Source organism: Lissotriton vulgaris, chromosome 4_1 (genome assembly GCF_964263255.1).
Source record: "Lissotriton vulgaris chromosome 4_1, aLisVul1.2, whole genome shotgun sequence".
NCBI lineage: Eukaryota > Metazoa > Chordata > Amphibia > Caudata > Salamandridae > Lissotriton > Lissotriton vulgaris.
In genome coordinates, this window is record NC_141691.1 from 2,057,932,399 (window position 1) to 2,058,004,487 (window position 72,089).

Below are 72,089 nucleotides of genomic sequence, written 5' to 3' on the forward strand. Positions count from 1 at the left end.
GTGCATTAGTAAAAAACATAATTATACTCATACGCATGCTCTTTAGATGAGCAAGATGGTGTTGAGGAAAGGAAACTGCATGATAATCCCTAAAGCCATCAGAGTCCACCAGAAACAAGCCCTGGGGAGAATGGAGAGAACTTCTCTGTTCCAATGAAGATATCAAGAGACATTGCGAGCCCTATGTATCTTTGTTCTCATGTTATGCATTCGACTACCTCTTGGCCTTTGAGGATAGATGAAGAGAAAGGTGAATGAAGCTTGGGAGTCAGTGGACTGATGCAATTTAAAGCTGATTCCTTTTACATTTTGTACATGGACAGGGTGATTCTCAGGTCCATCACACCAATATCCCAAAAGTCCTGTCAGAGTTTCATCTAACAAAGAGACTGAACTCCTGGTACTTGTTGTTTCTGGCTATTTATCCATACCATGAATTGATAGAAGTCTGCATTGCCTGACCAGGTCTTGGTGATCTTTGCATGTGGGATACCATTCCAGTCGGATGACTCAATTGGCCACCATTGCCATACAGATAATGTCATGAATAAAAGGCCCAGTGTGCACTTTGTGTCTGGCTACACTACACCACTGCTAAGTGACGTTAATGGACTGCTCCTTTGCATGTATTTGTCAGAACCCTCACTACTTCCAAACTCCACTCATTTATGAACCCTAAATTCCCCTTTTTATGCCTAATCCCAACCGATCTCTTACCACTTGAAAACACTTACTATGCCATGGTCTGACCACCATCTAATTACCATTGCACAAGACAAGAGGGAAACAGCAAAGAATAATCCCTAATCTACCAAGTCCATTATAAACCCCCATCTGAGGAATTGGCCTAAGCCTAATTCAGAAACTTGGGGGTATTTCCTTGAGTCCTCATGCTTCAAGACATAGGGCAGCATTGACAAAGCATAAGCTAACATGGAAAGGTGGATGCTTTAACCATTGGTCAAAGTGGTCCCCACAATGAATCCCGAACCAAAAATGAATCCCAAAATGCACCTTGGTTCAATGCTCAGTGAGTATAATTAAAGAAAAGCTGTTGAATGGAGGAAGAACACTGACCCCCAACTGAAATCCAGTTATAAAATGGCGGTCAGAAACTATCATGATAAAATCAAAGAGGCCAAGGCAAAGTTCTTGGAAAAAAAGATAACACAGGCTCTGAACTCATCTAAATAGCTTTTTAGAGTAGGGAAATCCATAACCGCTGTAACACATGATAACTCTCCATCCCAGGCCTGGAAGGAAAAATGCAATATACTAGGCACCTATTTTCATAAAAAGGTCTCAGATATCTGTAGATCTCTCCATTAACCATGGGCGAATTTTGCGAATCTCGCGTTCGCGAATTTTGCGGATTTGCGAATTTGCAATCCGCAAAATCCGCGAATTCTCGCGAATTTGCGGATTTTTTTTTTGTGTTCGCAAGTGTTTCTGCCAGTTCGCGAGGATTTGGTACTAGTTCGCAATTGCGAACTTACTTGTCGGCTCGCAACGGTCGCGACTATATTGTTTCTACGTCTGGTTCTTCATCACAGCCTCCCAGCACCCTCTGTTTCACCACTGGCACCCTCTCTTTGACCCATGCCACCCTCTGTTACATCAATGCCACCCTCTGGTTCATCATCACTGTAGAAGATGGGGTGGAAAAGCAAGTCCACCTGCCCTGCTTGAACTGACATGAATTAATTTGGGGTTAGTTTATTAACAATACCTGCCCTGCCCCAACTGACAATAATGAATTAGGGGCTAATTAATGTGTCACTGAAAGAATTTGAAGTTCCAGCCTGGCACCTGCTTGTCTGCTCCTTTAGCTGTAAATCAGGACCTTTGTGGCATACAGTTAAGGTCAGAGCAGGGTCACACAATAGTTGCAAGCAGGCAACCGAATTCTGGAGGGCCCCCTCAGGAAGCACTACAGGAAATCGTTACAAATCATGAGGTTGACCTTTTGCACCTGCTCATTGCTTTTGCTTTTGCAAAAATCGTTTTTCGGTTTTTTTCGCGCTATTCGCGGGGCGCGGCGTCGTGCGAAACCGACCGCGGAAGCCGCCAATTCGTGCGAATTAGCTTTTTATTTTTTTGCGGCTTGTTGTTTCGCGAGTTTTTTTGCAGTATTCGCGAGCCGCTTGCAGCGCAACACGCGAATTTACCCCAAGGTCAAGTACGGGCGCAGCCATTTTGTTTGCGTGACGTATTTCCGTTTCCGCCCGCTATGTATAATCTCGCGCAGTAAGCGCATTGCGAGTAGAGGTTCGCACGAGATCGCGAGGGAAATCTCGCGCAAACTTACTTTCGCGCTCGTGAACGGGCGCCGGCCATCTTGTTTTTCATTCATTTCCTGTGTCTGGGCATGGTGTTTAATCCTCTTGGTATCTTTGCCATCCTTTGCTTGTTTTCAGTTTTTTTTTACGATTTTGCTTCTTATCTATCCCTCTCTTTTCCTAGCTGTATATTTTTGTCTTTTCTGCTATTTTTCTTTACTTTTAAACTACTTTTTTAAACTCTTTTCTTTTCTTCTTCCCTATCCTATTCTTTCTTAATTTTCTACTTCTTCCTGCCCGGACCATGGTCAAGCCAGGTGCCGTGAAGCTGCCCAGGCACTTGAGGGCCGCAGCGGCGGCGGGGAGTAGTCCTGGACCCAGTGCCAGGACAGCATGCGGGAGATTGAGGAGGGAGCAGGTGACGCGACGGGAGATATTCAGCCCGGAGGAAGTGGGCGCGCTGGTCTACTTCGTCCAGCGCCGCCTGCCCAGGACCACCGCGGGAGGCGGCAGGATCGCGGCCGGCGGCTACAACATGCGGGAGCGCCGGAAGCGGTGGGAGAAGGTGTGCTGGGCCATATCCCACCTCTACGGGTTCCAGCGCACCTACAGCCAGGTCACCCATCGCTGGACGGACCTCCTGGACCGGGAGCGCGACCTGCTGGACCAGCTCGGCTTGGAGATCCCCGGGCTTGGTGAGTAGTAGTAGCCATTTCATCACTCACTACTATGATGTTTTCTCCTGCTCTGTGTTGTTGTATTGCAAATATTTGTTTTTTACATGGAGCAAGCCAATAATGCCGCTGATGACGATTACATTGTAGTTAAATTATATTTCAAAATCTTCTGTGCATTTCAGGTGCACTGCTCTCCTTCTCAGTGGCGTTGCTACTATGCTTATTTGTTTTCTATTTCGTGGTCTCATTGGCCTGAGTAACTATTATGTATGAGTGTACTTTACAGAACTGCGTAATGCTAGACACTAGGGGGCAGATTACATTTACAAGCCCCTTGCGCCACGTTTACGTTGCCTTGCGTGACGCAACAGCGGCGTAAACGTGCCGCATCCCTGCGAGTCATTTACAGCATGACGCATCTAGGGAGATGCGTCACGTTATAAAGCCATGGGCCTGCACCACAATGGGTGCGTTCCTAGTACGCAGGGTGGGCGGTCCGGCGGCTGTGCGCCTCGCAAAATTGCCTGCGTGAAATCTACAAGATTTAACGCAGGCACTTCTGCGACGCTGCTGCGTCAATTCAATTCCTTATGCCTGCTTGAAGCAGGCGAAAGGACTGACACAGCATGTTAAGTATTGGGTGGCCCTGAGCATTACTGGAGTTGCATTGCGTTGGCGACGTGACTCCAGCGATGCGCCGCTCTTACGTGACGAGATGCGTCACGCAAGTGCCTACCCTTGCGCCAGGGCGCGCCGCATTGTAAATGAGGCGCATCTGCCGTGTCGCAAGGGTAGTTTTGCGTGACGCATTTGATCTGGCGCATCTCTGGAGATGCGCCAGAACGCGTAAGTAAGTATGCCCCTAAGGGGCAGAATTGCAATTACCGTTGCATCCCTGCAAAGTAGCAGGGATGCGCCATTAATTGTGCGGCCCGCTACCACCACCAAACATGGTGCGCCGTATTTGCAATGCGGCGCACCATGGGCCCAAAACGTCACCGAAGCTTTACTGCTGGAGTTGCGTCGCAACAATGGCGCAGCTCCAGCAATGCTCTGGGGTTCCCTATCTCCCCAATGCTGGGTCAAGCCGTACGTCTCCTTCAAGCAGGTGCAGGGTTTGTGTGACGCATCATTGTCCTAAAGGTGACTAATTGAAATTTTGTAGATTTCCCTCAGCCACTTTTAGGATGTGTTCCAGCGCAGGAATGCCCTCCCTTGCGCCGGAACGCCCCCTGATGGCGCAGGGCTTTATAATGGGATGCCTCTCCCAAATGCGTCACGTTGTTATAATATTATACGCCGCACCATGGCGCCCTTTTTTGTTTAGCTGCTGCGTCACAAAAGTCACGCAAGAACGGAGCAAAAGAGCCGCAAGGGGCTTAAATCTGCCCCTTCCTTTGTACCCCTGACAATAAGAAAAATAGTGGCGTTGGATTGATAGTTTGACTATTTAAATGACTGGTAATGTAGCAGGCAACTGTTAGTGTTGTCACTGATCTGACTGAAATCACAATGGAGTTTGTCTGTCACTTTGCGTCTTGCCTGCGGACTGCTGCCTGCCAGTCCTAGGTGAATCTTTCAGTACTTTGTTTGGTGAGTTACGTGACTTTTGAAGTCACAGGTCCGCAAATAAATGAAAACTAACCCTAATCAATATAATTTCGCACAGTGGCGTCACTAGGGTTGGTGTCACCCGGTGCGGGTAACTCATGGTGTCACCCCCTCACGACTTACCGCATGGACCTCCTCCGCTCCGTGTCCGCCAGTGGACACAGATGGCAAATATATATATGTTCATACAGTTTCTCTTTACTGCGGCATATGATGAAATCATAGAACCATATTTTCATCTCGTGATTGACTCTCTCTTTCACTTTAAAATCTGGTTCCTCACTTCTCTTTGTGGGCACTTGAAAGGCGCAGCATGAATGCTCTATTTTCTAACTGGTAACCCCATAACGCCGATTTTACCTCCAACAGACCAGAAACCCAAAAGAGAAATGGCACAGCCAGTGTACCCAGAGAGGTACAAAAGGGGGTGATTATGGACGGAGCATCTGAACCAATCAAACACTCAAACCCAGTCAACAGATCTGGGTTTAATCCATCACCGTTCTTTAGCCCACTCTGCCACCCCAGTTCAGACATTGCCATATGTAAATCAGTCTGACCCTGTGCCTCATGGGAACAGTCCAGCCCGAACTGCCACGCCATGCCTTCCCTGGACCTGAAACAAGCTACCGAGGACCAGTTTCTGGCATTCCAGCCGTCTTCAGTCCGACTTGCTTGAATCCAGTGGCAAAGTGAGCAAGGGACTCACGTCTGAGCATAACCTGCCAAAGTGTATTTTTGGTAAACTGTAATGCACTTAACAGAGAAATGCCAAGGTACAGCAACTACGCTATCCTTTAAACAAACCATTGTATCACTCAACAAGAAGGCATTTGGTTGGATGGGACAGATGAGGACACAAGAACTCTAGGTGTCAGTTGGGAATTTTACGAAGGCCCCTGCTGCTTGCTGAAAAACATTTCTTGCGTCTTTTTGGAAGCTGCATGGTCGCTGCCATGTTATGCTAATGCAATACAATTCAGTGTTTTTGCTTAGAATTGTCAATTTTTAATTGTTATTCTTCTCGAAAGATTTCATCATCTTTCATTCCTGCATATCTTTTTGATATATGTCCTTTTCCACTTCTTTTTTTGCTTTGTTTTTATCCTTCTCAAAGAATGAGGAGTCAAATAATCGAACCGGTTTTCTTTTATCATTAATTTTAGATGGTTCTGGTTTACTGTAAAACGTTGTTCAGCAACGTTTCTCTTTCTTATACATCATATCTTATGTAGAATGCATGTCATGATATTTTCTAAATCCAAAATAAAAGATGAAACAAACCTGTACTGCAGCTGCTTTCATGTATACACCTGGGTCCAGTAAGTAATGGACATTCAGATGACTTGTTGGAGCAGTATAAAATGTAGGAGGTAGCAAACAGTGTGTTACAACCAGAGAAAAGTGACGTGTGCATGTTACAAAGGAGTACCAAACGCAGGTAAAAGGATAATACTGCAATGGACATTGGACACGTTACTCAAACACAACAGAACAAACGTTACGTTCGTAAGCAATGGTGGCACTTGTGCAATGATGTGCAAGTATCAAAGCAATTAATCAAACAAAATGCCATTACCGCGCAGTTCAGGCCTATCGTGCTGACTGCCCAAGGAAGGAACTTAAAGCTGCCTGGTGCACCCGCCCGAAGAGGGTCCAAAGCTGCCAATGTTTCAGATTGCTATGTGTGACATTTTCATAATTTCAATGTAATTATGAGTGACATTTCAACGACTAGGAGTGACACTTTCTTGCGATTAAAAAAATCAAGCAATGTAGATCAGGGAAACAAAAATATCAGAAACAAGGCCCATTTGAGTAACGAAAAAAACTCTAAAAGACCTTAAAACTGATGCAAACGAATGTGGTGATATTACAAAAATGTCACATATATCAATCTAAAAAAGCTTGGCAGCTATGTCACTACTGACCGTGTTTCAATAAGTAGCAGGATAAAATACAGCTCACAGTAAAGATCAGACATGAAAATAAAAGTGAGGCAAGCAGCTTATTAATGCAAGAACCAACAATGAATCGGCGCGGGTACACAGAGGAGAAAGGGCAGACGTGGCCTGCACAAAACAGTACATCCAGCAGCCGAAGTCCATGCTCTGTGGACTCAAGAAAACGTCAACAATAAGCATGCTTGCATAACAGTACGTGATTGCTTCTTCTGGACTATTTCATTTCATTATTAAATTGCATCCATTCCAGATTTTAGTGCGTGTGTTTGCTGTGATAAGTTGTGGGATCTTGATGTCGGTATTAGAACAAGAGAGAGCGGCGCCAATCATTTTGACAGACTAGGGAGTATAAAATCAACTTAATAAACAAAAGAGGCAGCGCGTGGGTGGTAGAGAAGGCGTTTCCCATACAGAGTTTTGCACTGCTGCTGTCCGTGCTGTTTCGGTTGTGTGGGAGCGGACGGGTGACCCAGAGTTAGGTAGCTTTACTCGTCATAACAACTTTGCACTGCAATTTCAAAGTGCAGTGGGATTGCAAAAGGAAGGCGGGCTGGGGTGAACGGGGATTTATAGTTTAAAAGAGGGCGCCACGTGCAGGATGCAAGTAGGGCTATTTACAGAAAGCATTCCCGGGGGAACAGTTTGCAAGTGAGAGTGTGCTTGCATACAGTATTGGAAAACTCATACTTACATTCGACAAATAAAATGAACATATTTTGGAGGAATATGTTTTATTTTTATACGTTTTATTGCGAGAGAAGCCCAGAAAAAAGGATATCTAAACAAAAACCAGCAATAGGTAGATTAAGGAAGATATGGGTGGTGCGGACAGGCGATAGAATACATGGTGCACTTATAGCGCATTGTGTGTTTCACTTTCGGTTTGGTGCCATTTCTCCGAGCATTTCCCTCTCCTTCGACCAGGATTTCAAATCCTCTACCTTCCCATAGTTCGTTGTTCTCTGCTATAGCGGTGCACCAATTTCTAAAAATACTTTCTTTCCGGGCCGTGTTTTCGTTTGGCTTGTGCCAGCAGCCAGTTACAGTAAAAAAAACAGCATGTACTGTGCACTGAATCTGATTCCGTTCATTTCTGTGCCACTGCACTGCCACATTTTTTTACTTACTTCCCTGTCCATGCAGTATCATATAAATAAATGTAAATATATTATTTCTCTCTCACCGTCCCTGGCGTCCCAAATTTGAAGGGGAGAGAGACCACGACGGCGCTCGCTAATCGCGACGCGATATCACCGAGAAAATGGTCGTTTCTGAGATGTGATGAAATCTTTCACGGTCACCATTGCGCACACACTCAGGCCTCCACTCCCTGGAGGGCGCGTGACCGCGCCGTGACGCGTCAGAGCAGCAGGTGCGCTGCGCACAGCACGCGGGGGCGTCCCAGGGTCGTCATTGGTAGTAGCGCTAAGATTGACGGCCCTGGGACCAAACTGCTGGGTACGTACGCCGCGCCTCGCGCATCCGCATCGCACCACCACCAGTGACCAGATCATCACATTCCATATACATCTGGTGTGGTGCGTGCGTGAGCGGTCGCGGTGGCGGCGTGCGCTTCAAGTTGTGCACTAAGCAACACACTAGTGCCACTTGGCCAGGCAGGCAGACAGCTAAGTAAAGCAGCCAGTAACTATATGTAACGAAAAACAGGAAGTGATATATTATTACAACACCACTGATAAAGAAATATATGGTATGTAGGCTGTGGAGTGCAAAAAGTCACAATTTGATTTTCCTAGTAGACAGTACAATATTTTTGAAAGTGAGTACTCTGTCTGAGTCACCTTTTGAAGGATAAATAAGTATGGGCAAATTAATGTAGCGGATCTTTCCCCTCAAGCTAGGTGTACTGTAAACTGTGTTTTAGAACAAAATTAGATCTTCCTAGCAGTGCTCCCACCCAGACCCTTACTAAATCCAGTCGCAAAAATGTAGAAGACCCCCAATCAAATCTCAAAAAACGAGGCCTAGCAGAAAACTGGTGACAAAACTTACTTTGAAAGTAAAAGTAGGCCGAAGTACCCCCTTCCTAATTACCCCTTACCCACTGTGGATTGCATTCAAACCACTTGCAAGCAACCAAGCAAAAGTAGCCATAGCCAGCATCGCTCCAAGACTCGAAATCCCCCCCACTCAAACACATGCAATAGAAATACTGCTAACCCTAACGAACCCTAAGTTAAGAATAGTGGCAAAGGCTTTCTTTAACTATGCCAAATCCCCCCTTTCCCACCATGGATTTTCTTCAAATGACTTGCAACCAAAATTACACATTCTCACAAGTGCTCTAAGACCCCAGAACTCAGTTGCAAAAATCTAGATCACCCCGAAACACATGTAATCCTGCTGCTAGGGCTAACCCTAACGAACCCTAAGTTACAAAAAGTGCCAAAAGGCTTTTCCGCGAGGATTTTGTCCCAACCACTTCTACCCGGTATTAGACCTTCCCAGGAATGCCCCAAGACCCGCCAACCCAACCCATCCGCCAAGAAGCATAACACCCCCAAACAGGCCAAAAGCTAAATCTCATACTTGCAATATTTCTCGGCCTTCGGTCCAAACGCGCTGCGTAGCTAGGCCATAAGTCGGGGTTGCCACGACGGATTTCCTGAAAAGCAAATGCAATCAAGATAAGAGTGTCCCAGCAGTGCTCCCAGACCACGAAACTCACCCACAAACAGACGGAACCCCCCCTAAGAGCACCTCAAAGGCAAGCAAGTCATCAAAAACACAAAAAAAATTCCGCCTGGGATTTGGTCCAAAACACTTTTATCCGGTATTAGAGCTTCCCAGCAATGGCCCCAGAGCCGTCAACCCAGGAGAAAACGAGTAGAAGACCCCCAAACAGCCAAAGAGCAAAAGTACAAAAATGGGGACTGTCAATTTTTCACAAATTTCCCAAATCACTCCGCGCGCGCTCTGCAGCTAGGCCCTAACTCCCCTCTGCCACCATTGATTTGCTTCAAACCTCTTGCAAAGTAAAGTAGATATAGCCAGCAGTGCGCCCAGACCCCGAAACCCACCCACAAACACCAGGAAGCCCCCCAAACAGGCCCCCGAAAACGCTACATTGAGCAAAATGTCAGAAATAGCCAAAAAAAAATCGGCCTGGATTTTGTCCCAACCACTTCTACCCGGTATTAGACCTTCCCAGAAATGCCCCAAGACACGCCAACCCACCCGCCAAGAAGCATAACACCCCCAAACAGGCCAAAAGCAAAATCTCATACTTGCAATATTTCTCGGCCTTCGGTCCAAACGCGCTGCGTAGCTAGGCCATAAGTCGGGGTTGCCACGACGGATTTCCTGAAAAGCAAATGCAATCAAGATTAGAGTGTCCCAGCAGTGCTCCCAGACCCCGAAACTCACCCACAAACACCAGGAAGCCCCCCAAACAGGCCCCCGAAAACGCTACATTGAGCAAAATGTCAGAAATAGCCAAAAAAAAAAATCGGCCTGGATTTTGTCCCAACCACTTCTACCCGGTATTAGACCTTCCCAGGAATGCCCCAAGACACGCCAACCCACCCGCCAAGAAGCATAACACCCCCAAACAGGCCAAAAGCAAAATCTCATACTTGCAATATTTCTCGGCCTTCGGTCCAAACGCGCTGCGTAGCTAGGCCATAAGTCGGGGTTGCCACAACGGATTTCCTGAAAAGCAAATGCAATCAAGATTAGAGTGTCCCAGCAGTGCTCCCAGACCACGAAAATCACCCACAAACAGACGGAACCCCCCCTAAGAGCACCTCAAAGGCAAGCAAGTTTTTAAAAACACAAAAAAATTTCCACCTGGGATTTGGTCCAAAACACTTTTATCCGGTTTTAGAGCTTCCCAGCAATGGCCCCAGAGCTGTCAACTCACCTGCAAAGAGGTACAACAACACCCCCACAAGTGCTGAGTCTTTCTTCATTGGGCGTAAACCACCCCTCTGGTTTGATGGAAATAGGAGTCTGGAGGAGGAGGATAGAGGAGCATGTTCTTCTGAACTTGTGAACCTGAGGAATGCAGATTGCGGCAACTTCAAATCAATTAGCAAACCAGTGAAGACAGTTCTGCTGATGGGCTTGATTTTGTGATTATCTGATTAAAGTTTGAAATATATTAACTGTGCACAACAAAGAAAGACAGACACACAGGAATAAAAGTGAATAAGGACGAAAAAGAAAGTTATTGATTCATTTTCAGGGCTCGGTATCACGGTCCAGGAATAAGAATAAGGCTTTGTCATCATACTCTGCGAATTCAGGCAGGGTGAGCTCAGTGTCACCTGACAGAGTAGAAATTCCCTCATCTATGTTGCTGGCCACCTCCTCTTCATCCGGCACGCTTTCTCGTACTCTGAAATCTGGTGGTATGAGGTGCTGATTCATCTTGATCATTGTTAACCTCTCCACATTTTTGGGCGAGAGGCGGCTCCGTTTGGGAGTTACAATGCCACCAGCAGCACTGAAAACCCGTTCAGAAGACACGCTTGCGAGTGGGCAAGACAAGTAGTTTAAAGCCAGGTTGGTGAGCTGTGGCCACAATTCTTTTTTCCCATGCCAATACGCCAATGGGTCAGAATTAACATAGACCTCTGTTGAGTCATTCAGATAGTCCTTCACCATCGACTCAAGGTCCTCATCCAAGGTTCCTCCACTTTGCTTAGCTCTTGCTGTGCCTCTGACCTTTTGAGAACCAAACCCACGCAGAGCTAGCCAATCCTCTTCAGCCTCCAATGTTTCTGTTGTGTCTCGTGCAGATGATCCGGTTGCCGGTGTCTTTAACGGCTGAGAGGTCACTTGTGCCACAGCCACAGGTGCAGAAGTGGATTGTTTTGACTGGGGATGGCCTGCTGATGTACTGCCATTTCCTTCAATTTCCAGCCCTTCTCTTTCAAACCTCTTGGCTGACAAGGCTAGCCAACGTTTGTACTTTGGAACATGTTGATCATCAAAAGGAAAGAATGCTTGGCCTGCCAGCGCCTTTTTGTAGCGTGGATCCAGAATAGTAGCACAAATGTAATGCTCTTCTGAGTGGATCTTTTTAAGACGTTCATCACCTTGTAGGAGCTCTAATAATTTCTCAGCCAGAAGCAAAGAGTCTTGGTTTTTGTCATCTTTTTGAAACACAGAACACACCTCCTTCAGTTGGTCCTCCAGCATGTACAACAATGGGATAGCTTTTCCCAAATTAGAGTCCTCCTTGCTGACTGCACGCTTGAAGAACTCAAAAGGACGAAGCATGCGTGTCAGGCTTTGAACTATGTTCCATTGCGCCGCACCCATCCTCAGCTCCTCTGTACCCTCTGTAAGGAAATATTGATCGAGTTCCGTATACTGCTCATACAGACGCTCAAGCATGTAGAAGGTTGAGTTCCAACGTGTTACCACCTCCTGGATGAGTGCTTTCACTGGCATTTTACGTTGATATAGCAGGCTCCTCAGCTGCTTCCGGGCCTTAAAAGAATGGCTGAAATGCTTGCACATTTTTCGGCAGGTGTCCAATACACTGTACGCTGCACTGCCTTTATTACCCAAGAATTTTTGGACAACGAGGTTTATACAGTGCGCCAAACACGGCACTCTGAAACAGTAACCGTCCCTCATGGCCTTAACTATATTGGCGCCATTGTCCGTGGAAACATAACCAACCTGGCGTTTTAGTGGGGACAGCCAGTTAAGGACCTTTGTGTTAAAGACATCCAAAATGTTTTCTGCTGTGTGACGTTTCTCCAAACCAAACATGGCTAGTGTTGCATGTTTCCGAGCAGCTTTAAAAACAATGTCCGCGTCAACACCTGCGTTTAGCTTTGCTTTAGCCCCTGAAAAAGAGACCCAGTGTGCAGTGATGCACATGTAATCAGCGCCTGCGCCACTGGTCCACATGTCTGTTGTCAGATGTATAGTGTGAACAGCACTCTTCTGCAAAGCTGCCCCAATCACCTTCAGAACATCTTCATGTAGTGCTGGAACCGCAACTCGGGCAAAATAGAACCGGCTAGGAACCTTCCATTTAGGGCAGAGCGCTGCCACTAATTCTAGAAAACCAACCCCTTCTACAAAAGAAAAAGGGAGAAGGTCCAGAGCTAGCATTTTAGCCAGCTTAGTGTTATACAGACGCGTCAGTGGGTGGTTGCGTTCATATTGCGCTTCTGTAAACAACATCTTTTTAATGTTGCCCTGGACCAAGGATTTACGGGATGATGATGATATCTTTGACCCAGTTACGCTCGCTGATGAACTTTTCCGCATTGATGTCTCACTCTCTCCCACACTCTTAGTGTGCCTCACATGGGGTGTGCTGCTGACAGGGGTACTGGGTGTAAGTGAAGTGTTTGAATCGTCTTCTTCCTCCTCGTCATCATCAGAAGAAAAATCAACGTTTTCATTACGTGCTATTCCGGCTTGCTTAAACGCCTCTAGGTGCGGAAACCATTGGACAGGGTGCGCTCTCTTAAGATGACCTCTCTGGCCTCCGGTACCATAGTTAGAACCAAGCTTACCACGACCAACTCGAACCTTACAAATGCTACAAATGGCTACGTTTTCCATTTTTGGGCAAACACTAAAGAAGTCCCAAACTGGAGACTTGAAATGTCTTTGGGGGTCGGAGGAGGCGGCGATACTGGTGGTGGTGGTCCTGCTGCTAATGCCAGATGAAGTGGAGGATGTGGATTGCCGAACTTCAGTACGTTTTGCACTTTCACCACCACGAATTGAGGTCGAGGTGGGTACCTTCTTGCGAGGAAGAAATATGGAAGCGGTAGGTTTTGGTGTACTACTTAACTCCAAATCTAATGATTCCATTTCCATTGCCTCCTCGTCGACATCATCATCACGCTCAGCAGCTTCTCGGGATAGGGTCAAAACGTCTCTTTGCTGCATGCCCGGTGGGGCTGCAGTGACCTTTGTGATGACTGGCTTGTCGTCATCGTGAGAGGCTTCATCACCAGCAGTATCTGTCACTTCTTGTTGAGCCACATCACACTCCATAGCTATGAGTTTTTCGACGACCTTCCTTTTACGCTTAGGTACCTTTGTCAGATCATGGTGTGCCTCACTCTCAGGCTGCGGTGATGGTACCCAATCATCATCCAGATCATCAGTAGGAGGTGGGCTTGAAGAAGATGTGGACACCCCCCTTGATCTTTTCCTTGCTGGGGATATGGAAGACAGTGAATGATCATCAGGAGGAGTGGCTTCCAATGATACCTCGGCTTCATTGTCGATTTCCTGATGTGCCCCTACTTCGGGAGGAACAACTATTGTGGGCACTTGTGAACCTCCATGCACCTTTGCTTGCGCATCTCCTTTTGCTGCCTCTCCTTCCACATGTACTTGGGCGTGTACTTGCACATGGTGTTGTTGCGGCTGTGGTTGTTCAACACTTGTCAGATGAGTTACAACAACCTGTGTTGATTCAGGGACATTGCTGCTACTTTCTTGCGATGAGCCAACATCACTGGTCGATGGTGATTGGAGAAGTACACTGACTGCCTCTGAAGCACTCAAGGGCTTTGACTTAAGTTGGCGTGGTGGTGGAGGCACTGAACCCAATGGAGCAGGGGTGCTGCTCCCAGCTTGGTCCCCAGCAGATCCTGCTGCTGCAGGCGTACTTTTTGTTTTGCTCCCAAAAAACGTGGCGGGTGGCACACCAGCCTCCTTGGTAACTTGCTTCTTCTGCTCCTTACTAGCAACTTTCTTGCTAGAGGAGCTACGGAGACCTTTTTTTGGGGCCATCTTCTTCAGAGCAGGTCAGACAGCAGGCCGCAGTTGCACGAATTGTAGAGTTGTCTGAGGCCAGACGTGACGTCGCGTGACGTTATGCTGCACACACACACCGCTGCAGGACTTCTTCCTGGCACTGGTGGTTCTCTTGAGTCTTGTGCACCTTAAAACAATGGAAGACAGAGGAACATCAGTTCAGTTATACAGCACAAAAAAAATCGAAAAACACTGCAAAATCAGCACAATCCCATTCCATCCATGCCCTCCATGATGTTTAAATTCAAGACAACCCACAGAAAGACTAGGCCCATGCAAGACTCACTACCCCTGGGCATAAATAAAGGTTGAAAAGTAGGCAAAATGGTTGCAGGCCTAACAACAAAGCCTGCATTCAAAATGGCCACTTGCCTGCCAGCACATGGCCAGTGCCTGTAGCTGCACTCAAAATGGCCACCAGCCACATGGCCTGTCCCTCCCCATGAACACCCCCAAAAATCGAAAAACACTGCAAAATCAGCACAATCCCATTCCATCCATGCCCTCCATGATGTTTAAGTTCAAGACAGCCCACAGAAAGACTAGGCCCATGCTAGACTCAAATACCCCTGGTGAAAAGGCCACAAGTACAGCCCCAAAAAACGAAAATCACTGAAAAATCAGCACAATCCCAATCCATCCATGCCCTCCATGATGTTTAAATTCAAGACAACCTACAGAAAGACTAGGCCCATGCTAGACTCAAATACCCCTGGTGAAAAGGCCACAAGTACAGGCCCAAAAAACGAAAATCACTGAAAAATCAGCACAATCCCAATCCATCCATGCCCTCCATGATGTTTAAATTCAAGACAACCCACAGAAAGACTAGGCCCATGCAAGACTCACTACCCCTGGGCATAAATAAAGGTTGAAAAGTAGGCAAAATGGTTGCAGGCCTAACAACAAAGCCTGCATTCAAAATGGCCACTTGCCTGCCAGCACATGGCCAGTGCCTGTAGCTGCACTCAAAATGGCCACCAGCCACATGGCCTGTCCCTCCCCATGAACACCCCCAAAAATCAAAAAACACTGCAAAATCAGCACAATCCCAATCCATCCATGCCCTCCATGATGTTTAAATTCAAGACAACCCACAGAAAGACAAGGCCCATGCAAGACTCACTACCCCTGGGCATAAATAAAGGTTGAAAAGTAGGCAAAATGTTTGCAGGCCTAACAACAAAGCCTGCATTCAAAATGGCCACTTGCCTGCCAGCACATGGCCAGTGCCTGTAGCTGCACTCAAAATGGCCACCAGCCACATGGCCTGTCCCTCCCCATGAACACCCCCAAAAATCGAAAAACACTGCAAAATCAGCACAATCCCATTCCATCCATGCCCTCCATGATGTTTAAGTTCAAGACAGCCCACAGAAAGACTAGGCCCATGCTAGACTCAAATACCCCTGGTGAAAAGGCCACAAGTACAGGCCCAAAAAACGAAAATCACTGAAAAATCAGCACAATCCCAATCCATCCATGCCCTCCATGATGTTTAAATTCAAGACAACCCACAGAAAGACTAGGCCCATGCAAGACTCACTACCCCTGGGCATAAATAAAGGTTGAAAAGTAGGCAAAATAGTTGCAGGCCTAACAACAAAGCCTGCATTCAAAATGGCCACTTGCCAGCCAGCACATGGCCAGTGCCTGTAGCTGCACTCAAAATGGCCACCAGCCACATGGCCTGTCCCTCCCCATGAACACCCCCAAAAATCGAAAAACACTGCAAAATCAGCACAATCCCATTCCATCCATGCCCTCCATGATGTTTAAGTTCAGGACAGCCCACAGAAAGACTAGGCCCAGGCTAGACTCAAATACCCCTGGTGAAAAGGCCACAAGTACAGGCCCAAAAAACGAAAATCACTGAAAAATCAGCACAATCCCAATCCATCCATGCCCTCCATGATGTTTAAATTCAAGACAACCCACAGAAAGACTAGGCCCATGCAAGACTCACTACCCCTGGGCATAAGTAAAGGTTGAAAAGTAGGCAAAATGGTTGCAGGCCTAACAAAAAGCCTGCATTCAAAATGGCCACTTGCCTGCCAGCACATGGCCAGTGCCTGTAGCTGCACTCAAAATGGCCACCAGCCACATGGCCTGTCCCTCCCCATGAACACCCCCAAAAATCGAAAAACACTGCAAAATCAGCACAATCCCATTCCATCCATGCCCTCCATGATGTTTAAGTTCAAGACAGCCCACAGAAAGACTAGGCCCATGCTAGACTCAAATACCCCTGGTGAAAAGGCCACAAGTACAGCCCCAAAAAACGAAAATCACTGAAAAATCAGCACAATCCCAATCCATCCATGCCCTCCATGATGTTTAAATTCAAGACAACCTACAGAAAGACTAGGCCCATGCTAGACTCAAATACCCCTGGTGAAAAGGCCACAAGTACAGGCCCAAAAAACGAAAATCACTGAAAAATCAGCACAATCCCAATCCATCCATGCCCTCCATGATGTTTAAATTCAAGACAACCCACAGAAAGACTAGGCCCATGCAAGACTCACTACCCCTGGGCATAAATAAAGGTTGAAAAGTAGGCAAAATGGTTGCAGGCCTAACAACAAAGCCTGCATTCAAAATGGCCACTTGCCTGCCAGCACATGGCCAGTGCCTGTAGCTGCACTCAAAATGGCCACCAGCCACATGGCCTGTCCCTCCCCATGAACACCCCCAAAAATCAAAAAACACTGCAAAATCAGCACAATCCCAATCCATCCATGCCCTCCATGATGTTTAAATTCAAGACAACCCACAGAAAGACAAGGCCCATGCAAGACTCACTACCCCTGGGCATAAATAAAGGTTGAAAAGTAGGCAAAATGTTTGCAGGCCTAACAACAAAGCCTGCATTCAAAATGGCCACTTGCCTGCCAGCACATGGCCAGTGCCTGTAGCTGCACTCAAAATGGCCACCAGCCACATGGCCTGTCCCTCCCCATGAACACCCCCAAAAATCGAAAAACACTGCAAAATCAGCACAATCCCATTCCATCCATGCCCTCCATGATGTTTAAGTTCAAGACAGCCCACAGAAAGACTAGGCCCATGCTAGACTCAAATACCCCTGGTGAAAAGGCCACAAGTACAGGCCCAAAAAACGAAAATCACTGAAAAATCAGCACAATCCCAATCCATCCATGCCCTCCATGATGTTTAAATTCAAGACAACCCACAGAAAGACTAGGCCCATGCAAGACTCACTACCCCTGGGCATAAATAAAGGTTGAAAAGTAGGCAAAATAGTTGCAGGCCTAACAACAAAGCCTGCATTCAAAATGGCCACTTGCCAGCCAGCACATGGCCAGTGCCTGTAGCTGCACTCAAAATGGCCACCAGCCACATGGCCTGTCCCTCCCCATGAACACCCCCAAAAATCGAAAAACACTGCAAAATCAGCACAATCCCATTCCATCCATGCCCTCCATGATGTTTAAGTTCAGGACAGCCCACAGAAAGACTAGGCCCAGGCTAGACTCAAATACCCCTGGTGAAAAGGCCACAAGTACAGGCCCAAAAAACGAAAATCACTGAGAAATCTGCACAATCCCAATCCATCCATGCCCTCCATGATGTTTAAATTCAAGACAACCCACAGAAAGACTAGGCCCATGCAAGACTCACTACCCCTGGGCATAAATAAAGGTTGAAAAGTAGGCAAAATGGTTGCAGGCTTAACAACAAAGCCTGCATTCAAAATGGCCACTTGCCTGCCAGCACATGGCCAGTGCCTGTAGCTGCACTCAAAATGGCCACCAGCCACATGTCCTGTCCCTCCCCATGAACACCCCCAAAAATCGAAAAACACTGCAAAATCAGCACAATCACATGCCATCCATGCCCTCCATGATGTTTAAGTTCAAGACAGCCCACAGAAAGACTAGGCCCATGCTAGACTCAAATACCCCTGGTGAAAAGGCCACAAGTACAGGCCCAAAAAACTAAAATGACTGAAAAATCAGCACAATCCCAATCCATCCATGCCCCCCATGATGTTTAAATTCAAGACAACCTACAGAAAGACTAGGCCCATGCTAGACTCAAATACCCCTGGTGAAAAGGCCATATGGCTGAGATACCCGCCACCCCCTCTCAACACAATCCCCAAGGATGGGAAACCGGAAACGGTTCTGAACTTTTGGAAGGCGGGAGGGAGTGACCCTCCCGGCCGTATTTATTAAAATATGAAACAAAATCAAAACATTAAAATAACAGTTTCATATTATGTACAATTTCATTTCCACATTACGATGTTTGGCTAACCTTAACAGATCTCTAATACAAAGGTTCTCCTAGCCGAACTAACATCCTACAAAAACATTTGACTTGAAATTGTACATCCTAACGTTAAGGGCCAACGGCAAGGTCGTAACCGGTGTCAGATCCCTAAACCAGAAATACCACCCTCACTTGTGAGGGGACCAACCGCACAGAGGCGTACCTCAAGTGCATCTACCAATTTCCCTTGGACTTGACGGGGGCCCCAATGAACTCGACGCCATTTAACGGTCGTCCGAGGACTCGTGTGAGGTGTCTAAAAGGTAGCGTAAACCCCCTCCCGAACCCCACACAACTTACCCATCTGCCGTCGCAGATGTCCTGGCCCCAGGAAATTCCCCAGGAGGGCCCGTAGCCCCTCCTATCCAGGAAGGGGCCTTGACCACCTTTCCTTTCCTTCCGGCGGCCTATCCTTAGACGGGACCGCCTCCCCGTTGAGGGGCCAATGGCCACCTCCCCCGAGCGCTCCCATCCGTAATGGGTGACGCCCCCCCCATAGGGATCTTCCAATTACTGCTCACCGATCATGACCTTACCGCCCGACAAAAAAAAAATACGACAAATCTACCTAAATTACTAAATTACAAAAACAATTATGACTTATTACAAGCATGATTACTGATCAACATTATTGCAAAACACTTTATTTGCAAAACATACTGAAAGTGACCATCTTTATTGCATATTCAAAAATATTACGACAATCATCACAACCTGCAAGAAATAGAGTTACCACATCAAAACTTTATTCAAAACAACTAGCTGTCCTCAGGGGCTGGTGGGTGGGTCAAAATTGCTCTTTCTTCCGTCTCGAGCTCACGTGCAGCGGGGAGGTGCAGCTTCAGAGCACAGGAACAAGAGGATGCTTTCTTGGCTTGTTGCTCCTTTTATCCGTCTTCAGGGCGGGCGTAAACCCGCCCCCGCCTGCCTCCGAGGGCGTGGCCGGTCGCGTCAGTGTCTAGGACAACCCACTCCAGGGCGGGAAAAGGCGCGCCCCGGCTACGCCGCTTCGGGCATACCAGCCGAGACTCGCCTCCCGCCCAAGATGGCTTCCCGGGGGGATCGTGGTACTCCACCATACGTTCGGGGGGACCGAATGGTCGCCCCTTTCCATATGGCTGAGATACCCGCCACACCCTCTCAACACAATCCCCAAGGATGGGAAACCGGAAACGGTTCTGAACTTTTGGAAGGCGGGAGGGAGTGACCCTCCCGGCCGTATTTATTAAAATATGAAACAAAATCAAAACATTAAAATAACAGTTTCATATTATGTACAATCTTATTTCCACATTACGATGTTTGGCTAACCTTAACAGATCTCTAATACAAAGGTTCTCCTAGCCGAACTAACATCCTACAAAAACATTTGACTTGAAATTGTACATCCTAACGTTAAGGGCCAACGGCAAGGTCGTAACCGGTGTCAGATCCCTAAACCAGAAATACCACCCTCACTTGTGAGGGGACCAACCGCACAGAGGCGTACCTCAAGTGCATCTACCAATTTCCCTTGGACTTGACGGGGGCCCCAATGAACTCGACACCATTTAACGGTCGTCCGAGGACTCGTGTGAGGTGTCTAAAAGGTAGCGTAAACCCCCTCCCGAACCCCACACAACTTACCCATCTGCCGTCGCAGATGTCCTGGCCCCAGGAAATTCCCCAGGAGGGCCCGTAGCCCCTCCTATCCAGGAAGGGGCCTTGACCACCTTTCCTTTCCTTCTGGCGGCCTATCCTTAGACGGGACCGCCTCCCCGTTGAGGGGCCAATGGCCACCTCCCCCGAGCGCTCCCATCCGTAATGGGTGACGCCCCCCCCATAGGGATCTTCCAATTACTGCTCACCGATCATGACCTTACCGCCACAGGCCGGATAGTTGACCGGCTATCCGGACCCCCCACAACAACTCCTGCCTAAAGGTTATGTTTTAAACTCTTTAACCAAGCTATGAGGTCTCCTATGAGTAACTCATTCCCCACCCGGGACAAATGAACACCATCCCCCAAATACATACTGTCCCCTTTGATACAACCATGCGAAACAGAATGCAGTGTACTTGAACGAAACAATCTACTCACTTTGTTATTTATTTTCCTTACTGAATGATTCAGAGCAGAAACCGAAATAGCCCCCCGCCACACTTTTCGTGGGATCATATGGGACCATGCAATTGTGCACCCTGGAACTCTTCTTGCCAACCAACTTACTGTGGAAAGCATTGCCTCAAGAAGAAGTCGTCTACCAGTGGCCACCAAATCGTTGCCCCCAAGATGGACTATGATTATAGACGGCGGTGACCTTGTCCGCCCTAACAAACCCTCGAAAAAGGATTGAAACTGGTCAATACAGAGCCCGCCCTTTCCGTAGAAGGACACACTGTACCCGTATTCCCCAGCCACGTGAATCATGTCACCTGCTTTGAATACGTCCGCGGCATGCCTCACGTATGAGTGGCCCACGACCCACACCTCCTTTTTCACAGCCGGTGATGTCTGACCGCTGGTCCCCAGGTGTCGGGTCGACTGCACAGTCCGCCCCGCCTCGTAGGCTTGCGCAACTGAAAACCAAACAAAAACAAGAAGCGTGAGTACATCATTACAGCTTCACAACATGTGCAACCGCACATACCTTTTATAACAGTTCGAGGACCAACGCCCCACACGTTTTACCTCTTCTACACTCAGACCCCTGGCTGTAGCCTCTGTGGCAGCCCCTATCCGAAAGGAATGGGTCCCAAACTCGCCGGGGTTCAAGCCCGCGGCGGAAATCGACATCGCAAGCACCCGCTGGAACTGAAACCTCGTCAGTGGGGTGGTATCAGCGTGTCTCAACAAGGTCCCCCCCATGATGCCACCCTCAGTGCTAAATATTCCTCCACGCATAGAACCGGGCACATGGAAGACCCGGGAATCCTCTGTATGATTATGCAGTCCCCAATCGCACCCTGATCGGTTTTGGACCTGACAAACGAGACAGATACCGTCTCCCCTTTGACCTGAATGTGCTCTCGGCACAGTCCCCCCATCGTATCCTGCTTGTTCTTTGCCTCTAGTTCGCTTACCCGCATAGCCCCATGGAATGCTAGCGCAAAAGCGGCTCGGAATAACACTGTTTCATACTGGGATGAACATGTTGCAGGGAGTACGGATAATAACAGGGCCAACCTATCCAGACCTATCGGGTGCCTCACATCTGTTCTGCGACCCTCAAGGCGTTGCCACCCACGTAGCGCTTTTTGCACCACGAAAGACGCTGTTGGGTCCTGGATCCCATGAGCCCTTGCCATAAAGGAAATGGCGGCCCGATGCCTCTGGGCCGTAGCTACTGATTTGCCTGCCTGATGTAAAGACAGCAGAAATTTTACTACAAACTCTTCCTGGCCCCAAAGCTCCCCCCTAGCAGCCCCCAAAAAGGCCCAATAGGAACGGAACGCCCCTTCATATGCCTTTCTTGTCCTGGGTGCTAAACTCTCTCCCACGAGGTTTCGTAGTTCGGGGCACCGAGAGACCAGAGAGCTTCGGGAAAGGGTGCCACCACCGGGTCCGCTGTGGGCAGAAAACCCCAAAAGGCCTGCATACGGAAACGAGAAAGTGCATCAGCCGCTTGGTTCAGTACCCCCGGCACATGCTTTGCCCGAAATAGCACATTCAATTGCATACACAATAAAACAATTTCTTTGAGCAGCCTTAGAATCCATTTGCATCGTGCTGCCTGACTATTGACACACTCAACCACGGTCATGTTATCAGACCAGAACACCACAGAGTGATCCCGGAACCCCTCAGGCCAAGTTTTCAGGGCCACCAGAATAGGAAAAAGTTCGAGAAAAGCAATGTTACTCGTCAGCCCGTCCTCGTGCCACCATGACGGCCATCTTTGGGCCGACCATTGTGTGCCAAATATGGCCCCAAAACCAATACTCCCTGCCGAATCGGTCCACAGCCCCAGCTCCTCGGAGGACACCGCTGGTTTGTTCCAGACAATTCGACCATTGAAATCCGCCAGAAATGCCAACCAAATGCGCATGTCCTGGCGAACCTCTGCCGAGAGCCTCGTGCGGTGATGACCCTCCTTCAGGCCGACCATGGCTTGAGCAATCGAGCGGGAAAAGGGGCGGGCCATCGGCATTACTCTCAGGGCAAAATTCAACTGGCCCACCATTTGTTGCAATTGATGTAGTTTTACCTTAGTCTCATTAATACACATTTCGAGGGATGCCCTGAATTTTAACACTTTTTCTCTCGGTAATCGAAAACAACCTTCCTCCGAGTCGAGCTCAATCCCCAGAAACTCGAGGCAAGTCGAGGGACCCACAGTCTTACCTGGCGCCAATGGCACACCAAAATGGTTCATTAAGACACAAAATTCATTTAAGGCCTGTCCACATTCTGGATCCCTGGCTGCCCCCAGGAACAGAAAGTCATCGAGATAATGCATAACATGTTGAAAACCCGTCTTCCTTGTGAAGACCCATTGCAGAAAACAACTGAACTTTTCAAAATAGGCACAAGATATAGAGCATCCCATTGGCATACATCTATCCATGTAATAGCGACCCTGAAACATGAAACCAAGGAGACGCTGATCGTCTGGGTGTACCGGGAGCAACCGGAACGCTGACTCGATGTCTGATTTTGCCATCAGCGCCCCGGGCCCCAGGCGATTCAACATGGCGACGGCCTCATCGAAAGATGCGTACCGCACCGAACACACTTCCGGGTCTATCGCATCATTCACGGAAAGACCACGTGGGGCTGACAAGTTATGTATCAGCCGAAACTCACCCGGGTCCTTCTTGGGGACCACCCCTAAAGGGGAACAAACAAAGTTAGCAACCGGTGGCAAATCAAATGGGCCGGCGACACGACCTCGAGTCACCTCTTTCCCAATCTTCACCTGTACCACCGCCGTATGCTGCAAGACCGACAAATGATTCTTACAGTTTGCTACACCCTGAAAATCCCCCACTGGGATGCGGAAACCATATGAAAACCCGTTCCGCAACACCCGAGCGGAAGCATGATCCGGGTATTCGTTGAGCCAAGGAATCATTGCCATGGTATCAATCGGGGTAGGTAAAGGCGCCCCTCGGACTATATCAGACCTGTTTGGCGCCTCCCTTACCACCGTTATCACCCGTTTTGGCTCTGCACATGGACTCAGGATGGGATGGCTGCCCACACCCCCCACACTCATGTCTGAATTTGCATGACCCCTGGGGCCTCGTACATTTCCCTCTGTTGAAATTCCAACAAATCCCCCTTTTACCTGTGTTGCCACTCGGCTTCGAGTGGTACTCGTTACCTGTACCCGTCCGAAAGGGCGTCCCCGAGTATTGGCGGGAAGATTCACCCCCGTTACTCCCTAACAATGGTACTTTCAACATTCCTGTACTCTCCATCTTTTGCCATGACACGGAGTCATAACAATCCCAAGTCAAAATTGGGTCGTGTTCTTTAGCTTTTCTGAAAAGGTTGTCATAGCAAAACCACTGATTGCCCCCATACGCTACGGAATACTCCATGATACGTGATTGATAAATAGGCAACTCGGTCAGCAACTCGGGCCTGTGCTCGCCCATAATGGAGGTAAAAATGCCCCACGCTCTGCCCCAAGTACCAATGTTTTCGTCAACCTTAAAGGCGGCCATTTTTGCGCGCCAAACACTCGGATGCATGAGCTCCTTTTGGATCTTAACATGCTCCATCTCATAATGATCGGTAAGCAAGGAAAAAATGTTCACATACTTATTCGCCCAAATCTTTTCCTTAATTTCCATTGGGACATGCTGAGCCACCTTTTCCCTCCGCGAAGGTACAGACCCCTCCCCCGCGATCGGCAGTGGCCGCTTACCTGAACCAGACGCATTTTCCCCCGACGGAACCGGCGGGGTAACAGGAGACGATGCCTTCGCAGCCTCCCTAGATTCCCGCATTTTCCTCATCACTGCCCTGGCGTCGTCAGCCGTGGTGCCCTCGTTATCTTTTCCCAACCACGCTGCCAATTGCGCCGCTAACTCGGGCGGCATATCTTCCCCGCTCACGGGGGTGACCACCACGGGGATCGGATTCCCCTCTTTCGGCACCGGGGTTGGCTCCTCAAGTGGGCTCTCGGGGACCGGGGTCTCCCCCCCGAGTGCCCCTCTTCTGGACCTCTTGCCTCTCCCACCCGGGACTGCTCCCGGCAAAGGCCGTTTCGGTCCTCCCTCCCCGTCCTTAGCCGCCATCTGCTTCTTCAAATCGGCTACCTCCTTCATGAGCATGCGGAGCATCTGATCGGTGCTGACCCGCTTTCCGACTTTCTTGGGCATTCTCAGACGGAATCTCTGTAAGACAAAAAGAAAGATTACAACGCTCAAAATTGCTCTTCGTTCCGTCTCGAGCTCACGTGCAGCGGGGAGGTGCAGCTTTAGAGCACAGGAACAAGAGGATGCTTTCTTGGCTTGTTGCTCCTTTTATCCGTCTTCAGGGCGGGCGTAAACCCGCCCCCGCCTGCCTCCGAGGGCGTGGCCGGTCGCGTCAGTGTCTAGGACAACCCACTCCAGGGCGGGAAAAGGCGCGCCCCGGCTACGCCGCTTCGGGCATACCAGCCGAGACTCGCCTCCCGCCCAAGATGGCTTCCTGGGGGGATCGTGGTACTCCACCATACGTTCGGGGGGACCGAATGGTCGCCCCTTTCCACAAGTACAGCCCCAAAAAACGATAATCACTGAAAAATCAGCACAATCCCAATCCATCCATGGCCTCCATGATGTTTAAGTTCAAGACAACCCACAGAAAGACTCAGTCCACCCACCACTGAGTACCCCTGGGCAAAAGGCCCCAAAACAGCCCAAAAATCGAAAATTCCAAAATTTTAGTTGCAGCAACTGTAATGCCCCAATCAAACTTACTTGTAAAATTTCTAATCCAACAGTGATCCAAAGAAAGTCAAAAAGGCCTCAAATCCAAATATCCAGCAGCATCCACAAAAAGTAATCCTTCCAGCTCCAGATCCAAATGAAAAGTGACCAGGAGATGGACAAAGCACTGGGAGGAGCCTGCTGAACAGGAACAGGAAGTTGAAGACTGTGGGGCACTTCTTTCCTCCCACCCCCCTCCCCAAAATGGACTCCTCGCTAAAAAAGTGCAGGCAAATGTCAACCTAAGGAGTTATTCAGATAAAAATCATCATTTCAAGAAGGTTTATGCTGCTTGCTGGTGGATTTCTTGTGCAGAATTGCAAATTTTATATTTTCGCTTGTGCGAGATTCTTGCTGCTCGCCGCATCTCAAATCTCGCAATTGCGAAGTACCGCGAGACGTGATCTCGCCGTACTCGCGTTGACAAACTATCGCTGGCAAGCCGCGATGACGTAATCGCGCTCGCCAATTCCTGCGGGATCACACAGCAAGATCCAAAATGGCGCAGCACTCGCAAACTATCGAGAAAAACAACCCGGCAAACGATGATAAACGCCGCGCGCCGCAAAAATTGTATCACCAACGCCGCGCGCCGCAAAAAAAATCCGCTGCGTGCAAATTTGCGGATTTTGCGGGAAATTCGCAAACCTCGCGGATTGCGGATTTCCCGAAAATCCGCAAAATCCGCGAGCGTAACGGATTTTCCGCCCATGCTTAGCTAAGTTGGACACTATGACAAGCCAGGAAAGAGGTCAGGCGCTGACCTCCGTAAGCTCCTGCATTAACCTACTTCCCACTTCCGAAAAAGGACATTGTTCAAACACTCATGGGGAAAATTAGGTCAGGCTCTCCTTTAGACCCTGCCCCTCCCTACATGCTTGCTAAGACCATGGAGGCACTTCTGCCATCAATAGTACATACTCTGAATCTTTCACTACAGACAGGCAAAGTTACAAAAGCCTGGAAACATGCAATAATTAAACCTTTAATAAAGAACCCAGAGAACTTTCGGCCTATATCACTCCTTCCATTTAGTGGCAAATTGCAGGAAAACATGTAAATAGGATCCTGTCAGAATATCTGGAAGACCACCTTCAGCTTCATCCCAAACAGATGAGTTTCCGGACATAGAACAGCATGGAATCTGCATTGTTAGCAGTATCCAAAGAATTAACAATGACCCTAGATCAAGGTGGATCAGCAGTGATACTGCTCTTAGATTTAAGCACAGCATTTGACATAGTCAATTACTCAGTTCTATCTAACAGACTTCGGGATATCGGCATCCAGGGCAAAGCACAGGAGTGGATAGGTTCCTTCTTGGAAGAAAGATCCTTTCAAGTCATGGAAGCCAACCTCTTCTGAGACACAATGCCACTGACATGCGGGGTGCCACAGGGCTTATCACGTAGCTCCACTTCGTTCAGCATTTATATGCTGCCATTGGCCGACATAGTCCAGGTACATGGCATCTTGATATCATATGCTGATGACACTCAGTTGGTGGTTTAAATTGATGCTAGGATCAAAGGGGAATCGGATCAGCTGGCGCCATGTCTGGAAAGTATGGTGAAATGGATGACAAGGAGCTGTATGAAATTGAACAGGGTCAATACTGAACTGATGGTCCTCAGAAACTCAGGATTCCCCGGGCCTCTAACTAGATAGCCAAGTTGTTTAGGGATCACTCCAGTGCCAAGTACTGCTATAAATATCTCGGATTTTGGATGGATAAAGAACTAACCAAGGACACCCAAGCTAACAAAGTGGCAGGTACTTGTTTTGGGTTGCTCAGAATGCTGTGCAACCTTCTTGGCCTTATACCCCCTACAGTTGAGAAAAACCGTTATACATGCTCTAGTCACATCACGTTTGGATTATGGCAACTCCCTCTAGCTGAGATCATCTAATTTCATCAAGAAATTATAGGTCATGCAGAATGCTGCGGTCAGACTTCTGTGTAAGATCCCAATTCAGGAACCATTGGGAAAGCATTGACAAACTCTACATTGGCTCCCGGTTGAGGCTAGAGTCAAATTCAAAGCACTCGGCCTAATGCATAGAGCCATAAATAGCAAGAGACTTTGTCAAATCAGAAATCTGCTGGGCTTATATCTCCCCAAGAGACATCTTAGAATACAAGAAAAAAAGGGCCAGATGGGGCTTAAGATAATTTTTCCCCTCTGGCACCCAAGCTATGGAGTTCACTACTTCGGGAACTCAGATTCCTAGCGACAGAATCGACCTTCAGGAAAAATCTGGGGACCTGGTTGTTCCACCAGTTCTGGTAATCTCCTCTCCTGCTGTCACTACCGATTTTAATGCTTAGTGCTGGGAAGCCTTTGAGCAGCCATTAACTTTACATGTCCCCCTATAATATAACATTAAAACCATATAAAAGGAATGTCCATTTAACAGCTCATTGATCACCTCATAAAATGTAATCCATGACAAGGTGCTCCCAGCTAGGTGATTGATTGATTGATTGATTTTAGCATTAGGTAAGGTTATACTGCCTTATTGCATTTTGATATTCAGTTTCTCTCTCTCTCACTCTCTCTTGAATTGCTGTGATTTAAAAATTGCGAGTTTTATTCTTGATTAACAAAGTGGATCATGTTATTCCAGAAAACACATTCAGTGTTTGTTCCTGTGGGCAAAAAGCCACCCTCTAATACAAACTGTATACTTTTTTAGGACACTATATAGAGAGACAGTTTCCCACATTGGTGAATCAGTTGCAAGAGGTCTACGACTTTTCATTTGCTGATATCACTCTATGACTACATTAATACATCCAAAAATTGCCTTCAAATAAAACTGCATTTTTTCAATTTGGCAATTTTTTAACATCCTAAAATTTACTATTAGGGCCTTGCTAAGTCCCTGACTATGAATTGTTTTAGAAATGTAAAAACTTACTATACTCAGGACGAGAAGTATTTGTTTGAATTTTTTTCTACCATTCCAAAAGGTCCTAACTTTAGTAAATTAATAAGAAACCCACAGGTTGAGGCTCAGGAACTCATCATTTACAGTGTACCTACTCATAGTGAAGAACCGTATGTAAGGGATACACAATTACAACTGGCTCACACCTTACTACTGCAAAGCTGGAGAAGCTGTTAGCAGAGTATGAGTTGGTTCATCCTACGGATGAGACCCCTAACCCTGAAGATAGAGAATGAGATAATGAGGATGATCCTCCAAGACTTGAAAGAGAGGTTGTGGTACCTGTACTGAACAACCCGGCGCCAAAGCCCCTGCCTCTAGCTAGGATAGTTCAGGACACTCTAGGTACGATGAAGAACTCTCTGAGGAAGAGATACAGCTTGTGAGATTGACCTGAAGAATAGACCCAGAGGACAGGAACCTGGCCATAGAAAGGTAAAGGACCAACATGGGGTTACCACCTATGAAAGGTAGCAGCAACATAATACCTAGGTAAAGAGAGAATGTTTTTGACACAAAAATCCCCTAACGGATTGTCTGGAAAAAACACAGAAGGTGATTACATCACCAAATGGTTTACAGAGTTTAAGAGGGCTTGTCAACTTAAGGGACTCAATAGAAAAAATATTAGTGCTCTCAGCTCTGGGATGTGTTCTCAGAAGGGTGTAGGAGTAGGGTCCTGACACTGAGGCAGATGGTGATTAGACCATGACCTGATGAATAATACCCTAAATGAGGACTTTGGACTTGCCACTGAGGAATACAGGGATACTGGAAAAAGCCAGAGTCATTAGTGGGTAGATTTTGTAGACTTCTCAGTAAAGACACTAGGTGGCAGGTTCAAATTATGATGGACTTTATAATTTAATTATGAAAGAACAGCTGTTGAGTAATAGTTATCAAGAGAAATTATATCAGTAACTGGGGGTCTACTTTCTGCTCAAGAATTGGAGAAGAAGGAAGGCCACTGGGTCAAAACAAGGGTGACCAAAATTACCACTTGTAGGGGTGACCAAAAGAAAGGGATTGCTAAGCCACCCCAGAGGAAACAATGATGAGCAAAACAACAACAAAAGTAAGGAGCCTTCTAAAAGCACTCAAAACCTGTCCAGAAGGGTAGTTCCCAAAACTCTTCTAGCCCAAAGATGGGTGCCAGGGTAAGTACTGGGATCCCAAAATGGCTTGGTGTATTGACTGTAACGCACTTGGACACCGAATTGGAGACCTTAGCTGTCCCACAAAAAAGAATGCCTCTAATGTACCTGCAGTAAATGTAGTGGTAAGTCTGAAGATTGGATCACAGGTGAGCCTGGACCATGCCAGAGAGCTCACAGAGAGGCACTGAAGCCAGTGTCACCATGGTGGCTGAGCCACTGGTGTCCTCAGAACAATACCTGACTAACGAGACCCATACAGTCCTCAATGCTGATATTCAGCCTAATGTACACCCCTTGGTAGTAGTTTCCTTAGAATGTAGAGGGGTTACTGGAAACAAGAGAGTGGTGGTATCTTCTGCAATTCCTCTCCGGTGACTGCTACACAATGATCTTGTGTGCTTAGCATGGGCTGAGGTTGAAAAAAAGACTCATGCATCAATGCTGGGAATACCTGAATGGTTGTGTGTAAACACCAGAGCTCATTGTAGAGCCCCACGTGAAAGAGATGTGATGGAAGCCTTGAAATCCAGCTTCTGAATAGATACCAGATCAGGTCCTCTCTACTCAGGGAGCATGAGCCTTACACAACAGAGCTCTTGGACCCATGGAGACACACTACGGACGATCTGTGCCAGGAGCAGAGGACCTGTCCCACTCTTAAAAGTGTGCGATAGCAAGCAGCTGATCATAAAAAGGGAGATGCCAGTTGCTCCCACATGACCTATTGGGAGGAGGCACCCATTTACACTGAGGGCAAAGACCCCAAACCTGGTGCCACTAGTAGAGTGGTAGTACCTCAGCAGAGAATTTCTCCTCACATTGGTATGACATCCCCCTAGCTGGGCATCTAGGTCAAAAGGTAATTAGTCAACCACTTCTACTGGCAGGTATAACATAACATATGTATTTGTAAAGCGCACATTCACCCCAAACGGGGTATCATGGCACTGAATAACAGGTGTTTATTGTTACCCAACTCAATTGTACTCATTTTATCAAACCTCCGATAGATGAAAGGCTGAGTGAACCCACCAGGATTTGAACCTGCGACCATGAGGTCAAACACAGACCCCTACAGTGGATGCTTTAGTCCACTGAGCCACCAGACCCATTGCCAGAAGGTGAAGGGGGTTTGTAACTTCTGTGCCACCTGTCAAGCCAGTGGCAAGACAGATGGCCACCCAAAGACCCCCATACTTTCACTTCTAGTGGTTGGGGAGACCCTTTGAGATCATGTCAAGAAGAACATCAACGATGAAGTGAGCCAGATGCTAGAATTAGGAATCATTGAACCCTCTGGGAGCCCCTGGGCCAGCCCAGTTGTCTTAGACCCCAGACCTCACTCCCATGGTGGAAATAAAAGAGTTAGGGGGTTTGTGTGGACTATAGGGAACTCAATGTTGTGCCCAATACTGGTGCACACCCAATTTCTAGGGTTGACAAATTCATTTTAATAAAAAAACAGGGAAGCCATAAAGAGTACATGGGTTGGAGATTTGTCATTACGAGTTCCCAAGATCCATGAGGACTTTACTGTACCCAAAGATGTTACATAATAAACATCTTATGTTGATAAACCTGCAATTATGCCAATGTCAGATTTATTAAGAAATGCACCCAGAGGGCGCCTTAGAGGGGGCCACTGAAAACTTAAAGACTACTAGTGCGGTTACTGACGGGTCTTAGCTAGCCTGCCACCTTAGCCATGTTGCTGACCTCCTGGGGTGATAGCCTTTTATCTCAGAGGCTGAATCCAAAGCCTGCTCTGGGCAGAGGTATTCACCCCTCCTCCAAGCAGGACTTGCTTTCAAGGGCGAGGAGCTTCAAAGGACATGATGACCTTGAAATGTGGCCCAGGCATCTCTATTTAGAGGGAGATGCCAACCTCAATGTTATACCTCCAATGTTTGGTGGGAGAACAGGTGAGAAAATTAGATTAGGAGGTGTGCTCATATCCAGCCAGCACCACTCCCATAGTGCATCTGCAGACCCCACCTTTTAGATTCATTAACCTCGTTTTGGAGAGAATTAGCATTGTAGTGTTAGGGTTATGCCCACTTCGAACAGGAAGTGGTCATATAGAGGGTGTCGACATCATAAAGGTTGTCAGTTCTTGGGTCAGCAGCTCTTCTCTATCCTCTTTAGCTTTCAGTCCATCCAATCTTAGTTCTTGGGTTCCAGAGTGCAACCTAAATACTAGGAGTGATAAATAGTAGCCAAATGGCTGCCTAACGTTAGGGTGTCTAGATCCTCTCTATTACCACTTTCTGTGGGAAGGGGGCATTACCCTGACCCTACAATGCTAATTCTCTCCAAAATAAGATAGTGCTGTATGGTTGCGGGCACACCTTCTAATCTTGTTAATTTCCCTGCCTGTCCTCATGCCATAATGGTGGTAAATACATAGGGGTTGGTAACTTCCAATAACTGGTGAGACCTGGGTCACATTTCACATTTCAAGGCAGCACAGCCTTTGAAGATTCTTACTCCTGGAATGCAGTCCCTGCTTGGAGTCGATGTGAACACCTCTCCACGACCAAGCTTTGTTTCTGGCCTCTGAGAGTGATTTCTCTCATTGCAGGAGGTCAAAACCATGTTTGTGGTGGCAATCTTGTCAATGGCAGTCAGTCAAGCCACTAGTAGTCAGAGGACTTACAGGGGACAGCTCTAAGGTGCCCTCTGAATGCATTTCTCAATACACCTCACACTGGCATCATCGCAGGTTTATGAAGATGAGATGTTTAGTACCAAAAACTGGGGTTACCATGAAGCCATTATGGATCTGGGCAACTCGTATTAAAGAGTGTCCAACCCATGTACTCTTCATTGCTTCCCCGTAAACTTACAATATCTAAGAATGGACTTAGATATTTCAGTGTCAACACAGCCCTAATGTAGAGGTGACTTACCTATATCATTTGCAGTGTCTGTAGGCATGGCATAGAAGGATGTGTGCCCTGTCATCTCTTTGTGTTTGTCTGCACATGACATTCAGCCTGCAGTGGCAGTTTGCATGATCTTGGTGAGGGGTTCTTAGGGGTCCAGAAGGGTCGGTAGGGTGGCACAAATCATGCAAGTGGGCCTTCTTCAATCCCAATTCCTTTTGTATCAGGGGTACGATTTACTAGGTACTTACAGGGGGGCTGAAGTTCAGACAATTTTGTAACAATGCAAAAATAACAGTTGATGGAGTGGAGAAGTGTGGCTCAGTGGTTAGAGGCGGCAGACCCGGAAGCTGAGATTGGCCGTGGACCAGGGTTCGATTCCCCGCCTCGGTGGGTCTCGGGCTCAAAAACTCCACGGTGTTGACAATTCTCGCTCTGGTGCCTACTCGACTCACGGGATCTCACTCTGCGACTCTGGGCAATAGCTTGCTTAATCTCCACGACGGCCCCTCGCGGCGGGATGCCTGGCTTTCACCTTGTGGATACCCGGCCGGGGTATCTCACAGGGGAATACCAGGACGGGTTCCCTAAGCAAGCGCCTAGAGACCCCTGGGTTATAGCGCGCTATATAAATCGAAGCACATTTACATTTACATTTACATGGACAGAATGCAGAACAATGTCATACATTCACCCCAGTACAGAGATCTGGGCCTAAATCCATCATTTTTTGGCTCACCATGCAATTCCAGTTTGAACCCAACCATATGTAAATCGGTCTTGACCCTATGCCCCATGGGAACAGTCCAGTCCCATTTGCCAAGCCGGGTTCTCCCTGGACTGGAAACAAGCATCCTAGAACCAGTTTCGGGCTTTCAGCCCTCATCAGCCAGGATAGCTTGATTCCAGTGACATGTAGAACACAGGACTCACGTCTGAGCATACCCGTCCCACTTGGGGTGACAAATGCAAAAACAACAGTTGATGGACAGAATGCAAAACAATGTCATACATTCACCACAGTACAGAGATTTGGGCCTAAGTCCATTGTTTTTTTGCTCATTATGCCATTCCAGTTTGACCCAGCCATATGCAAATCAGTCTTGACCTTGTGCCCCATGGGAACAGTCCAGCCCAAACTGCCAAGCCAGGTCCTCCCTGGACGGGAAACAAGCATCATAGAACCAGTTTCGGGCTTTCAGCCCTCATCAGCCAAGATAGCTCGAATCCAGTCGCATGGAGAACACAGGACTCACTTCTGAGCATACCCGTCCCACTTGGGGTGACAAATGTAAAAACAACAGTTGATAGACAGACTGCAGAAAAATTTCATACATTCACCCCAGTACAGAGATTTGGGCCTAAATCCATTGTTTTTTTGCTCACCATGCCATTCCAGTTTGAAACTAGCCATATGCAAATCAGTCTTGACCCTGTGCCCCAAGGGAACAGTCCAGCCCAAACTGCCAAGCCAGGTCCTCCCTGGACTGGAAACAAGCAGCTAGGACCTGTTTCGGGCTTTCAGCCCTCATCATCCAATATAGCTTGATTCCAGTAGCATGGAGAGCACGGGACTCACGTCTGACCATACCCGTCCCACTCAGGGTGACAAATGCAAAAACAACAGTTGATGGACAGAATGCAGAACAATGTCATACATTCACCCCATTACAGAGATCTGGGCCTATATCCATCGTTTTTTTGCTCACTATGCTATTCCAGTTTGAACTCGGCCATTAGCAAATCAGTCTCGAACCTGTGCCCCATTGGAACAGTCCAGCCCGAACTGCGAAGCCAGGTCCTCCCAGGACTGGAAACAAGAATCCTAGGACCGGTTTTGTGCTTTCAGCACTCATCAGCCAGGATAGCTTGATTCAAGTGTCATGGAGAGCACAGGACTCAGGTCTGAGCATACCCGTCCCACTCGGGGTGACAAATGCAAAAACAACAGTTGATGGACTGAATGCAGAACAATGTCATACATTCACCCCAGTACAGAGATAAGGGCCTAAATCCATCGGTTTTTTGCTCACCATGCCATTCCAGTTTGACCCCAACAATATGCAAATCAGTCTTGACCCTGTGCCCCATGGGAACAGTCCAGCCCAAACTGCCAAGCCAGGTCCTCCCTGGACTGGAAACAAGCATCCTAGGACCGGTTTCTTGCATTCAGCCCTCATCAGCCAAGATAGCTTAATTCCAGTGGCATGGAGAGCACAGGACACAAGTCTGAGCATACCCTTTCCACTCGGGTGACAAATGCAAAAACAAAGTTGATGGAGAGAATGTAGAACAATGTCATACATTCACCCCAGTACAGAGATCTGGGCCTAAATCCATAGTTTTTTTTTGCTCACCATGCCATTACAGTTTGAACCCATCCATATGCAAATCAGTCTTGTCCCTGTGCCCCATGGGAACAGTACAGCCCGAATTGCCAAGCCAGGTCCTACCTGGACTGGCGACAAGCTTCTTACTCCTGGAATGCAGTCCCTGCTTGGGGTAGGTGTGAACACCTCTGCCAGAGCGGGCTTTGTTTCTGGCCTCTGAGGGTGATTTCTATCACTGCAGGAGGTCTACAATATGTTTGTGGTTGCAGTCTTGTCAATTCCAGTCAGTCAAGCCACTAGTAGTCAGAAGACTTTCAGGGGTCACCTCTGAGGTGCCCTCTGGATGCATTTATCAATACATCTCACACTGGCATCAGTGCAGGTTTATGAAGATGAGATGTTTAGTACAAAACAACTGGGGGTACCGTCAAGCCATAATTGATCTGGGCAACTCGTATGGAAGAATGTCTAATCCATGTACTCTTTATAGCTTCCCTATTCACTTACAATATCTAAGAATGGACTTAGATATTTCAGTGTCATATCTGCTCAGGCAGACATGTCAACACAGGCATGCTGTAGGGGTTACTTACCTATATCTTTTGCTGTGTCTGTAGGCATGGCATACAGAGATGTGTGCCATGTCATCTCTTTGTTTTTGTCTGCACATGACATGCAGCCTGCAATGGCAGTTTGCAATATCTTGGTAAGGGGTGCATAGGGTTCGTAGGGGGACACAAATCATGCTAGTGGGCCTTATTCATTCCCAATGCCCTAGATTTCAGGGGAAGCATTTACTAGGTACTTACAGGGGAGCTCAAGTTCTGCTAATTGTGGAACAATGGCACAGTTCAGGGAAAGAACACTGGCACCTAAAACCTGGTTATCATGGACCCAGTACACTTTCAGTCAAAGTTGCATCAGATTCCAGGAAAAAAGTGTGGGGTAATCATGTTAAATAGGGCACTTTCCTACACCTGCCAATTCCCAAAGTTAAAAGAAAAATTTTACAAGCAGCCAGAGCTCCTTCCGCGTTTATAAATCACACTATAAAATTGATACAATTGTCTGTGTGGACATATTCTAATTTATTGAACCAATAATTAATGGCTGCACATCATCTTACACCATATCTGTTTTATATAGTCAAGTCTCGTTTGAATTACTCTTTAATAAGTGTTCACAAATAGTCAATTTCTAAGTATCAATGAAAACTGTCCGAACTATCTTCTTTTCCTTGATAATTGTGTATGAATTTAAGAGGATTTCTTAAACTCCCTGAATTTCAAAGTTAGCTCTGTTTTAGAACCCAAGTAGCTAGAGGCTTCAATAAAACCCACTTTGTAACTATCTGATAATCAGCAACTTAATGGTTATCCTAGTAAAGACTTTTTGCTGAAAATGACTTGTGAGGAGATGAATGGTTGTACAATGAAAGATATATAGTTATGTTTCTTCAGGGACAAGTTAATTCTCTCAATGAATCCAATGCTTATAACTAAGAGACCTTGGTCATTCCATTGAATGATAAGTTTGCTTATTTATTATATTTGTACATTTAATAGCAGTATGTTGAGATTGGATAAAATCAAGAACTTTGAACAGGTCTACTTTTGCAATAATTAGGGTTAGTTGTAACTGGCATCATTATCTCTAGTGCAATTACTTAGAAATTACCTAAAAAATAACTTGTGATTATGCATATTAATATGAGCAAAATGAAGCCTCATGCCCAAAATGAACCTGAGTATGCATTTTTCGCTTAGAAAATAGAACTAAATGTTACTGGACACAAACAGCAGTAGCCAGCAGCCACTTGTTCTTTCTTAGTTTGTTGTTCCTGTGCTCAATGGGTAGGATTTTGCCCAACATTTCTCTTATTTACACAACCTGGCATGATCACATAAATTCAGTGATTTTGCATCACAAGAGTAATGCATTCTTATTGAGAGGACTTCAAATACTCTGGTATAATTAATATTTCGCCCTTGCCTAGCTGTAACAAGAGTCAGAATTTGGCAAAACACCACATTTCAGGATGATTGGTTTCTTATATTTCTGCAACATACACCCACAGAGGTGCAAACATCTGCCATCCAAACCTTTGACTTGTAAATATTTCCTAAATCCTACCAAATCCACCTTCCAGATATTTTAAGGTTGTTTGAATAAATGTTTCAGCTCCATTCTTAGTAGTGCATGAGACAAATACTGATCGAACAGTTAAATACTGCTAGCATTTGTGTAGGGAGAAACTTATACACGCTCAGAGAGGATCAATGAGAAATGCACTGCAGGAGACTATTGAATAAATGGAAATGCCTAAATATTGAGTTTTAAATATTCTACCTATGTTAACATAGGCCTCGTTCTATCAGCTCCGCCATTATATTGATGTCCTACAGAGGACATACTAAGAAACAATATAAGTGTTTGCAAAATTCTTGCTAAAATGTATATGCACAACTACATTAGGATAGTCAATATTATGTCATGCATGCATTTTAGATGCAACATCCTAACCTTTCCTTTGTGGGGAGACCAAGTAGAAAGGAGCTATTTTCAAACAAACTTTGTTTACAACATACATGTCGGCAGAGAGACCTCTTTATGCCCACATTTTTTTAGAAGCAGGCAGGAATCCGCTCCATTATACAATTACTAACAACAAAGAACAGTACAAAATCCTATCCATACCTCTATTCAAGGTAACAGTCATTGCTTCTAAAGGTATTGACCATGTAGCCAACGTCTATACATTTCCCCAGGGAACCTTTGAAAAACAAGCACTAGCAAAGTCAATACGTCTCGCATATGAGAGATCTATTGGCTTTATCTATGTTTTTCAAGCCATATTGCACAGCAGCGCAGCTGTTGTGTGTTCAACATGCTTAAAAGTTTTTTAAAAGTGCTATTATGTTGTTAATGTCAGCTGCTTTATATCATTTTTTTAGGTCTTGACTTGACAGCTCTTGCGCTGTCTCTTGGAGATATCCTGTATCTATTTTGTGGGCTTCAGCTCATTTATATGCTTCCCATTTGCTAGCTTAAATTTCACTATCCTATCCTTTCTCCTCATTTATCCATGGCATGCATTTGTCAAGCCTCTTGCTGTTTTGCTTGTAATTCCCTCCCTCCCCAATACCACCTCTCTTGTTGAGTCTCCTACAGAGATGGCTGAGTGTTGCTCCTGCCGGCACTGGTTGTCTCCCCTCATGTTCTACTGCCTGAGCTGGGAAAGCTGCTGGCTTCCTCTCTCCTCAACTGGTACAACACAGGACCCTGAATAAAACAATAATTGGCTATATATTTAAATACACATTAAGCAAAGCAGACATTGCTTCAAGAAACTAGGCTGATATCTTTTAGAACTGATTTGGTTGATATTAGGGATGATAGCAAATTCAAAGGCTGAACAAATAGTTTTGGATTTATAAAGGATTTATGAAGCATCCATTCTTGACTCCATGAGCGTTGCAACCACTACAAAAAACAAGCAGTGGCAAAGCAAATAGGGCTCGGCAAACCGAGAGCTATTGGCATTGTCAATGACATGACTTTTAGCCATATGTTGTGGAGTGGATTATGTGGAGTTGAATCATGTCATTTGGATTGGATTTATTTGTTGTGGAATTGTGTGGTGTTGAGTGGAGTTATTTGGTCAGTAGTTATGTGGTATTGAGTGTACTAGAAATTGTGTGGGTTCCTATTATGTGTCATAGGGTGTAGATGCGTGGAGTGGTAGTGTGTGTTGTGGAATGGCATGTAATGAAGTGGAGTTATGTGGTGTGGTATTGAATTTTGTGGCATGATGCAGAATTTGCTGGTGTGGATTGATGTATGTGGTGTTTAGTGGAATTGTGTTGTGGAGTTGAATTATATGGTTTGTTGTGGAATGATGTTGTATGGAATGGAAATGTGTAGAATTGAATTGTGTGGTGTGGAACTGTGTCACTGAGTGAAATTATGTTAAGGGGAATTATGTGGTATGGCGGGTAGTGTAAGTTACACATTGCATGTTAAGCAGCCTGTATGAGTTTATATCACACTGAAGAGAGCATGTTGGAGCTTCACAATGTATGCAAGTTTTAAGTCAGCTTTTCTTGTGTAGTCAATATTTACCTTACAATGAACATCGAGGAGGTCACTGTAGCTCTAACAGTCAGCTGGGCAGTGCTTCACCAAAGCCAACATTTAGTAATATATTTAGATGTGTGTGCATATGTCTATATCCATGTATATATTTTATATCTACATGAAATTAAATCAAACAATTTAAAAAAAGTGTACCTTTTCATTCTCTTCACTCTAGGACTCCTAACCACGCTTTGCAGACTTCGCTCTTTTCTAATGTACGTATCCCACTAACAGCAACACATGTCCACAACTAATAACTTCCCTTTTTTTTCATCAACTTCAATTAACTTAACCCTGTTCAAAACAGTAGAGTAAATGCAGCATATACTGTAGAGCACAAACCAAATAACCCCAAAGCTAAAGCTCCTACTAAGAAAATGAACCCTGGAATCTGTACTAATGTGCTATTCACTGCAGGGCTCTTCAGCACCTTAAAAGGGACAGTAACCACAATGTAAACACAGAGGCATGTGGGAGGCCCTAGACAAATACCCATACGCATATGACCCGCCATATACTATACCAACACAAAGCAACCAGTCTGAGCACAGCATATCGCCATCCAAGGGCCAAGTCAGTTGCAAGAATAGCAAACTTCTTGTATTTTTCTTATCCTTTCTTTTTTCCTTTTCACACCTCCCTCCTACCCTCTAAGGGGGCAATCGGATAAGGGGGTCAGCCTAGCAAGACAAATCTGTGAAGTGGCGCCACAAAATCCAACGAACATTGGCTGGAAACCCTGTAACTAGATTGCCATCAAGAATGTAGTGTTTATGTTTTATGTGTATGTTTTCTGGTTATTTTTTTTTGTACGTAAAAAACAATAAAAAACTTGTTGAAATTAAAACAATTTGCAATAGAAGCAATTTCAATATTTATGGCATCACATGTTCCTATCAAAAGAGTTTATATTTTGATGTGCAAGCAGTGGAGGATCACAGAGGGAGTGATGTGGGGCAGTGGGGCGGGGCAGTGGAGGGGAAGGGTGGGGGATAGTGGAGTCGGACATACGACGGCAAGGTGTAAAGTCAGTAAATAAATAAATAAAATGATTTACCTCGCGCTCGCTGCATCGCCGAGAGGGCGATGCAGTGACCTCAAAGTAAATAGTTTTATATATTTGTTTACTGACTTTACTCCTTACTGTCCTATTTCTGACTCCTCTACCCTCTCACCCTGCCTCTCCCCACCCCACCACTCTGCATCTCTCCCTCTGCGAGCCTCCACTGACAATAAGTAATATCCTTTCTACTGAGACATGCTAAATCTCATGTCTGTAATAGAAGTGGCAAATCAATACTTCTCCAAGTAGCTTTCCAAACCCTCAATGTGCAATTTATGATAAAATCAATGCCTTGTCCTTGGAGTGAGATTGTCGGCTGTTACAGATACAACAAGCTTAGGGGCATTTTAACAAGGAACAGGGAAAATTAACGCTGAGGGCGAATAGCTTTAATTTTTTTAACTCCTGCTATCGCTGGATAATATCGCTTGGTTATCGCGTTATTTACAACGCTAACCGCCTAGGCGATAAAAAATCCAACGATAGCGGCATTTTGGGAGGTTATCGCTGGTAATACAGCGATAAAACTATACGGATAGGGATATCCTTTTTGATAGCCCATGGTGGATTTAGCCATGTAATCCACCTCCCATTGGATTACATGGCTAAGTCTGTAAATTAGCAGGCATAAAAGAGCAGCGTTAACCATGGTTAGCGTTGCTTTTTTTGTTTCTAACAGGGTTAGCGTGAAGCTTGATAATAGGAGAAATGTCGCTTAGCGACATTTCTCCTATTATTTTGCTCTGGAATGGCCACTTTGCATCTCATTAGAGATGCAAAGGTAAGCATAGTGAAAATGCGATTTTGCATGTTAGCCACCTGTTGTTGATAGGGCGATATTTTTATCTCCGCTTCTTTGGCTTTTAAAGCCAAAAATGCGGAGAAAAGCCCTTGTTATTACGCCCCGTGGTGCTCTTTCCGCATGAAAGTCCTGTGTATTCCTTAAAGGAGCTACGAAGTGCTGTCAAAAAAAGGCGTTGCCCTTTCTAGGCCACAGGGTCACCTCCCGGGATAACATTATTTAGGAAATCAATCTCAAAAACATGTTTTACGATTACTACATTCTCCCATAAAACTAAATAATACCCAAAAGAGACTGCAAAACAAAATAGCACCACTGGGTTTGGGCTCCCAACAGTAAGGCCAAGCCACTGACCAATAGAAAACGAAACAATTGCCAATACTGCTCTATTAAATCCTTCTCTCTTAACAACACATTTGAATTAAACTCAATCGGGGTGTGAGACTTCCAGTTCTATCTGAATTAAGCACTTAGTTTATTTTTTACTTTAAATACATTTGTTGGTTAAATTTCACCAAATTTACATGTTCAACACCCTAGCCAGCTGGTGCTGGCTAGGGTGGCAGACCGCCAAGATGTGCAGAGTTTGAACAACATAGGAAAGTCTGTCATCCAGCGTCTTTGAACACACGTCATATTTGTCGCTATAAAATGAAAGCGCAGGGTTTCAGAAGTCTTCCGACTCTACACCAAATGCCACTCTGCCCCTGCGTGAAGTAGTGAAGGGGAGTTTGTGCACCGAGGAGAGCTGGGTATTTTTTTAGCAAAAGGGAAGCTGACCAACGTTTTTACCGCAAAGGGGGTGATTTACTGGTCAAGTGTCGGATTTCGTGGGACAGGGAGATCCTTGTTGCAAAGAAGCCGTTCTTTTATGCGCGATGTTCTCATCACTCCTCCCTGCCTTCTGCAGGAAGTGGTGCATTCCACAGGAATGCATGAAGGAGAACATGACATACAATAAAATATTATCGCAAATCCACACAAACTAGAACACAGGTTTCGGTTTTTAGATTAATTAAGGGCTTTCTTGTTCCAGGCAAAAGCATCTTTACAGCACAGCGGGCATGTATGAGAAAGAGCACTTTCTTTCCATGGAGGGCAAATAAACCCCTATCACTCTGCTGCGTTGTGAGTGCAATAAAATTAAGGACCTCTATTAAGTAGTTTTGTGAAGTGTCCCAGTACTCCGACACTTTCCTCCAAACAGAATAAATGTCTCGGTTTTTGGATGGTGGCTGGGATGAGCACAGAAATGTCCATGGTTTTAGTAGTGACTGAGTTGAGGAAATGCACTGGTGTTAAAAAAATGTGTGCATGCTCACTACTGGAGAATTTATGGGGTGACGTCACTCTAGATGAAGTCGTTGTGGGAAGGAAGGGAAATCCTTTAATGAGAGACATTTTCTCTCTGGATTTCCCTTCTCTTTCTATAACGCAGCAAGAAAGTCATCATGCCAGCCATCAGGGCAACAGTGTGTCTGAACCGCCAGCATGAGCCTGCTCTGCACACTGGAGTCAGAGGTAATTGCCTGCCCCAAGACCCAGTCAGCGACCAGTGTAAATGGTAGTCCTACTTCTATGTCTAAAACCTGTCCCGGTTTTTAGGTCTCACCTGGCTTTGCAGTGCAAAGCGCTGCTTGCTGGGTGAGAGATTTTGTAGGAAAGTAGATAAGAGAAGGGGACTTGAAGCCCCGCCCCTCATTTTCATTGGTTGGCGTCACCGTTTATGCTAAACGGTGGCATGCTTTTGGAAATGAAGGATTTTTGGTGACGTCTTTTCGTATGGCCGAACCTGACTGGGTCGTCTGCTTTGCTGCTGTTGCAAAGCAATTTCTTACCTTTATGGGGGTGCCATCTGTTTTCACTGAAAGTGAAAGTCCGATGCAAATATAAACGAGCAGCTGATGGTGAGCGCTTGTTCAACATTACTCTCAGGAGTTCCCCAGTCAATTTGAAACTCATAGCATCCTTAAAAAGAACTTAGTAGGCAATGTACCATTCATATGCCTAGTTGCCTGAAAGGTTGACGGTGTGTTTTATTCTTTTCCATATAGATGAAATTACCAGACTCTTTTTTAAAAGTAGTAAATTGCAAGAGACGAATATTGATTAATTATTTTTTTTCACTTAGTTCTTGACACAACTGCGATCCTGATTATCAGTGGGTATGTATTTCTTCCTATTAAAAAGACTTTTGAAGAGTATACTCTACCAGCTCTGTCGCCAAAGTGATGCATTAAAACCTCTTTGCTGATTGCCTCTTAACAAACACTCAGTGGAAAAGACTTGAACCCACAATTTGCCGGACTCGAGGCGACCTGGGGGATGGACAGGGCTAAGGCCAGAGAGGAAAGTGAAAGAGGGGCGGCTGATGAGGTGTCCTTACACCGGAGAACAGGTGAAATCGTTCATCTGTAGGGTGTCACTTCAACCTTAAAAAAAATACACCCACAAGGGACCTACTTCACTTCCGTCATGCAGAGGAATGGCGCAAGCCTTTGCATCACGTACACTTTATCATGTTTAGCAAATAATGAAAGGTGCATAATGGTTGACGTGTTTTGGCTTCATCTTGCGTTCAAGAGGATCTGCAATTGTTTACAAGCACCACGGGCTTCAGAGGGAAACACCCCGATGTTTGTGCAGGCGCGGACACACTCACCACTTCTGTGTTTACATGTCTCTCTCTGTCTGGCCGTCACTTTCTCTGTAGACACTAACAGACACATGCATGCACACACACACATATAAACACAGGTACACATAAGACACAGACGCACACAAATACAGCCATGCACACACACTTACACACATATATACCGACAGACACATGCACACACATACAATGCACACACACACACTTACAGACACACAGGTACAAGCACACGTCTATGCACAGAGTGTAATATGTTATTTGTTATCTTGTCAAATATGGGGAGAAGTCATGACTCAAAAGATGTCCCCCTACCCTCCCTCAACAATGGTGGCGAGAGGCTGCAGTACAGGGTCTTTCTGGTGTCACATTTGCTGTACTGCGGTGATGAGCCCAAAATTGTTGTGTGTACTTTAGTAATGAATGAATGTATGTATGTGTGTATACATATATGTATACAAACAAATTTCATTCGCCATTATTTGTAATGACCTTTTTCAGTTTTTTTCTGCATAATGCTCACACGCCATGGAGGACTCCTCCGCGCTTTATGAACAAACGTAAATATGTTATATATACGTTTATTGCACACTGAACTGGAAGTCGATCATAAGCGGGCTGGGATATTTGGAATCTTGATTGTGACTTGTAATGTGACTCGCACTCTGGCCGTGTACTTGTAGAACAGTGACCGGAAGCTAAGCTCAGTCTAACTCTTATTTGTATGAAACAGAAACGCAAGTCCTGCTCCACTGGCTGGTGACAGGATGGAGAACGTGGGGCTGCCTGTGCCTCTTGAGCTGTGTTGGGACCCTGGTGGTGACCGTAGATCCGTGGGCCCCATGACATGGCTTTGTGTAGAGATCAGTCCTTCAGGAGAGCTCCCTCAGAGAGCTCGGATCCACTGAGGACTGTAATGACTCTGGGTCCTTTAATGACAATCACCCCGACTCACCACCGATGGTTGTTTCAAGAATCAATGGTGCCTCCTAAATCAGGCTCTGTGATTCCGGGATCCCGAGCACCCCCTTTGTGTTGATAACTCTGTGTGTTATGAGAGCAAGACGTACGGTGAGTGCTGAAGGGGGCAGCAGGTGAAATAGCGTGCCCCATCTGCCATGCACTGTACAGTGAAATAACGTGTTCTGTGACTGCTGAAGTGGGCCAGTACGTGAAATAGCATGAAAATTAAGTATTGTAAGATTTATACGTTAGAATTGGGTAGGAATACCTTGTACTAGATTTATGTTAAGGTTAGCCATCCGATATCTGTATAAATCAATTGTAATCGAATGCCATGGAAAGTTTTCTGCGTAATTTGTGTAAATATTGTTTATTTCAATTTTTTGATTTATTTGTATGTTTTATTAAATACGGCCGGGGTTGTACGACCCCGCCTCCAGAGAAATCCCTCTCATGTCCTTTTTAATAATGTTGTAACGGAAGGGGGGGGGTGCCTACGGCAGTCCCTGGCCATACTAACGTGTTCTCTGTGTGCTGAAAGGGAAGAGGTCAGTGAAATAACGTGTTGTATTGTGAAGCGGTCGAGTACGGTGAAATATCACATTCGATGTGCACCGAGGAGAAAAGAACAGTGAAATACAGAGTCATTTCTGTGACTTTTCCTGTAAAATACTTGACGGAACCCAGTCTAGGATAATGCTGCCTTCCTCTTTCACATCCGAGTTTCCCATTTGTTTCTGATATTGGCATTGTAAATGGCAATGCTTTTTATTTATGTTTTGGTTTTTGAAACAGAAATAAAAGGCATTGTCACTTACAAAGCCAATAGCTGAACCTCGAGTAAATGAGAATCCTATTGCATTGTACATGCTTGTTTGTTTTGGGAATATGGCCACCCTCCTCTATTTCAATCAGAGAAATCATAGTAATTGTCTTGTTAACGTGAAAAGAGAAGTGCAATTTTGTGCTGTGGTCTCTGCTGCTGCTGTCTCTGTGCTCAGAGAAGAACAGTGCGAGGTCAATTACAAGAGGCACATTACTGATGGCATTTGATCTGCATCATGGGACAGCAGTTGTATATTTAAGCGAATGAGCTTGCTGATAATACGGGATAATCAGTTTCATGCACAACGGCAGTGCTCTCTTTACACATGCGAGAAGCAGTAAAAAGGTAAGAAAATTATCCAAGCGCCGGGTATTTCCTTTGAATGGGCGAGTGTTTCCAAGTCTGGTGGGATCGCGCGGCCTTGAGTGAAGTTCCTCTGGGGCAGCAGCGTGAAGTGCTGTGCTGCCCCAAGAAGCATTGCACCCACAATGAGGATGTGCAGGGTCCAAGGCTGTGCCGGAAATGCGAGCGCCTGGCAAAGAAGCCACAGCGTCCTCCGCAATCGGTCACCCATGTAAAAAAAATGTAGTCCCTAAACAATGCATATGCAGCAGTGATTTTAACCGTTAAAATCAATGTTGCGTATCTTTGGCAGTAGTTGGTTGCTTCGCTAATGGGAGGGCCAAAGTCAGGAAGAGTCATGGCTGTATGCATGCCGTGACCAATGGGAAGACGGCATAGCGGAGTGACTTGGGAGCCAGCAAATGGCAAGATTATAGTCAGGTTAAAGCTAACCAAAGTAGATACAGGTCTTGATTCAAGAGAGCGCATGCGTGCCGTCTAGAGTCCAGACCTAATTCTTATTTTTGCAGTAAGTTCTGCCTGTGTATTTGGCTGTTATAAGTGGAAATACTTCCTAATGTCAGTAAGAACATTTTAAAATGAAATGAGTCGTGCAATCAAAAGTGGTGTTTTCACTCTGACCTGTTCTGCGTGACATTTTTGATTATTGTTTTAGTGTAATATTCAGGTGAGGGTGGAAGATGGCACTGAACAAGGAAGGAGGAGACACTAACACACAGATAACTTGGAGAGAGGAAAACCAGGGATATGTCTTGGCTTGAAGAGACAAAGTACAAGCCATCAAAAGATGTACATGAGGTAACATATGTATGGAAAATTATATAGTTTTTTGTGTAAAATCTTTATTTTATTTTGTTAAAGGAAACAGAAAATATGCGACGTTCCCGCACAACTTCCCACGCAGGGGGCAATCATAGAGGCAAAAAGCAGGGAGGCATGCAATCTAGAGAGCCACCGTAGCATAGCCCAGAAGGACAGTCCAAAGAAGCAATAAGACATCCCCAGGCTATGGTTTTAGAGGGACCACAGATTCAAAAGCCAAGTTGGGGTGGGTAGCTCTGCGAGGCCAGAAACAGCGGAACAGATACACATCACAATTTGCGTTGGGCCTCTTTGCGCCTCAGCCCTTGTTTAGGATGCCACAATAACACGAACCAAAAAACACCAAACGTCCAGCGTTCATCACCAGACATTGAGTCCAAGACCTTCAGGGTAGTGCTGGTGGGAGTACTGATGTACGCGTTCTTGGGCCTATCTCCCTTAGGTTTCCACGCCAAATCCCATATCATTCTCCCTGCTACACTCTTGTCCATATGCAGCCAATGTTTCTCCGAGGTCTGTTGAGACCACTCCACCAAGACCCGCAATTGCGCAGCTTTGTAGTATAGGTGCATGTCGGGGAGGCCCACCCCCCCTCCTTCCGTGGCCGACGGAGAGTAGTAAAGGAAAACCGCGCCCGTCCCCCCTGCCAGACCAAACGAAGCATCTGTATTTTGAGACGCCGAAAGAAGTCCACCTCCAGGGCAATAGGAAGTGCCTGAAAGAGATATAAGAACTTGGGGAAAAGAACCATCTTGAGCGCATGATTTCTACCCAGCCACGATATGTACTTAAGCTGCCAGCGGCCCAGGTCACCATGAAGCTTTGCTAGTAATGGGGGGAAGTTCGTGGAGTACAATTTCCCTATAGTTGAAGTCAAATGGATCCCCAAGTACAGGATGGAGTTGGGGGTCCACGGCAGCGGCGTGAGCGGCTGCAGTCGGTCCACCTCTGCCGAAGAGAGCATGAGGTTGAGCACATAAGATTTATCATAGTTAACCCTAAAGCCGGCCACCTCCTCGAAGCGCATCAAGACCTCCTGGAGGTGAGGAAGAGAGTGATCTGGATCCATAATAGAGAGGAGAACGTCATCCGCGAATAGGGTAATCTTGTGCTGCTCCCCTGTGAAAAGAAGACCACGAATCTCCTTGTGCTCCCGTACTGCTAACGCTAACGGCTCAATGCTCAGAGCGAAAAGCAGGGGGGAGAGGGGGCAGCCCTGTCTGGTGCCTCGGAAGTGTGAGAAAAACGCTGATAGGTGGCCATTAACTGCCACTGTAGATCGGTGGCTGCTGTAGTTCGCTCTAACCATCGATAAGAATTTACCCGAGAAGCCAAAGGCTGACAAGGTGTGGAATAAGATGCCCCAGTCCACCCGGTCAAAGGCCTTTCTGCATCAAGGCCCACCAGGACCGCAGGGATTTTGAATCTATTAGCCTTCTCTATCAGATGGATTACTCTCCTGGAATTATCATGGGACTGGCACCCCGTAATGAATCCAGATTGGTCTGGATGAATGAGTACCAGCATTAGGTCTTGATGCCTGCTTGCAATGATGGAAGAATACAGCTTGGCATCTATATTGAGGAGGGCTATTTGTCTATATGAGGAGCATTTGGATGGGTCCTTCCCCGATTTGGGGATAATCGAAATCACTGCCTCGGCTATTGATCCCGAAGTTTCCCCGGCCTCTGCCATGTAAATAAAAAGGCACACCAGAAAATCGCACACCTCAGCAGCGAAGGTCTGGTAAAAAAGAGCTGTATAGCCAACTGGCCCAGGCGCCTTATGGGGCTTCAGAGCTCTAATGGCTCCCAAAACTTCACCTGTAGTGCATGGGGCAGTGAGTAACTCATTCAACTCCTTGGAGACCTGGGGCAAAGGAAGGCTGCCTAAGTAGTCTCGTTGTTTCTCTGGGTTAAGGGCATCTCCTGTAGAGAGCGCGGCATAGAAATGTCCGAAGAGATCAGTTTTGGCCTCGTCTCGGTGCTGCATAGTCCCCGTCGCATCCCAGATACCCCCTATGTAGTCCTTCTCTCTCTTGTCCCGGAGTTGTCGAGACAGGTGTTTCCCCACCTTGTTCCCTTGGGAGTAGGAGAGGCGCCGCAGTTTCAGCAGGGTAAATTCCGCTCTGTTGATATAATGAGCCCTAAGCTTTCCCCTGACTGCTCTCAGTGGGGGAAGTGTTAGTCAGGTAGGGTTCTGTTTATGCGCTTGCTCAAGAGAGGCTAGCTCCCGGTCCAACTCTTCCCATTCCGTCCGCCGCAGCCTATTAAGGTTAGCATTGAGGGCCAAGCAGGTGCCCCTCACCGACGCCTTAAAGGCGTCCCATGAGTTGAACACCGACGTATCGGTCACTGGGTTGAGATCAGAAAACTCCCGGATGGCCTTACGCAGCTCCTTACACGAGGGCTCGTCCCGGACAAGAGAGGCCGGGAAGTACCATTTGCGTTGGCCGTCACCCCTCGCCGACCAGTGTAGACAGAGCACGAGCAGGCTGCGATCAGAAACAGAGAGCGGGAATATTCTGGCTTCGCAGACATCACCCCTAAGGGCTTGATTCAAAAACATGTGGTCCAGGTGGGAATATGAGTGATGGACATGGGAGAAGAAGGTAAAGTCCAGAGAGTGGGGATGGAGAGAACGCCACACATCCACCAGACCCATGTCACCGATCAGCCGCTGTGTCTCAGCAGAGATTAGACCAGTATCGGACCTCTGATGATGAGAGTTATCCAACTCCCTATGCCATACCAAATTAAAGTCCCCCATCAAAAACAGGACCCCCTCAACAAAGTCCTCCTCCCTCCGCAACAGGTCCTGAATGTAGCTATTTTGACCTGCATTCGGGGCATACAGAACTACAAAGGTGCATAATTTACCATGCAGCAGAACCTTAAACATTAGCCAGCGGCCCTCCTTATCGCTACCCACACCCATGGGCTGGAAGGGGAGGACACAGCGAAAGAGAAGGGCCACCCCTGTATACTTCGTGGGGGCGGACGATCTATAAATAAGGGGAAAATGCTTATGTTTGAGGCGGTTCTCGTTCTTGCGTGCCAAATGAGTCTCCTGAAGGCCCACCACATCCAGCTGATTATCAATTACATACGTCCAAACTTTCTGGCGTGTCTGTGGGGAATTCAAACCCTTCACATTCCATGTTCCTATGTTGAGCGGCATTACAAAGTAGAGACCCTCCCCTCCTCTACTAGCAGACAATCAATAAACCTCTCATCCTCTCCCATCCGAATCTGCCAGCGCCCAAGTTGTGTTAGTACACAATAGCGAGTATTGCTACAGGGAACAGACTCTGGGAGATCATACGTCGACCAACATCCCGCTCCCCCCCCACCCCAAGCCTCACACCACTCCATGACCCAACCCCGAGCACCCGTGGGCTCCAACCCACCACCCTGCCCCCAAGCGCACCGGGACTCCAGCACCACACATCCATCAAGACAGCGAAATCATCCTTGCGAACGCACAGTGCCCCAGAGCCCAGCCCTGACTGGCCAGAAGGCAAGGATACATCACACCACAAGCCGGAAGCTGCCCAGCCCCACACACCTTGGTCACCACCACTGCCCTCCCAGCCCCCAACTCCCCAATCCCCCATTAGACCACCCAGAGACCCTACCCCCCAAGACCCATGAGCTCTACCAAAAAACCAACAGAACAGTCTCATAAGAAAACACCCACAACGAAGAACAGAAGGATTGACAATCCCAGTATGTGGACGTCCGTAGGCACCCTCAGGGGATGGGGGTCATGGTAACCGTTAACGTCTCCCCAGAGGTCCGGCCCGGGGTGTCTTCCCAAAAGTACATAAGTACCCACGGTACCTGAAAGGGAGGTGTCCCTCTGACGCCAACCAACCGTCCTCCCTAAGTTCAGGCCGCTCCGGAGCTATCCTGTGACTGCGTCACTGCTACCTTTGCTACAAAGGCAACCGCTGCATCTCTCTCCTGCAGGCTAACCGTGGGGTCCAGCCTCCTCGAAGCAGTTGCTTGGCCCACTCTTTGCCAGGACGGGGAGCGTCGTCTTCGTCTCGACTTGGAGCTCCCTCCTCTCTGGGAGGGGGCAGCGTCATCCAAGCCCAAGAGGTCCTTGGTAGCCTGCAGGGATCTGACCTGAACCAACCTGTTTTGCCACCTGAAGATAAGGCGAAAGGGATGACCCCAGGAGTAGGCCACATTCTGGTCGCACAAGAAGGCAGTCACAGGTCGAAACTCGCGCCTCTTCTGAAGCGTCGAGGCTGCCAGGTCTTGGAACAGCTGAGGGTGATGGTCCCGAAATTGCAAGGAAGGAATCCCTTGGGCTTTCTGAAGTATGCATTCTTTCAGTTGGAAATCATGGATGCAAACCAGGATATCAGGGGGCGGAGCCCACCCACCTCTTGGCAGACCAACTCTATGGACTCTGTCCATACAAATCTCGTGGAGGTCCTCCTCTCCCAGGATCTGCAGGAAAAGGGCCTCCCCGTAGCCCCGCAAGTTTCCAGCTTCCCCGTCCCAAGGCACGGCTCGGATGCGGATGTTGTTCCTGCGGGACCTGTTTTCCAAGTCCTCCGCATGGGCCTGGAGGTCTAAATTCTACTCTGTGAGCCGGATCACATCCTGTTGGAGCTGGTGCACCTCGCCAGCCATACCCAGGCCATGGTCTTCCAGTGTGGCCACCCACTCTCCGATGCTATCTCATCTCTCCTCACCTCGCAGGGATCCGAAGCAAGCTGGGAGAAAAGCTCCGAAATGTCCTCCTTTATGGCAGAGAAAAGTTCCAACATGAAGGCCTTAGTGGCGGGCGCCTCATCGTCTTTCAGTTTGGGAAAGACGCTGGGACTGGGTGATGCTGTCTGCTGGGCCCCCTTTGGTGGGGCATCCTTGCCCAGCTTCTCCTTACGGGGTTTGGTGGACATTGCGTCGTTTTGGTCCGCCCCACTACACCAGATGGAGCGTCAGGTTCGATTCTTTGCCGTCGGCGTGGGTCGTCAAGAGCCGCTCCGGGGCTTCACGTTTTTCATTGCGTTCTACAGGCCCGAACGTCAGCGTGGTGCAGATCACCTCGGGCGGCGGGACCAGTCAGCTCCCGCAAGGATGCGCGCTGGGTGCAAGGGGTCCTAGTACACCACCAGTGCTGTGTCTCAGTCAGTGCTTTGTAGGTCCAACGCGTCTGCTAGCCGATGTGGAGTCAGGGAGGACCCCACAGGGTGATCCAGGGAGCAGCTCAGCCCCCCCAGTCCATGAAGGCACCAACCGCGGTCCGAGTCACTGACACAGCCCACCGGGCCCAGGGTCCAGAGGAGCGCCGTCTCACCGTTCCAGCCACAAGCTCTCCAAAGTGAATGCTGAAACGAACGCACCCATCGGCACGTTCAGGATCCAGGTGGCTGAAGACACAGGCAACAAGGATGGCGGGGGCCACCGCGTTCGTCCGTCCGGAGATCCAAGTAGTGCGGGGCCGTGGCCTATGGCGAAGGCGTCGTGAGCCCAATGCTCGCTTCCAGCTGTGCAGGGGGTGTGTCGGGAGTCCAGAGCCGATGTCGGCCGCCCCGAAGGCGAGCGGGGGGGAAATAGAGTCAATACAGATGCCACAATCGCCTCACCTCTCAAGTGGCGGCACCATGGGCCCAAGGCAGCGGAGATCCCCAGGCTCAATTTACGCAGTACCCCAGACCCGCAGCAAGACCCGGGCGCAGTCCGTCGTCCACTTCTCGCACCGCCGGTCTGCACACTCCGGTCACACCCCTCAACAATCCTGGTTCCACAGCCGCGCCTCCAACCGGACCCCGCAGGGGCTTCAATCGGGCCTCCGGGCCCACTCACACCACTCAGGGAACCCTCCTAGGCACTGGAGCCGCGGCAGCCACATCCGGTGGGAGTCGACATCACACCCAGGCAGGCCGCAGCACGTACGGAGCTCCGATACAGTGCAGGCAGTGGCGCAGCGCTCCAAAATGGCACAGGTCTTCTCCGGTTAGCTTCCCACACAGGATGAGAGCAGCTAGTGTCTCAGGAGGCTGCTAATGCAAGGCGAAGCAAGAGCTAAGCATCGGAGGGACTCAAGGCAGTCGCAGTCAAAAGCTTAGGCCTATATGTGGATAACAAATTATCCATGGAAAAACAAGTTACCACCGTAGTGGGCACCTGTATAGGCCTCCTAAGACAACTAAGGAAGATCTCTGCCCTACTCTCATTCCCTACTTTGAGACACGTGGTCTCAGCCACAATTTTGGCTAGGCTGGACTACGGGAACTCCCTATATTTAGGTTTGCCACAGCGGCTGCTGGACAAACTACAGGGAGTTATGAATGATGCAGCTAGGCTGATATTTAAAAAACCCAGGACTGCTCATGCCTCTCCCCTGATGCAGGAGCTGCACTGGCTCCCAATTCGTCAGAGAATTGTCTTCAAAGCACTGTGTATCGCTCACAAGGCTCTGTATGGCAAGCACCAAAATACCTGAAATCCCGAATATCCCCCTACACACCGGGTAGGACTTTGCGTTCGTCGGACGCACTCTTCTGTCCCAATCCCGCTTCAAATTGACCACGGTGGGGGGCCGTGCGTTTTCCAACACGCTCCCAGCTTTATGGAACAAATTGGATCCAGAGCTCAGGAAGGAAAGTAACTTACTTTCCTTCAGAAAAAAACTAAAAACTGTATTGTTCAAACAAGCATGGAGCAGATCTTAGGTGCACAGTTGGTTTCAAGTGAATGTAACATCTTATCACGTAAATCTGGACAGACAGCGCTTAGAGACCCCTGTGGTTATAACGCGCCATATAAATTAAATAAATAAATAAATAAATAAATAAATAAAGGCACTTCTCACTCCGCCGCCATCTTGGACACGCCCCTATATAATTTTTTTAATGAAAATAAAATTGGAATATGTGTCAGCATCTCAAATAAATACATACACTTGTATCGCTAAGGAGTACCGACGGTTAGAGCGGTGCTTCACGCTACTCCTGAGCCACTGCCAGGTGGGGTGAGGTCTTCACATCTTACAGACTATGTGAACAACGCTAGCTGTAAGCTTAGGACAAGACTCTTCACCTGGAGACTGCAGGTGAATTCTGTACTTGTCTGTCTTATATTGTTTTTTAGTTGTCACTTATTATCATTTATTTTACAAATTGCAGTAGCGTTTATTGTTATGAGGTCCTGAAGAAAGCAAGGACTACTACGTCCATACATTGCTGAAACATGTCGACCCGGTTCCACCTCTAAGACAGAGCATTTTTCAAACTGTCTATAACAATTTTTAATATTGGCGAAGTGAGCATCATCCGAATAAAGTTTGTTCTATGCTCCCTTATCCAATTTTATTTACACTTTACTTGTACTTTTTCACTTTTAGTTCTTTTTTGCACTGCACCCCCTCAGTCACACCACGCTCTACCATTCATCAGTCCTTAAGAGTGGCAGACCATACTATTGTTTGCACAGCGGAGGATATCTACCTACCACCTGGTCTCCTTACGTCTGTAGTATACATACTTGCATAGATGGTCTTGACAAATCCCAAATGATGAAGGGCAGTTCCGAGTGGGGACTGATGGGTATCTCTGACCATTTATAGATTTGTCATTGTATACCACATTTTTTCTAGTCAGTTGATGGGTCTTTTGTGTTGGTCTGTTCCCTGCCCACCGTAAACTCACTTATCTTTCAGACCCTCTGGTACTTCTTTGTGTTTCACTGAATTCAGTGCCATTTATTGAAAGTAATATTTTTTAAACGTGAAAATTGACAAAAATCCCCATGACGAAACAACATGGAAACAAGTTGTCCAAAATTACAATTGTCATGTGATGTATTTCTATAACCTATATTGCTATTAACTGTTAGGCAAGGTGTAAGTGAGGATTTTTGACAGTGCTGATTTACTTAATGGTGCTCTCAAAAGCATGGTTAAGCAAAATGATAGATAGTGAAATAAAGTGATGTGCCGCGCATCACACGGTTGGTGTAGTGGAAAACTAGGATAGCATACTGTGCAGTTCAGAAACCCTAAAGGCACATCCATCTCTCTTCTGTTTTACACTAGAAATCACTGCTTTGTGTTCAGCTATTCAATTAGTGATAGTATAGGGCAGAGGTCTTCAAACTTTTTGATGCCGAGACCCCCTTGTAAAACCTTTTTAGGCGTAAGGACCCCCTTCCGACAAAACATTCTAGAAACTGGTACTCCTCATCATAAACAACTATCGACAACCATAAATGCGCCTGTTAGACCTCATCACATCCATCCATCCATCCATCATTCATCCATCCACACTTCCACACATCCATCCATCCATCCACCCTTTCATCCTTCCATCCATACATCCATCCTTTACCTATCCACCCATCCATCCACACACCCACCTTTTCACACATCCATCCATCCATCCATCCATCCATGCAACCTTTTATCCATCCATACATCCATCATCCATCCACCCTTTCATCCTTCCATCCATGCATCCATCCTTCATCCATCCTCCCTTTCATTATTCCATCCATATATCCATCCACCCTTTCATCCATCCATCCACCAACCCATCCATCATTCATCCCCCACCTTTTCACACATGCAACCATCCATCATTCATCCATGCAACCTTTTATCCATCCATACATCCATCATCCATCCACCTTTTCATCATTCCATCCATCCTTTACATATCCACCCGTCCATCCATCCACCCATCATTCTTCCACCCACCTTTTCACACATCCATCCATCATTCATCCATGCAACCTTTTATCCATCCATCCTTCCATACATCCATCCTTCATCCATCCACCCTTTCATCCTTCCATCCATACATCCATCCTTCATCCATCCACCCTTTCATTATTCCATCCATATATCCATCCACCCTTTCATCTATACACCCATCCTTCATCCACCCACCCTTTCATCCATCCATCCACCCTCCCATCCATCATTCATCCCCCACCTTTTCACATATCCATCCATGCATCCATCATTCATCGATGCAACCTTTTATCCATCCATCCATACATCCATCCTTCATCCATCCATCCACACTTTCATCCTTCCATCCTCCATCCAACCACCTTTTCACACATCCATCCATCCTTCATCCATCCATCCTTTCATCTTTACATCCATCCACTCATCATTCATCCACCCACCTTTTCACACTTCCGTCCACCCTTTCATCCTTCCATCCACCCATCATTCATTCACCCACCTTGTCTGTGCCCCTCTCATGGGGGGGCAGTATCTCTCTGCTTCGTCTTCCTCTCTCATGGGAGGGCATCTCTGTGCCTCCCTGGTTGGGGGGAGGGGGGGGGATGGGGGGCAGGCAGCTGGCTGTGAAAACATCTCACCATGAAGAACAGATTCTCAGCCACATTTCTCCTGCACAGGCGCCAGGTATGAGGGCTCGTGGGACTTGAACCAATGATATGATTGTAATGTCCATCTGCTGTCCTTCTGCTGTTTACTGTGTGTTTGTAAAGCGCTCTGATACCTACGGGTTAAACTAGCGCTATATAAAACGTTAAAAGTAAAAATAAACCCACAGCTAAGTCCATTAAACTCAAAGGGCTACAGCCTCCTCCCCCACCCCCTCGCCCCCCCCCCCCCCCAGCTCCTGTATGTCAGCCTGGCTGAAACAGCTTGGACACACACAAAGGCACACCAGAGTACTATCACAGGTCTTTAAAAGACCTTTACTTGTTAACGAGGCTTTGATGTTTTTCACACCTCGGTGTGAATTAGGCGGCCTCCGCCTTGAGCACCCTCGATCAGCCCGACGCCAGGAACTGCACTCTGGCAGAATCTGCGACCCCCTTCCCAAGACTCCACGACCCCCCTGGGGGTCGCGCCCCACAGATTGAAGACCTCTGGTATAGGGGGTTTATTCCACCTTAAATCAGACTAACACTATACATACATACATGTGTACAGTCATAAAATGTAAAGGTGTGTTTTTTTTGTTTGGAATATTTCCACGGACACTGAAGATCAAGTACAGTGACGGCGCCATTTTGGGAAAAAATGGGGCACTTCACAATTGTCCCCTTGCAGGTCTATGATCTGAGTAGCAAACTCATGGGTGTCCAAGACCTGAGTGTTCTTTTCCTGGGGAAGAATTCCAGGTCCATAGCACAGTTCCACTACACCAATTATATCCAATCCACACTAAAAACATCCACGTCATGCCACAACATTTAACACCAAGGCACATAATTTCACTCCACTACATAAAATTCCACAATACCAATCCACATATTTGCAAAACACTCTTTACCACCTAATTTCTATACACATATTTCCATATAAGTCCATTACATATAACTCCACTCAACATCACATAACCCAACAGCACACAATTCCACAGCAAGCAATTTACTCAACTCCATAACACATGGCTAAAAGACATTGGGATTGACAACACCAATAGCTCTAGGATTGCAGAGACATATTGGTTTTGCCAAAGCATTCTTTTTTTACTTTTAACCATGCCGCCCAGCAGCCATGCAGCTATACAACATGGCAATGAAAACAGAGAGTAAGACACGTAGCTTTTCTATTTGACTTTCCAATGTTTTGGTTTGCAATAACCAGATTCAAACGCTAGAGGGCAGAGTGTAAAATTTAAACTGCAAAAATTACTAGCCCCTCAATCACATCACTGGCATGGACGGACACTTATTAAGTTACATTAATCTGTACTTTCTCCATATGCCACACAAAGTAATGGAAATGATGCAGGAATGGAAATTTGGGATGTGCTTCCAAATTAGAAGACAGCTAAAAAGAGTGATTAGGATACCACTGAAAGGCAAGTAATGGTCAGACTAAAAGCCACTTTTTAAGGATTTCTTTGTACACAATAGATCATCATCAAGTGACAGCTAACACACACTGCCTGCAGGCAAGACCAAAAAATGATGCACAGTTTCTAAATATTTAATGAAATGATTTTAGTTTTTGCTTACCACCAGGCATTGGATAACAACTTTCAACATCTTGAATTATTCCCAAAATCACAAGCAGAAGAAGGGTGACCTCCATCCTAAACGAGGAAAAGAATAATAAAGATGAAGACTTGACAGTCCACCCCCTGAAATCCATCCTATCCCACACCACACCCCACCCTGACCTATGGGAAAGAAGGAACTAAATAGGTAAACATTGTAATCAGTACATGTATTTACATGGCTCTTATGACCAATGATGAGGCATTAAAGCACTTTTTGTAGCGAGTAGCACACTACCCCACAAAGCCAAGGCTGGTATTCCTATATTCTAATACTCTGCACACTCCCCATGCCCTATACGGAGGGTGAAAGGGAACCATATACATGGAATCAAGACAGTTCACTCCAATGACCTACCTCATCGTCTGTGCTCCCTCCCATCCTATCCCATGGGGGAAAAGGAATCACATAAATGAACATATGCCAGCCCCCTCCCTTCACCTTCTGCCTCTTCCACCAATGTTCCTCTTCTGACCCTATAGGAGAAAAGAAACACTAAAACTGGAGATATGTCAGCCTACCCCTTTGAACCTCATCCGCTCCCATATACCCCATCATCGAATTCTATGAGAGATATTCAAGTACATGGGCATACAACAACCAATAACCCAAACCTGCCTCGTCTCCCACAAAGCCCACCTTTACTCAGTTTCCCACTTCAGATATTACCCTGTGAACAAGTAGGAACATTTAAGCATATTATGTTCATTAGGCCCTCTTGACACAACACATTCTGTATCTGGGATAGCGATTTCATTGTAAATTAGTAGTGTGAATGTAGCACATATGGACATGCAATTCCAACATACTAGCTCATTAACAAGAAACCTAATGTAATGAAATATGAACTAGAAATAATGAAATCAATAATAGTGTATTCCACCTATAAGACTCTCTCGCAGAATAGTATGCGAAGTTAATTATATTTTTCAATCCTTACCTCAAAGTGTGCATGTTAGATGTTTTAGAATGTCTTATGTGAAACCTGCTCACATAATTCATCCCTAATATAACTCGGGTTCTTCTATGAGTTGCAATCACTCCATTTTGTACAACATCCCATTGTATAGGCTCTTTCCCAGCACTGTGGTAGGATAGGGTTGGCATTCCAGTTGCTAGATAGTAAGGCGTGCTTGCAAGCTTAATAGGAGCCATATGATGAAATCATGATGCAAAAACTCCAACAAATCTTTTAAAAACCTGCCTTGGGGAAAATCACCATCTTCAATGCAGTGCTTCTTAATTCCTGGCCATTTTATCCAAGCATTAATTAATTTGGAACACAAGCCAACAATACCTATCAAGTTTATATTATACACTATTATTAAATGTTACATGTGCACTATTGGAACACTGCTTTCTGTGCATCCTTTAATCTATCAGTGGAAAGGGATGTGAGTGAACATCGCTGCTAATCCTAAGAAACCAACCTTAGAGTGGCGTTTGCGCCAATTTCATTGTTACAAGTTTTTTATAAGAAATTAAGGCCCACATGCATCAAGCATTTTTGGAGTCGCAAACGGTGCGATTCCTTAAAATCGGCCGTCTGCGATTCCAAAAATGCTTTTTGGAATGCATCAAGCATTTTTTGAAATCGCAACATTTTTGCGATTTCCAAAAATGCGATTGCTTTTAGGAAATCGCAAATTTGCGATTTCCTAAAAGCAATGCATGAATACTTTTGAAATTGCGAATTCGCAATTAGAGGGACCAATTTACCGAGTAGTTGAACTACTCGGTAAATTTGCAAAAAGTGTAATTAACACTTTTAACGCATTTTAAAAGCATTCATGTTACGGACACACATGTCCTTAGGACATGTGTGTTTGCAACATGATGCGAAAAATACATTTCAGGGGTGCAGGGGGGGTTCATTTGAACCCCCATCACCACCCTTGAAATGCAATCAGGATTTGCGATTTTGAAATTGCGAATTCGCAATTCCCATTCATTCCTATGGGCCTTTTGGCCCATAGGAATGAATGGGAATTGCAATTTTGCAATTTCAAAATCGCATTTTTTATGCGATTCGGTAGAAATTGCGATTTCTACCGAATTGCATAAATATTTAAAAAATAATCATGCATAGGCGTTTGCGAATTCTAAGTCGCAAAAGCCGAGATTGATGCATGTGGGCCAAAGAGCCCTCTCGCACATATCATAAGGATATTGCAAATCACTCAGGAGTTTCATAACTACATAAGCGAACTTGAGTGAGTGCTTTGTTCCTTGATAAGGTTATGGCTTCCAATATACTTATCAATGATGCCAGAGGGTAATTTATTGCATACAGTACATGGTCACACAATCACCTTTCCCAAAGCTGCTTAAAACCTTGCTATGTAGCTCTTTCATATGAAAGACTGAGCATGTTTGCAAGCATTAAGAATAAAAAGAAAACCTCTAGTGCTAAGTTAAACGCATCAAAAACCTGTAAGTTATTTGCTACAAACAGATATTAGAAATAGTTCAATAGAAGTCAACTGCGGTGGGCGTGTGCTGAGGACAGAACCATTTCGTCTTTGCACATTCCCACGGGGCAGCACTGGAATACCCCCTGTGGGCTGCCCCTTTTGACCTCTACCCACCAGATATGGAAACAAATGTGCTTCTCCTGGCACCCAAACCTCCCCCTGGCATCTGATGACATCAGTAAGTATGTCACACAGGGAGACGCTGAAAGCTATTTGCTTCCAGCGTGCATACAAGAAGGAGGTACGTTTTTCCTCCTGTGGTGGGGGAGTTCAGAGAGTGCAAAGAGGCATCAAGGAAAGGAAAGTGCTTTTCCTTTCCCTCCAAGTGTTTTTTTTTTCAGTTCATTCCTGCTGCACAATCGCAGATGGGGCGGCAATCATGCAGCAGGAATGGCCAATAGGCCACCAGATATTTTTAGGTTGCGTGTAAAATTGTTTTGGGGAGAAGATCTTTGGGCAAGGGTCGCTCCCCTTGAGGAGCTGTATATTTTACCCTTTCTTGCTTCTTCTAGGGCAGATCGGCCAGATGTTTAGTTTGATCTGACCCCAAGAGGGACAGAAGCAATAGCCTACCATGGAATACATGTTCGGCCAATTTGGGGAAGTGCCCCTTGGGCAAGGGTCACTACCCTTTATAAAGGGGCATGTATTTTGGACGTTTAGGCCCCCCTTAAGTGGAAGACCAGTCAAATCTGTAAGCAGGTCCGCCCCCAGGGGGGACAGAAACCTCTAGCCACCAAGGAGAAATTGATTTTGCCATGGTGGGGAGATGCCCCCTGGGCAAGACACACTCCTCTTTATTATGAGCCATGTATTTTGGCCATTTATGCCCCCCCTTAGGGGATGGATCACCTAAACACAAGAACCTTCTAATAGGTAGTGAATGGCTCATGAGACCAGCAACGATAATAAACAACACCTGTGTAATAGACTCAAAAAGCACATAGTCAGGCAACATAACTTTTACAAAATTCCTAAATGCAAAATAGGTAACACTGTCCAATTTCTTCAATGATGTGAAATGTCATCGTTTTAATGAATCCATGAATCATTCATGGCATGAGATGGTCAAACAAAACAGCCACAATACAGCCAATGCGTTTCGCCCCAATGGGGCTTCCTCAGGGCACAGAACTGAAGTCACCAATCATATAGTGATCTCTGATATAACTGGTCACTGTATTTTGGACTTAGCGCATATAAATGATCTCTCCTCCGCACCAGCATTAGTTATCCCGGATAGCATTCAGTCAAACACACACTTTAAGCTGAAATGCAATACATTTATAAATTGTGTATAGCAAGGTGGTGCAACTTGATTTTCCCTTACTGTCTATTTCTTTGTTCTTACTTGTGCAACAGAGTTAACCTGGACACGCAATCCAACTTCCACCTTCGATATAGCAATTGACAAAAGTATTGAAGCTCTTGATAGATGCAACCATTTCCTCCCAAAGACCAAAACTCACTGATTCAGATCCTGCCAAAAAACCTGAACACATTTACAGCATTTGTTGAAGTAGCAAACGTAATAAATCAGTTCAATCCACAATATACACCTGTTGGGATGTCCCAACATCTAAGAATCATACTAAATTGTACATTGGTAGTAGAACAACTATCACCTCAATATACAGAAGAACAAATACCTAAGGTCTTTAGTGTGGGCATACTAGATGGGGCACTTCGTCCAAATGGGGTACCTCAAGCGATTTACAAACTGGATACATATTTCTGGGCTGTCTGACCTGTTTCGGGAGGTGGGTAATACAAACAGGTCCCCGGAGTGTTGGAAAGGCTTAATAATTAATCCAGTGTATAAAGGAGTGGACCAAGCAGATCCATCTAAATACCCAATGATAGCCTTACAAGACCCAGAAGCAAAATACTACGCATTGCTGATTCTTTCTGACTTTCTAGACTGGTCTAAAACCAATAACATAATCCCTCACAACCAGTTCAGATTCCGCAAAGGCATTGGTATTACTACTAACATTCTCACCCTAGGTTAATTACCAGATAAGAGTCTATGGCAGCGAAATAACCTGAATCTATGTTTCATAGATTTTAAAGCTGCGATTGAGTAAATTGAGGCTATGGAACCAATATTCAGAGCCATACTACAACTATACACTAATACTTTGATGTAAGTCAAAAAAGCCGATGGCAAGAGGCAGACTAAGACAATCTACACAAACACCAGGTTAAAACAAGGTTGTGTTCTGGCCCCACACCGGTTCAACCTCTTTATAGCTGAATTCTCACCAAAGTTAGACGAGGTGAACTCACATCTAAGCATGGGCGAATTTTGCGAATTGGCAATTCGCGAATTTGTGAATTGGCAATCCAAAAAATTCGCAAATTCGCGCGAATTTGTTGATTTTTTTATTTTTGCGTGTTCGCGGGTGTTCACGAGGCGCTTTGCGTGTATGCGGATGTTCGCGAGGCGCTTTGCAATTTCGCAGGTTTTTTTTTTACCTGCTTAATCACTGCCACCCTCTCGTTTTTTATGCCCATCTGCCCTCTGTACCACTCGTTTCTGTGCCCTTCTGCCCTTTGACCCACTCATTTTTTGTCCCCTTCTGCCCTCTGTCCCACTTTTGTGTCCTTCTGCCCTCAGCCCCACTTAGAATGGCGCCGGCAAGCTGCCAGCGCCATTCTAAAATAGCTAGAAATAGCTTCAACAGGAAGCACTAATAGATAAAGTAAAGCAGGTGCTCCAGTTGAAGCTCAAATTAAGTTACACAATCAATAATCACCCCAAGTTTGGGGTGATTAATGATTGTGTAACTGAATTTGAGCAGCACCTGCTTTACTTTATCTATTAGAGCTTCCTGTTGAAGCTGAGTTTTGTAACTATTTTAGAATGGCTCTGGCAGCTTGCCGGCGCCATTCTAAAAGAGTTACAAAAGTCAGCTTGAACTTTTGAACCACTGCGTTCCGTTCACGGATTTTGCGGGAAATTCGCGAATCTCGCGGATTGCGAATTTACCGAAAATCCGTGAAATCCGCGAGCGGAACGGATTTTCCGCCCATTCCTACTCACATCCACCACGCCTGGGCATCTTGCCCATCACTGACCTACCCTACGCTTTTGACATAGTGTTATTAAGTCACACACGAATAGGCCTCCAAAGGACGATTAACAGGTTGTCGCAATTCGGCAAGGTAAATATCCTGGAAATAAATACAACAGAAACAAAAGCCATGATCATAACTTGTTGCTCTCAGTAACACCTGCCATTCAGAATCTGCAACACAAAATAGGAAGTAGTCAGCAGCCACAAGTATCTAGGCTGCATTCGATACGGGCAATCATGACATTCTCCTATCAATCCTACAAAACAGAATGGGTTTCTCGGATCGGGTGCTCCACTGGTTCTCATCATTCCTTCTTCACAGATCTCAAAGAGTCAAGACATACCATTCTCTCTCTCAGCCCTCCCTAGTACTTATGGGGGTTCCCCAAGGATCCGCCCTTTCTCCTATCCTCTTCTACCTTTTCTTGTAACCTCTTGCTAACTCACTTAACTCTATGAACATTCTCTTCCACATGTATGCCAATGACAAACAACTCTATTTGAAAATTTCATCCCTGGAGAACCATCTCCTGCTCAACGCTTCCAAAACGGAGTTCTTGCTCATCTCCTCGCCGAACCGCACCCCAAGTTCGATCTCTGGATGTCTCACTCCACTGCTCTCAACTGCATTCCGATCATCATAGACTCAGCCAAATCACTTGGAGTCATAGTGGACAAGCACCTGAGTATGAAGACTCATATCAGCAATGTTTGTAAGGGATCAAACCACTTGATGAGGACACTCAAAAAAATCAAACCCTTCCTGCCACAAAAGGATTTCAAGCAGGTGGTACAAGCGCTTGTCTTACCAAGGTTAGACTATGGCAGTGCAACTCTCTGTGGCCTTCCTAAATAAGCCTTGGCTTCACTCGCAGAACTCTGCAGCAAGACTGACTACAGGCTCCAAACGAAATGAGCACATATCCCCAGTCCTTAAATCTCTCAACTGGCTACCCTTTGAAGCACGAATCCAGATAATGATTGCAATCCTGGCGCACAAAGCCCTTCACTACAATACTCCCACGTATATGGTGCAAAAACATGCATTATCCTCCGGGGAGGGGTCATCTAGAAGCACCCCTACTCTCCTCCGGAAACTGATCATCCTTAGCAAAAACAGAACTTGTCACAGAGCCTTCTCTGATGCTGCCCCTAAAGTATGGTACTATCTTCCTCCAGATGTATGCAGACTCTCCTCGATGAAGGCTTTCAAACTGGAAGCCAAAAGATTCCTAATGAGAACATTCTTACCATAAGGGGTGGGGCACTCATAAGGCGGTTGTTCCTTGGTTTCTATCTCCATGGCACAACTAACAATCACGGATCACCTCTTCTGCATAATATTATACCCTATACGTATACCATTGTTTACTGTTTAGCATTTTTTTCCCAAAATTGATGTGTACATTTCACTTTGTTCTCTCTTCAAACTTATTTTAAATAACTCTGATATCTTTCAGGATCCTTCGGGATCTTGTTCGCCTCTATATAACATTTTATAAATAGATAAATAAATAAAGAAAATTCACTTTTTGAAAACACAATGAGACTCTGACGAAAAAAGGAACTGGATTATTATTTGCCTTTTGCTCAATGGCAAAGAACCTAAAAGGTGTGTCATTTACCCCGCTGTTAGCAGTTATCAAAGCAAAACTCCTGCTGACACTGGCTTATGCAAGCAAAATTCTGCATGGGAAAGTCATGTCAATCCTAGTTACCTTCCAAACTCAGGCCTACAAAATAGTATTTTTCCTACCCCGTAACTCCTCGCCAGTGCAGGTGAGGTTGGAATTTGGATTAAAGCAGCAGTACCTACAAAGAAGATATATAACAATAAATAGGTGGTACAGAGTTTGGTCCAACTGACAAAACTCAATTAACAGTGCACTCTGGAAGGCCCTAGATGATGACCCCCAGTTTGTTCACACCAAGTACTTACAATCATCCCTAAAACTCACAAATACTATAGGTCTCTGGCAACTAAACCTTCAATTTTCTTCCTTCCAAAAAATATTGAAGAAAGCGGCCATAAAGCATTCATTAATGGAGGATAAAACAGGATTAAGTAAGAGAGCCCACACGTGGAAAGTCTTACAATCGGATATTAAACTGCAACCGGCAACTTACTTGGGTCAGACGTACCCCTCATATTTAAAATCAAAGTTCTTAGCAGGACATCTTTGTTCAATACCATCAAACAAATACCAACCAAACTGGCAATACAAACGCCCAAAGGCATGTAGTCTTTGTGGAGCACCAAAGCAGGACTTCATCCATTTATTTTGCTTCTGCCCAATGTTCAAGCCACACCGTCTCCTACTACGGAAATAATTATTCAATGCAAGGGGCATTCGTACCAGTAGATTGGCAAAGCTAAAATGTCTCAATCCAAAGGATCCACAGCTCTTCTGTAACCTAGTAAAACTGGTATTCTGTATGAAAAACAACTCAAGCGCAGCCTGAGGGAAGGCATACAAAAGCACATTGGACATCAAGTAACACAAAATGGACCATTTATACATTTTCTTCGATTTTCTTCACTTTTATTGTGGCACAGCAACTTTTAATAGGTACAAGTACCTGAGGGAAAAAGCACTGGAGCCCCTTCTGAAACTGTTTCTTACTTTTAACATGTAAAAATGAACTGTGTAACAATTTAAATGCTGAACATTAAAATGTTTAACGTGTAAATTTTTAAAACAAACACAACTAGTTTTCTGAGCACATTGTTACAGTTTTAACTAACTAAAACAATAAATACTGTTTTGATTGATTGATTGATTCACTAGCCACTAGGGAGTAATTGATGTGTCCATGTTTGAGAGAGGCCCTTGGGCAAGGGTCACTCCCCTTTATTAGGAGCATGTATTTTGAAAGTGTATGCCCCCCTTGGGGACATATCAGTGATATTTTAGGTAGATCTGCCTCTAGGTAGAACAGAAGCCTTTAGCCACCAAGTAAGATTAATTTGGCCAAGTTGAGGAGAGGCCCGTGGGTCAAAAGTCACTCCACAGGTAGTTTAAAAGTTTCTGCCCCCTTGGTGGCAGATTGGTCATATGTTTGGGTCAATCTGCTCCCAGTGGGGGCAAAAACCACTAGCCATGAGGGAGTAATTAATTTGACCGTGTTAGATAGCAGCCATTTTTTGCAAGGGTAATTCCCCCTTTAAAATGCGGCATATAGTTTGGCTGTTTCTGCCACTGTTGGGGTCAGATAGTCTAGATTTTTAAGATCACAGCCAGAAAGCCACTAGTCACCAGGGATTTTATATCCTTAATTGGCCACTTTGGCAAGGCTTGGTCCCCTTTTTAAGGACATGTATTTTGGCCTTTTTTGCCCCCCCCCCCCTCTGTAAGGGCAGATAAACCATATTTGTATGCCCATCTCAAAAAACCACTAGGCAATTGGGAATGTTTCTGTGAGTGTGTGAACTGGAATTCAGCTGATGTTCTTCATGTACTTGGTGTGTGTGGGCTAGCGTTTGGCTGGCTGTGTGTATAGATTAGCACTTGCCTGGCAGTGTGTGTGGACTGGTGCTTGGCTGGCAGTGTTTGTGAACTAGTGCATGGCTGGTGGTGTGTATGGACTTGCGATTAGCTGGCTGTGTGCTTGAACTGGCACTTGGCTGGTGTTGTGCAGGAATTGTCACTTGGCTGGCGGTGATCATAGACTGGCACTTGGCTGGCAGTGTTTGCAGTATTTGTGGTCTGGTGCTTGGCTAGCAGGTTTGTGGCTGGCTTTTGGCTGACTGTGCATGGCTGGCATTTGAATGGTAATGGGCAGACTTCATAGTGCTTTATAATGTTAAATATGTTATTGCTTATCAAAATTTGATATTGTAATATTTTAATTATCCTTTTTACTATGGTGCAAATCTTTTGTTTCCTATCACTGTGATTCCTGCTTGCAGTTTCAGCACGAGTAGATCTGCAGTTTGTGTAGTTGCATGTCTACGATACGAAAACATTTTTTGCACTGCATACTCCATATGAACATCTTTGTCATGCATTACTGGCAAGATGGTGGTATCATTTTACAGTGTATAGGTCTTGGTGTGTTTTGTATTGATTGACTTTACCTTGTAAATGCTATATACTAGTAGTTTTACTTTTTGTCTGATAAAGCCACACTTTCGTTATTACTTTTACAGTATTGGTTATTGTTGACTTTTTTGTCAAGTTACTTTTGTTAGTAAGTATTATGGCTAACCACAGGATGAACACTCAGAAGGTTGATAGTATGCTTTTCAAATCTTCCTTTGACCATGATTCTGGCACTGACTCTGCATCTGGGGCAGAGGAGGAAGACCAGGATTCTGGCAGTGAATTTTCTGTCCGAGAGAAATCATCTGATGATGAATCCACTGTCAGTGTGGAGGTGGTGCCTCTCTTAGAGGAGGATACTGATGTGCCAATGGTGCAGCAAGAGGCATCTGGATTGCAGTCTGGGGCTGAAAGGCTTTCCATTGGAATAGTGAACTCTGGGTTGGCCCAAACATGGTGCAGATGGTGTTGCCTGCCCGTTACTGATGTCATAGGATGTAGAGTGAATACTGGAAACCTTTTGCCAATACATTTCTTTCAGAGTTGATTATGAATGATTTATTTTTGGATGATATTGTTGACCAGACTAGTTTGCATGCAGAACAGTATTTGGGGGACAACACTGACAAACTTAAGCCCCACTGTAGTGCTGCCCGGTGGACTCCGATAAATCTGGATGTGTTGAAGATGTTTTTGGGTTTCACTTTTTTGATGTGCTTGATAAAACAGCCTTGGCTGTGTTTATATTGATATACTAGTCCCTTGATAGCAATGGCTATATATTCTACCACCATGAGTCATAACCAGTTTTGGTTCTTCTTCAGATGCTGCATTTTGTTGATAATGCTCAGTATTGCAATACGATCACCATTAGTGTGACTGTGTTTTTAAGATTTTGCCTACCCTTGATCACTTTGTAGATCGATTTCCAGACATCGATGTCCCAGGGGATGAATATCTATGGGTGAGTCTTTGGTCTTGTTCAAGGGCTGTTTGTTTTTTAGGCAGTACATTCTTAGGAAGAGGGCATGTTATGGAATTAAGATGTATATTTTGTCTGAGAGTAGTACTAGATATGCTCATATTGTTAGTTTGTACGAAGGAAGGAATTCCGCCATTGACACCCCTGGTTGTCTGTCCAATTTCTGAGTTAATGGTAAAATTGCATGAGTATTTGGCAGAGGATTTTATTTTTAAAGGGTGCCATTTATTCATAGATAACTTCTACACCAGTGTGCAATTGTTCAGGAAATTGTTTGAAGTGAACACTGTTGTTTGCGACACAATTTTGTCTAACCCAAAAAGCTTTGTCTCTAAAAATCCTAAGAGGGGACAGTGCAGTACCTTACAAAGTGACAACTAATGGCTGTGACATTTTCAGACAGGCGAGATGTATATATGTGGCTACCATTCATGTTGAAAGTACTTCACCTCTGACAGTTTATGGTCAAGTTGCTGAAGAGCACAAACCTGTGTTCATTTTAGACTACAATAAGCACATGAGTGGTGTGGACAGAATAGATCAGAGGTTGAAACTTTACACTTCTGTTTGTAAGGCTTACATTTGTAACACAAAGTTGGCTGTCCATCTGTTTCTTTCGGCAACCTTCAATGCTTTTGTTATATTCAAAGATTGATCTCCAGTGACTAGGATGACATTTGTTCAGTTTTAGCAGTCTGTGATAGGCAGCCTTGTTGTAGTCGAACAGGCAAGTATTCCTACAGTTGGAGTGGTGTATGATGTGGCTATATTGAAAGATTGCCACATTTTTTGTACACATTTCTCCCACACCTGAAAGAGGCTTTACCAGTAGGAGATGTAGAGTCTGTATTCTAAGAGGTGTGTGGAGGGAGAGTCATATATACTGGCTTGAGTGTCCTTCTATAAATATTAACAGCAGGGGGTACCCGGTAAACCAATAGGCATCTGGGTGAATACAACTGTCCCCATGCCCCTGGTCAGACCATGCCCTGATTTCCTTTTCCCTCCGCCTTAAGTCAGTAATAAAGACCCCGCCTGCTAAAAACACCTGGACGCGGAGCTGGAACAGGGTAGACCTTCCGGCTCTGTCTTCCTCTCTTCTAAACTCTGCACCCATCTTAGAGGGCTTGTCTTCCATCGCTCAAGCCACTGCCATCGACACCTGGCTCGCTGGAGGCTGCGATTCGGTAACCCCACTACGACGGATATCTACCCGAAGATCAAAGGAATCAAATCGGTGGTTTGGCGACGATTTGAAGACAAAAAAGCTTACCCTCCGGCGGGCCGAGAGGCAATGGAGAAAGGATTACTGTCCGTTACTAAGAACTCACTACCTGACCCTGCTGAGTGACTACAAAAGGGCCATATTGAGTGCTAAAACCGCACACTTCTCAGCAAAAATCTTAGCAGCGGAGAATAAATCCAGGGAAATATTCTCCATCGTTCAGGACCAGGCATATTCTGACAGGGCTACCCTTATGCCCCCCCCTTCTCAGTCCCTCTGTGATTCTTTGAATTTTTATTTTGTAGAAAAAATTGTCAACATTAAAGCCAACATTTCACTCCCTTCCCCTACATTCATTGAGCCTTCTCCCCCGACTATTCACAGCCGTCTTTCTTCCATCCCGCCGCTCACCGAAGAAGTGTTCTGTGCAATACTCCCCAAAGTTAAGTCTGGTTCCCCGGCAGACATCTGTCCAGCCCACATTTTGCAGGAGATTTACTCTGTTTGTCCTAAACCCCCAATCTCCCTTCTTAACAGCTCGCTGGCTCAGGGGGTAGTAATACCAGCTCTTAAAGCTGCCACCATAGTCCCCATCCTCAAGAAGCCTGGCGCGGACCCTTCTGCTCCAGCCAATTATCGCCCCATCTCTCTCCTGCCCTATTTGGGCAAGGTGCTGGAGCGACATGTAACATCAGTCCTCAGTGCCCATGTAGAAGCTAATGGGGGCCTAGCGTCCCGCCAGGCAGGCTTCCGGCCGAGGCACTCCACCGAGTCTGTCGTGGTGTCGGTCCTGAACAACCTCAGGGAGGGCATGGACCAAGACAACCACCAGGCCCTGGTGCTCCTCGATCTCTCCGCCGCCTTCGACACGGTGGACCATTCCATCTTACTTTCCTGTGTCGGAGCGGCGGGGATCGAGGGCTCAGCCCTGGTCTGGCTTTCGTCCTTCCTGAGGGACCGCACCCAGGCGGTCCGGCTGGGGGATTTTTCGGCCACCCAACTCAAAGTCACTTGTGGTGTTCCCCAGGGTTCTTCTCTTTCCCCTCTTTTGTTTAATCTTTATATCTATCCTTTGATCTTTGCACTTCAGCAACTGGAGGTCACTGTTTTCAATTATGCAGACGACCTCCAGCTTATTTTTAATTTGTCTTCTTCCCCACATTCCATCTCCAATTTTCAGTCTACTATGATTTTCATCAGGGACTGGATGAACCACAACCATCTGAAGCTGAACCCTGATAAAACAGAATTGGTCCTTACGGGTGGTTCCTCCAGTCCCTGGAACTCTTTTTTCTGGCCTTCTTCCTTAGGTTCTCCCCCCATACCCTCTTCCTCAGTCAAGACTCTGGGCATCAAACTTAATAATCATCTCAACCTTCACTCACAAATTAATTCCGTTGTTTCTTCCTGTTTTCTTGTTCTTCGAACTATTCGATCTGTTTCTCCTTTCTTTTCTCCCCTTGCACTTAAGTTAATCATGTCCGCACTGGTTGTCTCCCGGCTGGATTACGCCAATGCCCTCTACAACGGCATCCCAGCGTATAGTCTGCGGAAGCTCCAGCTGGTTCAAAACCAGGCGGCCAGATTGGTATATGGTCTCCCCCGCTCCCATCATTCTACCCCCCTACTAAAGGCACTACATTGGCTACCTGTCAGGGAGCGATCCCTGTTCAAAACCGGTTGTATGGTCTTTCAGGCGCGCCAGGGGACTGCCCCTGCTTTCATCTCCTCTCTGATAAAAGAGTACATTCCCTCCCGTGAGCTTCGCTCTTCCACACAATCTCTCCTTCAGGTACCCCGATACAGACGCAAGAAATGGGGCGGAGCTAATTTTTCAGTACTAGCTCCATCCTTTTGGAACTCCCTCCCTGATCACTTGCGTCTGGCTAGACACTATTCTCTGTTCCGCAAGGATCTTAAGACTTTTCTTTTCACTCAGGCTTTTCCCTAATGTGAATTGATCCTAATTTTCTTTCTGCATTTGTTTCTTTGTCCTGCTGCTAAATTTGCCTCCACAGCGCCAAGAAACCGTATGGTGAATGTTGCGCTATACAAATATTTTAAATTCAAATTCAAATTCAACTAACTAAAGACAAGAGGATGCCAATGGTATTTTTTAAGGAAAGGTTATTTGCGGGGACAGATACTACTAATTATCTATCTCATCACATTATAAATAGTACTATATCAATCTATCATCATATTATAACGTTCATCTAGTAGCTATTAACACCAACTGAAAAGAAGGAACACACAGACAATAGTTACGATTTGTAACTTTCTTTTAGAAGTTCTTTTTAATTTTTACATCATAAATACAAATAAACTCATCACACAATATTTAATCTTGTGTGGAAGCGCTCTTCAAGATCCAAGAAACAAAATATCTGCTTGTTGCTTGTTAACCCTTAATCAATGGGCTGTGTATGAAGCCCAATACATTATATACAAGGAAAATACTGGCAATGTCTTTTCTTGGCCTTATTTCCTTTTCGAACACCAAAGTAACAAGGAGCATAAGAAGCAATAATAAGTGTCTTTATGGCTTCTAATCACAATAATGCTCCTAGGGATTATATCCAATCAATTTCCAAATCAAAGAGGTGTCGAAATTGGTGATAACTGTCGACGCGTTTCGGCCTGTCAAGCAGTTTCAGGCCTCATCAGGACAATGGGCAACAATAATCATAACAGTAAACCAAAGCATAGTTTCACAAATCTTCCAAGCCGATTTCAGCTAGGGTGACCAGGATTTACAGTCTTTGTACCGGAAATAAATTGCTCCAGGAAAACGAGGAAGAAATTCCTTTAATAGACACAGCCTG